Below are 71,382 nucleotides of genomic sequence, written 5' to 3' on the forward strand. Positions count from 1 at the left end.
TTTTAAAGATTTTATTTATTTATTTGACACACAGAGAGAGATCACAAGTAGGCAGAGAGACAGGCAGAGAGAGAGGAAGAAGCAGGCTCCCTGCTGAGCAGAGAGCCCGATGTGGGGCTCGATCCCAGGACCCTGAGATCATGACCCGAGCCGAAGGCAGAGGCTTTAACCCACTGAGCCACCCAGGCGCCCCATCAACACGCTCTTTGATTAGCACAGCAATTCAACAAAAATAAATGCCAGGCATGGGTTAGGGACTCAGCTAGAGCCTGGAGTGCAACAGTAGTCAAATAAGACATAGTAACCACTTCATGAGGCTCACAGCTGTAGACAATGAAAAGTAAATAACCAAAGCATTATTATAGGTTGTGATGTCCTTCAAGAAATAAACCCTTCTGTGATAGAAAATAATGTAGGCAGGAGGAGGCCTCTCTGAGAAATATGAAATCAACTAGGAAGGATGGGATGAGAGGGGACGGGGTGCAGCGAGCGGGGAGGAGGGGCAAGAACGTTCCACAAACACGGCACGGCACACGCTCGGTCTTCCAAGTCCTGGGGGCACCAAGGGCTTAGCTGTTCAAGAAGCCAAAAGAACAGTGATTGGAGAGAGAAACTAGGTGGATCCTGTGTTTATAAACATTTCCTGAGGTGAAAGCACACAATGGTTAGGGTAGATTCTTCTAGAACAGTACCTGACCGGGTTAAATTTTCATTTTAAAAAAGCAGGGAAGGGAAATGCCATTACGTGAACTTGGTTGTTCATTCCGACCCTGCAGGACCCTACTCGTGGCCATCAGTGTCAGCCGGGTGCCTCACTCAAGACAGCCTACGTCTGCTCCCACCCTGCATGTTTCCCCGTCACTGATAGGCTTCTGTGCTCTTGCCTAACTGCATGGGACCCTCACATTAAAAGTCTAGAACAGTGGTTCTCTATCGTGGCTGCAAGTCACGTCAGGGAGCTCTTAAGAATCCCAGTGTCTGGGTCACACCCCTCGCCAGTTAACTCAGCATCTCCCGGATGCGGGCCCCAGGCACCCGGGCTTGGAAGACTCCGCAAGCGACTCCCAAAGTGGAGCCAAAGTTGAGATCAGAGGCTCTGAAAGGGAAGAGAAAACAGAGACCTCATTTTGTACTCGGTCGTGAAGGTTATGTAAGTCATGAGCCGGGCTGTTCTCTCTTTCAAGCCCAGGCCTTCTCCCCAGGTGGAAGCCCCCACTCAGGGCCGCCCAGGCCCACCACGACGCTCCCATGAAGTTCCCACCTGGCTGTTTCACAGCGCAGTCCACAGACCTGTGAGTTGGGCCTGGTCCAGCCACAAGGGTGGTAAGGTCCAGTCATACCTTCCCAAGGTGCAGGGGCTCAGAAGAGCCAGACCTCCCACCCCACCCCTGCAGCCTCAGCCCACGTCACATGTCAGAGCAGCCTTGGGGTTTTTAAAGAAATACGGCTGCTTGGGCCTGACCCGAGATGGCTTTCTGGGCGGTCAGAGGATTCTAACGAGCAGCCAGGAGTGAGAGTCCTGGTTGTCCAAAGGACAGTACCCATACCCCTGAGTTCTGGACAGGCCCTCCGTGGCAGGGATAGCTGTGTAACAGGGGGTGTGACTCTGAGGACCCCCAGGTGGTCTTTGTTACGTACTCTTCCCTGCTGAGCAGCCCAGTCCTGACCAGTTAAGACCACCCAGCTGTCCATCCAGCTGTCACCTGTCCACCTCCCTTCCCACTGGCCCTCCCTAGGCCTGCAGCAGCTCAGCCAGCAATGCTGCGGCGAGTTCCCAGCAGAGCCGTTACCTACAAACTTCCTCCTACCAGCAAAAGAGGAGGAACATTCACGTTCCTCCATAAAGCTCTGTAAGGAACTGGCAACATGATCTTAACCTGAGAAGTACCATACGGATTCTTACATGAGCAATTACTGACTGTTTTTCTTTTTCTTTTTTTTTTTAAGATTCTATTTATTTGTCAGAGAGAGAGAGCGCATGCATGCCTGAGCCGAAGGCAGACGCTTAACCGACTTGAGCCACCCAGGCACCCCTGACCCTATTTTTCTTAAAAGAAAGCTACTGGCACACATCTCAAGGTCTAGAAGGGTATGTGCCAAAAAGATAACATAGGTTACATGTGGGTGCTGAAAACCCGGTGATTTTAACTGCTGTTGCTGTTGCTTACCAGCATATTCTAGGTTTTCTATGATGAATATTAATACAAAAATATTACTTGTGTGTAATATTTTTGAAAAGCTGAGCATCATCTTACAGAAGGAATCAATTCTGTCTTACACCACTCAGGTGGTGTGTAGCTGGTCTCCAGGTGCTGAGCTCACAACGCTGCTTTCTGGGACACTTCCTGACTTGGCAAACTCTGGAGGATTCACCCTCATGAAAAGAGGCCAGGGGCCACATCGTACTTTTTTGGTAGTTCTGCAGCACCGGTAGAATCAAAATAAACACATTTATTCATTTTTTGCTGTGGACAGTAACACCCTTCCTGTGTCTTTTCACAGGAGAAATGGATTCTTCCCCACATAGGTGCAGATTTTGTCAGTGATTCTGCGAAGTATATTCCCCGAAACTCATGTTCTCTGGACAACAGGTATGCCAAAAGAAGAACAACAGGGGAGAAGGGGAGGTCTGTGAAAGACAGCTCGATTTCCTTCCTGGAATCTGCAGGGGCTTGGTGACACTCGTGCGGTGTGAACCAGCAAGAGGAGAATGTGGACTGCAGCCCTCCCAAATCTGTTTGGCCATCACTTTCCAGGAGACAGTTCCAGGGACCAGCACTCCCATGAACCAATTTTGGGCAACGCGAGTCTATCCTTTCAGCACATAGTTCTTGGGCCTTCTGACACAAAGCAGAGTAAGTGTGCCCTGTCCTGTCGTGAGGGCAGGGCGGCAGGCCCCAGGCAGGGTGCTAGGCAGAAAGAGGTTAGGGGACTCGCGGCATGCTCAGGCTTCTGTCATCCAGTGAGCTGAGCCACAGATGGAGTGGCCTAGAGCCAAGAAAACCAATCAGGAATGGCCCAATAAACACAATTGAACATCAGGTGACATTTGAATTTATTCTGTTTACAGACACCACTAAGTCACACTGGTGTTTTTCTTTTTATTTATTTATTTATTTATGCAGTCTCATTTGGGTTGGACACAAATACATCCAGAGGCATGGTGAGAGGGAGACACATGGGACAGCTCAGTAGCCACTGGAACACCTGCTGTCTCTCCCCACAGCCCATCTCCCCCAGAGACATTTCTAACGACTGCTACTGCAAAACCCAATACATTTACATGAAATAACGCCTAACTGTACATTTAAATTAAAAAACAAACCCCACTCAGGCTCTGCTAGAAATGGGGGGGGGGGGGGGATGACAAGGGTCTGGAGGGTGTGAGACGCACAGGGTAACGAAATGTGAATGAGCACCCAGTTTCTCCGCAAGTGATAAAAGCTATGACGGCACTCCTGTGTGGGACAGGACAAGACCTCTTTAACACCCTGCTCCATTGTCAGGTGGACATCGTGACTGCATGAGTGTCTAAAAGAGGCCGTCCTTTTAATCATCACCTGTCAGAGAGGTAAGTACTGCATGGTACGGCCACGTTCCCCAAAGTGTGTCCCTAAAAACACTGGTCCTACAGAGTGCTCCTTGCAAAAGGAGTTTGGGAATCAAAAAGATTTAGAAAATACTGTAGGCTGTTATCTGCTTCCTGGAGAGGCACAATGCATATTATCACATGGAAGGTTCTAGAAATCCCTTAAAAAGAAATGCTTAGCTTCCTTTAACCCATAGTTTCCCAAATCAATGAAGTTAGAATCTTTTTTTTTTTTTTTTTAGATAACACACTTCATAGAACATATTTTGAGAAGCCAGCCTCCCTGGCTTTGAAAAATTTTTTGTAGAAAAAAAAGCACAGAAGAACCAAGTAACTTCTAGGATCATGTATTTGTTGGTCAACAGCAAAGGGCACAATGGGTCCTAAAGACCAGAGCCCCATTCTGAGTCCACCCCAACCCCTCTGCCATACACCGAGCCTGCCTGAAAACAAGCAGTAATTTTCCACGGTTTCCTTCCGCATGGTGTCAGGTGTTAGGCACACGCTGATTCCAGGACGGACTCGAACGTGGTCCAGATGAGGGAACCCTATGTCATGCACAGAGGCCAAGTGTTTATAGCCTTTCCCTCGCCTCTAACAATCACACCATTAAACAACCACTGTTGCTTATCTCGTGTCTACAGGGCTTTTCAAATACACTTGACAGTCCTTTGTTCCTAATAAAAAAGGAACAAGAAAACATACAAGGGCATCTAATGATGTTCAGCAAGAATGACAGAGACCAAGAAATCAATACAAAAAAAGCTTTCGGCTACCCATGCGCAATACTCTTCAAGTGTTACAGCAAGGACGAGGAAAGATGGAAGCAATCCAGGAGATTACCAAGAGATTACCGGAATGATGTCAGTAGCCCTTCGTCTGCATAATGCCTTATCTTTATTCTCATTTCCAAGGAATTTCGTGTGATATTTCGAAGCAGAGGATGGCAAAAACAAAACTCTCCAACAGGGGGACTTGGCAAACAAGCAGTTAGCCCGTCTCTGCTGCGGGGTGTCCACGGGCGCTCACACCTCCACGGCAATTCTCGCAAACCGATACTGCGGGGAGGCGGGCGCCCTCAGCAACACGAGCCCCCTCTCGGCTGCCGGCTGGGTGGACAGCATATCCAGCAAGCCTGTCAAGCTAACAAACCCCAAGGCTTCTCCGCCGCCGACGGCCATGGAGAAGTCTCCCTGCGTCACAAAGCCGAGGAGAACTCTGGAGCAGTGAGAAGTCACCCCCGGGAGGGGGCCTGACCACAGGCCCAGGGTCAGAGCTCGGTGTCCAGCTGCAGGGGGGCCCCTGGCCAGACCCTCAGGCTCAGCGGGCGCCTGTTTGTTCTGCCTCTTCTCCACTTTCTTCCTCTCTTTCTGCTTCCGGATCTCGCTCTTGAAGGGGTCACTGTGCTTGGATTCCTGGGGCCCACAGTACAGCTGATCCTGACGGAGCCGGAGGAAGTCCTCCTCGGCGGGGACACAGATCATGGAGTGCAGCTCGGGGCTGCCCTTCCTCAGCAGGGCCAGGCTGACCCACACCAGCGCCCTGGGGAAGCGCTCCAGGAGGGGCAGGCAGGCCGCTCTGGTCGGTGCTGGCTGCCCACTGCCCGGAGCCCGCCGGGCTGCCCGCCTGTCCCCGGAGCCGGGCCCACACCAGGTCGACAGCTGCTTCAGCCATTTCCTACTCCTACGTGAAGTGGGAGACACACGTTTGAGGAGATTTTGTTCAGGGAGAAAACATGCCGTCAGAAGACTGGGCACTGTTGGGAGTTAACTTGGCCTTTTTAGACTCTATGTGGGGAAGGGTCAAAATGGTAATTTCTTCAAAAATTGAAAACAGACATTAATACATTTTTGTCATATTTTTCTTCATATGGGTCTACCATTTGTAGAGGGACTAAAGGTTTAAGAAGCTAAAGGTAGAGAAAAATGAGACAGAATCTAAGGCTGAGAGAGACAGCTCTGAAATGAAGGAAGGACAGGAAATGAAGTCACTGTACAGAAAAGAAGTGCGAGGCAAGAGGGATGAGCACAGACCAGAGCGTGACTGGGAAGCCCCATCAAGCAGGGAGCGGCAGGAACACACTTCGGACAGCGGCCTCTCTGACAGGACGATGTTACAATGAGGGGACATGGAATCACTCCTAAACTCCGGTCATTCCAAAGGAACCAGAAGAAACGGAATTCGGGGATGTAAAGGGAAGAATGCTTACTCAGAGTTCACAGAGGGAACGTTCCTTGTTACCTCAGGGCACCCTCTGGTGCAAGGGCGCTGCTTTGTCAGCAAAGACTAAATGAAATAGGTCACAGAAAACTGCCTTGGTTCATGTAGGTGGGTGACGATACTTTAAACCATCTGGGCACATTAGTATCGTGCCCCAAATCAGATGTGACTCAGCTGTATCCCCGAGCCCTCTGTGGACTGGGTGACACAGGACTGGCTTGCCCCTCCGCCTCCGCCTCCGCCCCTACCCAGAAAGTCCAGACGTTCCCTAGGGCTTTGCATAAAGGGACAATGAGAACCTTTACAGCCTATAGCCTGGTCAGGAGGAAAAGAGACCACGAAAACTGCATCCGGGGGTCATGGGCACTTACCGCAGAACGCAGAGGAGACTGCCGGTGGCATCCTGGCCTGCTACCCACTCGGTCCCCACCCGGGCTGGGCACTCTGTGTCCATGACTTCTCGGGGCTCACTGCAGCTGCTCGGAGATGTGCCCCCTTCGTCAGACCGCAGATCCGTGTTTTCAGGTGTGGGATCGCAAGGCAACTTGTCTCTCCTCGAGTCACCGTCCTCACCACTTGGAGAGGTGGCCACAGAGCATTCCTCTTGGGCCCGGACTCTTGACTCCCACTCCTGAGCTAACTGCTCCCAGGGACAGCAGAAAGGAGCCAGGGTGCCAAGCTTCACATAGTTGGGCCGTTTTGCAGGAGGGCGCCTAGTGAAAATCAAGGAGGAGAACCAATTTTTGAACAATTTAGGATCGGAACCACAAAAATAATTATGGCCATTGCACTACATCTCTACTTGAAAAACAAACCTAAGAAATAAAGTTTTCCAAGAAGTATGATAAAGATAACAACCAACTCTATTGGCCAAGTTTATTTGTTTCCTTTGGTTTTACTTTTAAAAGGTAATACATCTGCCCCATATGGTCGCCTCACAACTCCAGGGGGTGCCTTCTGAAAAACCGCAAGTTCACAGTGTCCCTGGAGTGCTGCAATGTCCCTGCGTGTAACAATGTTCTATGTTCCACGGGAACGGAAGGGGTGCTGGTGAGATTTCTCCCCCACTCGACCTGTAGCTGGTGAAAAACAGCCCTGGGGTACTTGCCTCACTTGGGACACTGAGGAGGAAATGAATGACCCAGCCACCCTCCAAGAGATCACGTCATTATCTGCTTTGTAATGCATCCTTTCCGAGACATTTTGTGGACCTATGTGCAGATATGTACCCTTTTCTTTCTGTTTTGTTACCCATTTTACACAGGTGGTGATATCCCAGACTCAGTACTTCTTGTTTAACTGTTTCCATCTCACAACATACCTTGGAAATCATTTCATATGAGTACACGAAGAGATCCCTCATTCTTTTGCAAAGGGCTGCCTATCTTACTCCTGGATTATACCCCAGCTGATGAGATAGCCCCCCACTACAGGGCATTTTGGTATTTTCAAATCTTTGCTTCTAGAAACAACGCTGCAACGAATGACCTTGAACATGTCATACAAGCACAAGTATATCCGCAGGATAAGTTCCCGAATGAACTGCTAAACAAAGACAATGAGCATTTGCAATTTTGAGAGAGATTTCCAAACTCACAGGGTGAAAGCAATCAGCTTTTTTTTAGCAATGGATGAAAGAAGAGCCTTTCAGCAATACCACAAGCTAATGAGAACCAGGACCCCGAAAGGCAGGGAGCAGCCGCACTGTTGGCCATTCTGGGCTGGAGGACTCTTAGGGAGTCCCGGACCCCATCCTTGGACTGACAGTGTCCTGTGGGACAGGCCCTGACTCTCCTTCCCTCACATGCTTCTTACTTTGTGCCATGCCCCAGGACCCCAGGTAGACAATGAACCCGCAGACTTAATCAGGGGTTCAGTTTGAGCCTCTGCTCTGGAGTTTGAACCAAATGTGTTCTGGCCTCCCAAGACGGGCAGCTGGCAAAAAACATTCCCACGGTACTTGCCTCCCCCGAAGACCTTTAAATGGAAATAAATGAGCTAGTAACAAAAAAAGAAAGAAAAGGTGAAAAACACTTAAAAGTAAACACTTTATACTCGTTAAACAAAAAATTAAAACAATAAGATGTTACTTTTTCCACCCATCAGTTCTATCAATATTAGAAATTGGTAATATCCTATGTTATTCGGAGTGAGGGAAAACAGCCATGCTCCTAACTATAGGTGAAATCCTAAATTAATACAAACGGCAATTGATGGATAGTACAAAAAAATCTGTGGGGTGTATATATTTTTTTAAAACCAGAAATCTTATTGATGGGATTCAGCCTAAGGTGTGTGCTTTCTTTCCCATCCAGCTCCTCTCCAGCGACCGCGCTTTCTTTCTTACATGCCATGGGCCTGGGGGGCAGGGGGTCAGATGATCCCCTGATGCCCCCAGACCACTTGTCTTCTCCTTCCTCCTCCAAAATCCCAGCTCCCCCAAAGCACACGCCCTCAGACAGACCATCCGCTCTCCCTCCTCAGCCAGGTCCTCCTCCAGCCGCCCACACACCCCCTCCCCCGCCATCTCGACTCTGGTCACTCAGCGGCTTCGGCACCTACCAAAATCAGCTCTAACGCCCTGGGCTACCAGAAACTTCATGTCCTCATTTCCCATCTTTTACTTCACCTCAGACACACACTCTCCTGGTGGCACTTAGTTTTTGGTCACTGCTATCACCTGCTCCCCCTTAAAATCTCAATTTCAAGTATCTACCCTCAGAGCGATACCTCCCATTCCAGCCCATTTGCCCCTCCCCCACCACAACTCCTGAAGCGCTGGAACTTACTATTCCTTCACCATCTCCTCATAGCTCACCACCGTTCTTGCATGTTTTTGTTGTTTTTTAAAGATTTTATTTATTTATTTGACAGAGAGAGAGAGAAAAAGAGCGCACAAGCACGGGGAGCAGCAGAGGGAGGAGGAGAAGCAGGCTCCCCTCTGAGCAGGAAGCTGGCCGTGGGGTTCAATCCCAGGACCCTGAGATCATGACCTGAGCTGAAGGCAGAGGCCTAACCAGCTGAGCCACCCAGGCACCTTCACATGTCTCTTCTTAAGCTTAAACTCTCCGGTTCATAGGAGAGTCATTCCCTTACAGGTACCCTCAACTCCCTCGACCTGGTAAAGCCCATCCTGGTTACATCCAACCCTCTAACTACCCCCACGCCAGCCCCGATCAACAGAACAGGGCTGGGGAAGAACACCCAGAAGCCCTGAATGGTCCTGCTGTAAACAAGTGCAAGCCCTGACATTTCTCCAGTCAATTCTAACTTCTGCTCGTCCAGAAAATGGTCTCTATAGATTCCTCTCTCCTTGAATCTCCAACAGCCTCTCTCCCCTTCTTAGTCCTAACTGATAACCTCGCCTCTCTTTTCACTGAGAAGCCCATCATGATCAGGAGAGTTCTACCTATCTCTGGGCCAGAGTCTACCCTACCTAAATCTGAATTTGTATCTCAAAGTCAGCCTTCCAGCCAACTGAAATGAACGATCTGAGCCTCTCTCTTCCCCACTCAAGGACTTTTTGCTCTTGCAATGTCAGCCTCCCTCCCTCTGCTGGGTCCCTCCCCCACCAGCCTAGAAACATGTGCTTCCATCAAGAACATAAGCTCCACGGGGAAAGGTGCCAGTGCCTAGAAGGCATTTAACACATGGTAGGCTCTAAATAAATATATTAAATGAATGAATAAGTCAGACAAACAGGTAAAGATGCATATGGAAAGCTGTTCACAGAAGCGCAGAGCAAAAAATTAGAAATAAACTAAAGAGTCGCTGACAAATTACAGTTCAATATATGGGAGCCCTGGAGGTAACTGCTGAGTTCTATTTGGAGCAAGGATGGCAGATGATGACTCACATGCCAAGCCCGGCCCACTGTCTGTTCCTCTATGACCCAGGAGCTAAAAATGGCTCTTATGTTTTGAAATGGTTAAAAAAAAAAAAAAAAAAAAAAAAAAAAGACTATTTTATGGCACATGAAATTATATGAGATTCAAACTTGTGTGTCCATAAACAGAATGGGGCCGGCCCACAGCCATGCCCATTCCTTTATGTATCATCCGTGGTCATCCTTGTGCCACAAGGCAGAGCTGAGCTGAGTGGCTGCCATGGAAACCAAAGGGCCTGCAAAGCCGAAAATATTTATCATCCGGCCTTTTACAAAAAAAGTTTGCTGACACTTGGTTTAGAGTCACATTTATTGATACAGGAAAACTATCCATAATAGACTGCTAAGTAAAAAGTACAGGTTTTGAAATAGTATATTATACTATAATCCCATTTCAAGAAAATTTGTACCTAAGAAAAATCTGCACGGGTAAAGAAATCTAAAGGGTGAGAAATAAGTACTATTGTCAAATAGTACTTAACAAACACATAGAAGACTCTTAGGTATTCTGGGAGGCACGAAATACATGATCACTGCCTTCAAAAGAGCCCGTAAGCCAGCAATCCAGGAAAGCACCCCTGTCTTTCCACTCATTCATTCACCTGTCACTTGACAAAGTCCGAACACCGAGCACTGCCTGCCTCTGTGGTTGGATGGTGAACAGGAAAGCACAATCATGGAGCTCATGGTCAAGGAACTACGCCATCCCACTACCTCTCCTTTCATCAGTCAACAAAGACAGTTACTAAGGACACCATGCACCAGGCACTGGCTACATGCCACTGATGCCACAACAAACAAGGCAGTCTCTGTGCTCCCGGAAGCCTGGAATGGAGGTGAGAGTCGGGCTCTAAAAGGTGGCATGCACTTCACAGTGTAAGAGTTGCAAACCGCTTCTCTGGCCAGTCCCCCAGGGAGAGAAAAGAAAGGAAAAAAATAAGGCTAGCTGGATAGATACCAACATGTAAAAATAGTTACTTATCTCTCTAGATGGAAGGAATACACCCGTTTACAAAGCACTTTTACACATTCCCGTAAGTTTCATTAAAATCTCATAAATACATATTACCTCTATAACTGGTCGTAAAAAAACACAAATGTTATTTTGAGGGGACGGGCGTCTGAAATTCAGGCCCCCAGTTTAGGCACGTGCCAACATCAATGTAAGCAAATGACCATGGGAAGGGTCTGTAACCTGGACAGGCCTACAAGAGCCACGTATAAGATGATCTCCTAGCTTCGCTACGTCTTGGTTATGTGAACTCAAGGAAAAGTCTATGAACGCTCCACGTTATGTAAGAGTTACTGAAGCCATTCCGAGCATCGCTGGCCAACATTGGGAAGGCCCTTCTCTTCCTTGCAAGATGTTAGGAAACTGGAGAAGCCGGTTTCTTACCTTTTGTACTTTTCGAGGAGGTTCTTGGCTTGCTCCTCGGCAAACACAACCCCCGCGGGGCAGTCTGGGAAATCTCCGGGGATGTCCGGTGACCTTTTGTACTGCGAATGCATCATGGACTCTTTTAACCCGCCAACTCTTGCCCCTCGATAGATCTAACAGAAATGTCAAAAATACCCTATCAATACACCACCCTACAGTAAAAGTAGTGCTTAATGTTTGTATGGAGAAAATGCAAAACCACCTAAATGCCCATCAAAAAGAGAATGGGTAAGTGTGGAATAATCCTACAACGGGTTATACACGAGCAAAAATGATGGAACAGCTTCATCAATCAACACAGGAAAAAATCTCAATGTTGAGTGAATATAGTAAGTTGCAAAAGCATAAATGTGGTGAGGTATATAAAGTTTAAAAACGTCAAAATATAGTTATTTTATGTGGGAATACAGAGCATACTTAAGAAAGCTATAAAAATAGGCAAGGTAGAAACAAACACTGAAAACAGGTAAAGTGATTCTTTTAGGAAGAGGATGGGAAATGGAGCTGGAGAGAGTGCTTCCAATAATTCTGTAATGTTTCATTTCTTTTTTTTTAAATATTTTTTTTTTAAAGATTTTATTAAAGAGAGTACAAGCAGGGGGAGCGGCAGGCAGAGGAAGAGGGAGAAGCAGGCTTCCTGCCAAGCAGGGAGCCTGACGCAGGGCTAGAACCCAGGACCCTAAGATCATGACCTGAGCCAAAGGCAGCCGCTTAACCAACTAAGCCACCCAGATACCCCTACTATTATTTTTTATTAGGTAAGCTCTACACTCACTGTGAAGCTTGAACTCATGACCCCAAGATCAAGAGTTGCATGCCCTACCAACTGAGCCAGTCAGGAGCCCAAGAAATGAATCTTAAATGATTAACCGAATGTCTCTTGTACCAAGCATAATTGCTAAAATTAATTACCTATGTGATTCTAACAGTCTTATCTATTATACTCTATTATACTCTCTGGTTCAAAGTAATATTTAAATTATCAAGAAGAGGGATACCTGGGTGGCTCAGTCGTTAAGCATCTGCCTTCAGCTCAGGTCATGATCCCAAGGTCCTGGGATCAACCCACATCGGGCTCCCTGCTCAGTGGGGAGCCTGCTTCGCCCTCTGCCCCTCCCCCTGCTTGTGCACGCACGTTCTGTCTCTCTCTCTCTCAGACAAATAAATAAATAGAATCTTTAAAAAATAATAATAATAAACTATTGAGAAGAAAAAAACACACTGGATTTTAATAAAGCTTTTAGCTGCAGCTAGTAGGAATACATGGTCAGCACTTAAAACTAAAAAAGGTATTCTATACATCTATAAAAATTAGAAATTTAAAAAGTGCTTTTCAACTGTAACAAATAAAACACATAGAACAAGACAAAAAGCCACCTCAGGGGCGCCTGGGTGGCTCAGTCGGTTAAGCATCTGCCTTTGGCTCAGGTCATGATCCCAGGCTCTTGGGACCAAGTCTCACGTCAGGTTCCCTGCCCAGTTTGTTACCACTACTATTCAAAAATCAGGACACTTCTGGGGCGCCTGGATGGCTCAGTGGGTTAAGCCTCTGCCTTCGGCTCAGGTCACGATCTCAGAGTCCTGGAATCGAGCCCCGCATCAGGCTCTCTGCTCAGCAGGAAGCCTGCTTCCCCCCGGCCCCCCTCCCTGCCTGCCTCTCTGCCTACCTTGTGATCTCTGTCTGTCAAATAAAAATCAGGACACTTTCAAAATCTCAGAAATTCACACTATGTCAGCCCAACTCTTATTAATGACAAGCCGGCTCTGGGGACATTATGAAGTACCTTGGATCAGAATTATAGCTCCAAGGGTAGAAAAACAGCCCTCGATTTCTAAGTGGGGCATGCAGTGTGGAACACTTTCAGCATGTGGAATGGACTAGGAATGTATTTTACACTCTACAGTGGGAACAGAAAAAGAACTTACAAATGGAATCCAGAAAGCCATGCCCCAGCCTTTGGGGAGCAGGATGTCCCAGCCACTTCCCCAGCCTCGTCGGTCATCACCGGTCACCTTCCCTGGCTGCTGAATCAAAAGTATAGGTATCTTGGATTCCTGGGGACCTAGAACAAGCTGTGACCCAGGCACCAGCAATTCACTTCTTCTCCGGTTTAAATCCTAAAGCGGAAGAAAATCATTCAAGACAAACAACACTGATTTTCTGGGAGATTCTACTGGCTCTCCTGATGAGCAGCTTTAGAAAGTTAAATGCTCTTTCAAAAAACAAGGGAAAAAAATGTTCTCAGTAAATAAATGGAAGCCATTTGAAATACATGGTATTCCTCCTACAATGATTTTCCTCTATACGAGTGTTTCGGTAGAAAATGCCAAATTATCTTAAATTTGAGCTACACAATACCAGATGATTCAAAGTTATATAATAACCCACATCCATTCTGCTAATCTCTTATGTCAGGATTAATTTTGTATTTGGATGTTCAGTCCTTACATTTACTTTGGTTAAGGTTTGTTGTCAGGAGGTTTAAAAAAAAAACGGTGGGTGATAGAAACAAACAAACAAAAAAAAGGTACAAACAATAACTTCTCAAGGAGGCGCGAGTGGGCAAACACTCTGGGGCTCTTGAGAAATTTTCTCACCAGGTCTTAAAGATTTAAAAGAGAAGATGCTATAAATTATTTGTTATGTGGACTGTAGGGAATGGTACACAACAGCCCCTCAGACTTGTCTTGCCAGCTGTAAAAATAGATGAACGGGCAGGAGAGAGGCCTAGCACCCACAGGAGAGACTATGTAAGAGACCACCACCACGAAGCCAAGTCTGCCTCCTACCTCACGGATGCTCCTTGATCATGACCAAGTCCTGAGTATCCTTCTCACCTCTGGGCTGAGTTTCTACTACCATCTCTACATGGTGTTGATTCTAAAATATCCATCTCCTAGCCCCAGCTTTTCCTCCTGGGATCAAAACCTGTCTCCTGGGCATCTACTCTGATGGCGAAGTCCTGAGGACCTTCCAACTCAAGTTTATCCAGGACTGAATTCATCTTCCCTACTGCATCCGCTCTCCTCCTGTGTTCCCCACCTGGCTGGGGGACTGACTCACTCACTCATTCATTCATCCATTCACATGTCTGCTCTTCATTCATTGACTCATCCATTCAAATGTTTACTGAGTATATTTTATGTGACAAACACTCTTCTAGAACTTGGGAATACAGCAGTGATAAATCAGGCTCTGGGTCTCTTTTACCTGAAGTACTGAATTCAAGCTAGACTCTTAGGAGCTAATTTACAGGTCTCCTCCTTTCCCACTTACAGCCACCCAATCAACGACTGTGTTTTGTCTTCAACCCCAGCCCCTCCACTCCATCCACACAGTCTCGATTCAGTCCCCCCATCATGTCCTCAATTAAGGACTATTTGCAGGGTCTCTTAAGGCCATCCAACCACAAGCCCTCTCTTCAGTTCCTCTGCCCGAACCCCCATTCCTAGTCTAATCTACCTTCCACAGTGTTGCCGGTGAAATCTGATCATGTCATGGCCCAGCTTCAAACCATCAGTGATGCCCTATGTCCTTTGCCCAAATCCTTTAAATACTTCAAGGTCTCTTATGCTCTGAACCCTTTTTACTTCTTCATCTCCTGCCCCACCCTCAACTCCAAGCTACTGACTCACTTAGAGATTCCTGATCACATCATGGGCCCTTGCACATACTGGTCTCACTTCCAGCAGCCTTGTCTCCTGGCCCCCAAGAAGTCTGGTTTAATTCTGTCCACCCACCTAAGAGTCAGGTCAAACACCAGCTCCCCTATCCGGGAAGCTTTTCCCAACTTCCCTAGTCAGGGATTAGTACTCCTTCTTTGGGCTTCCTTTGACCCTGTACTTCCTTAAACATATCCTAGCCATCTAGCTCATCAATCTGCTATAATCCCTGATCTGGGTAAGAGCTCAATCACTATGAGATTAAAGATAGAACATTTAAGGGAAAAAGAAAATAAAAGAAAAACCTATATTTAAATCATGGAATTATCATTTTAAGAAAAAGTCTTCATAGTAAATTTTTCTTGAGATTATTCTTCTCTAAGAACAGAAAAAATCATAAGTAAGGCATCAATAAATTGAAAATAAAAGGGCGTCTATGAGATTCTCTAAAGGATGAAATAACTTTTACGGCATCTCGAGTGAGGAATTTCAACCTGTCTTTAGGACTTGACCAACAATCCTTACACCATTAGTTACCTGATCCGAGATTTTATTCTCTGTGACATTCTTACAGATAGCTTGGTTCCAAATAAAGCTATGCGCACAGTCCACAGGCACACCCTCCAGAAGCAGCTGTCTAACTTTCTCATTATCTAAGAGGGAAAAGAAAGAGCCTTCAAACTACATCCTTTAGATCAACGAAGTCAAACTCTAAACATTGCTGGCTGACCTTCTGTTACAAGAAAATACTTTGTAGGTGCTGACTTAACTTCTCTAGAAGAATTTACTTGGCTAGAAATTAAGCTACTCCTATTGTTGGTTTCATGAAAGAGCAAAGGCTCCTAAACTTATTTTTTTGACATGTATTTTTAATGTATAAGATATAAAGATCACATTCAGGTAAATAACCGCCTAATCCCACATTTAAGATAACCAAATTCTAGGAACCCCTGCACGGGTGAACAATTTCTTTATAACACGCTAGGACAATACAAGCCATATTTTAACTATTCATTTAAGGGCTCTTTATATCATTCCTGGCCCAACAGCTGTGAGCCAATAGATACCAGCTTTTTCTTCTGCTCTATTATTTCAAGTCTCTTATAATCCTTTTTCATTAAACTGAATATTTATTCCTTCTGTAAAACATGTTTTTCTCATTCCTTTAAAGTGAGCCTATTTTCTGTGAAATGTACTGTTTCATCCCTTTAAAGAAACTGCACCATGCCAAAAAGTACTCCAGTGGGGAAAAAAGGAGAAACTTTTTCAATTAGAAACACATATACTGATAGAAGAGATTTCCCACACGAAGTCACTGAAACACTAGGGGGAAAAAAAATCTTCCAACTCTCTTTTGTTGGACTGGAAAATTAAAAGAAAGAAAAAAAGAAAATCAGACAATTCATGAGTTTTGGCTAACGTCTAAACTACCTACACAGAAAGGTCACACTCAAAGGCACATACCTGCATGGGTCTGATGGCTGGAAAAAAATAAGGTGGAATCGACTGGCCCACAATGTGACAGATTTCAGGGGAGAGCAAAGATAGAGAATATTACATTGATGTAAAGATCTGAGATCAAAGCTCCTTAAAGCAGAAACTGCTTCTAGTCCTCTGCTGCTCCTCACAGAAGATAATAACCAACAGCATCTTGAGTACCAGTGCTGTGTATGTGAAAGTTCCCACGGCCTGTCTAGGAGCAAACGGGCTCTGTTTCAAACAGCCTCTGTCCACCCAGAATCGCTTCCCTGTGGAGAGCTGCCAACGATGTGAGTGACAGAACTGGGACTCTACAAAAGACAGGGCTGAGCCTGAGGCTTGCAAAGGCACAAGAAAGACACCCGCAACTCCAAATATTCTAAAAAATAATAATAAATAAATAGATGAAACAAAGGAGGTAGGACATCCAGACAATGGGAATATCAGTCAGTGTTAAAAAGAAATGAGCTACTGAGCCACGAAGAGACATGAAGGAACCTGAAATGCTTACTACAAAGTGAAAGAATATATCTGAAAAGGCTACATACTGTATGATTCCAATGCAATGACATTCGAGAAAACACAACAGTGAAAAGATCAAGGGTTGGGAGAGAGAGAGAGAGAGAGAGAGGAATAGGCAGAGCACAGATTTTTAGAGCAGTCAAACTATTTCATGATACTACGATGATGGACTCATGCTGTTCCAAATTGGTCAAATCCCACAGAATATAAAACACCAAGAGCGCACCCTGATGGAAACTGTGGACTTTGGGCAACAATGATGTGTCAGTGCAGGTTCATGGAGGCTGAGTGTACGTGAGGGCAGGGGAATACAGGAACCTTCTATTCCTTCCACTCAACTTTGCTGTGAACCTAAAACTGTTCTAAAACATAAAATCTATTTTAAAACAAAACAGAGTATGCCTGAAGGCAAAGGGAAAAGACCCTTTTAGGTCAAGAGTCTAGTACCGAGGGTAAAAGAATATTACCAGCTGAGCCAGCATGTACCTAAGTGGGCCTAGAATGACAATCGATTCTGAATGGAATTCTAAATCCTTGGCCCAAGACCCAAATAAAGAATACTTTCTTTCATACCAGGCAAAAGCCTTCTAATTCACTGCATAACTACAGAATAACTTAAAGGTTGAAGGAAATAGTTTTTCTTTCTTAAATGTATTTGAAGATGACCAAATTTTAAATTAAAACTTTCTTAATAAGTTTTCCTTAGGGAAGCAAAGGAAATTGAAGTTTGCCTTGTTTGGGAATCAAATAAACCGAAGTTAGTCTTCAAATTCACTCTATTCTAAATTAAACCTGCAGAACAGTTAAAAGGGACCAACTGAAGCTATGAGGGCTTTTTCTCCCAAGAGCAGAAATGGAGGAGTCGGTGCAAAATGACCAATAATTGGACACTTCAAGAAGTCACCTGCAGCTCCGTGCTCTAAAGGTACTTGGAAAAGCTGTAAAAAGGGATGATCTCTCACCTATCCCTCTAAAGCCAACTCGATTCTTCCTGTGTTTTGGGTATACACTATCAAAGAGTACACAAAGAGAAAGATTAAGGAGAATAAATTCTACAATGACAGTGCAACAGGAATTATATTTTAAAAATCTCACATGGAAAACCAGTTACTTACATAGTGCAATGCTGTTGTTAAGTTGAAAAGATTTGCAAAAACAAATTATTAATATTCAAATCAAAATCCAGGATCAAACGATCAAGTAAACTTTTTCAGCGCATCTGAAAATATGCACCGTTACTTCAAGTTCTTCACTGAAACATTATTTCCTTCCCTGCAGTCTTGCTATTCTACTCCCAATACTTCTGACACGCAAACGTGCAGCCATTTTCCCGAGAGCAAGCAATCCTGCAACACGGGCTGGGTGTCCTACAACTCACACCAGTTCCGACACCACCTACTTGGAGACGGTGTCAGATCCCACAGGTTAACGACTCAGTCCCACAAGACTACCCCTTCTTCAGATGCCAGTTGGAAGTCCCTGGTCTCCAGTACCTCTGACCAGCTGGCTAGAAATTGGTCCCACCTATACGACCCCCTCCTCAAATTCAGTAATTTGCTAGAACGGCTCCCAGAACTCAAGAAAACAGTTTACTGACTCCATTACTATTTTGTTTTGCTTTGTTTTTTAATGAAAAGATTTAACTCAGAAACAGCCAGATGGAAGAGAAGCACAGGGTAAGGTATGAGGGAACAAGGAGGCCCTGGCCCTCTTCAAACTCACTACCCTCCCAACATCTTCAAGTGTTCAGCAAACGGGAAGTTCTCCAAACCCCAACTGTATAAGACTTTTACACAGGCATAATCAAGTAGGCATGACTGATTAAATCATTGCCTGTTGACAATCAAACTCAATCTCTAACCCACCTCCCCCTCCCAGAAGCAGGTCTGGATGGGGCAGGGGTAGAAGTGTCTGAGAAAGCTCTGACGCTCTAACCTTGAGGTTGGTTCCCCCGGTAACCAGCCCACCATCCTAGAGAGTTTTTCACCTCATTAACCTAAAAGTTGTGACTGAAAGGGGCTTTAATGAATAAGAAAAGACACTCCTTTAGCCTTTAAGGCTTTAAGGCTGTTATCACTTAGGGAATTACAAGGACTTTAGGAGCTATATACCAGGAAAGGGGCAGCTGCACAAAGACCAAAATACATATTTCTTATTATATCGCAATATTACAGTTATATACCCCCTCTTTTCAGAATCCGCGAATCCCCAGTACACACAAGAAGACAGTTTGTCCTGCAAATAAGAAGGGCAAACCCTTCTTTATGGTTTAAGTAGCACCAAAATTGGTCTGTTTTGTCCAAGTTAAAATAGGCAGAGAACGACTTCAGATGTAGAAAGAGAAACTGGGGGCTCCTGGGTGGCTCAGTGGTTAAGCCGCTGCCTTCGGCTCAGGTCATGATCTCAGGGTCCTGGGATCGAGTCCCACATCGGGCTCTCTGCTCAGCAGGGAGCCTGCTTCCCTCTCTCTCTCTCTGCCTGCCTCTCTGTCTACTTGTGATCTCTCTCTGTCAAATAAATAAATAAAATCTTTAAAAAAAAAAAAAAGAGAGAGAGAAACTGGAAGTACATCAGAGAATTAAGTTTTCAATCATCAAGACACCAAGACTCTTCCAAGGATTAATCTTTTATTAATTGACCCGGCTCATCAAAGTCTATTTCTAACTTTAGTTTTAAGTTATCATCCTAGATGATATGTTACATCTATTAGTGATATTGTTATAATCCTAATTCCTCAAAAAGTTAATTCTTTATGTAGCTCACATACCAATACTTCAATGAAATTACCTAAAACAGGTTTTAATAAAATATAACAAGGACTACCAAGTTGGTAGGTTCTTAAAGAAATTAAATCATGTGTCTTAAGGTAGACTTTAATTTTCCTGAACTGATTCCTATTAAGATAAAAGCCTTAAAAAGAATTTAACACGTCACTACCTCATTCCAAAAAAGGATCTGAGGCAGCAAGGGAAAGTAAGTGGAGTTGAAACTACAGCTTTAAAGCAATTAAGACAGTCAGTGTTTAATGCTCAGTCAACACTGCAACTTTGAGGGTTGCATCAGACAATAATGCCATTAAAAAAGAAAAGAGGCAACAACTCATTGAGTAATGTCTGAGGCTCCATGATTAACTAACCTGTCTACAGAGCTTCAAACTCCTCTCTCATCCAATCCTCCTTTCATGTAAGGATCTGACGGACTAATTTGTTGCTCCTTTAATAAGCTATTAACTACATGTAGAGGTTAAAAAAAAAACTGAAGTTATTACTACACATACCTGTATTTTTCCTCTCAAAATTCAGAAGGTAATTTTAATGATTCTTCCAATTCAGTGTTTAAATGACAGTAAATACAACACGATATTATCACCATTGTTGAGAATCCCAGATCAGACTAAAATTTTAGCAGGTTCCTAACCACCATCTGATGCCACCCCACCCAACAACCTCCCACAGGCCACTCTACTGAGTCTAAACCAAGACTTCTTACCCTTCAGCACCTGGGATGGCCTTGCCAGGATTCGAACCTGGATCATCTGTATGGTCAGACAGAGGCTTCCAATGAGCACAAGACCAGCTGCGGGTGCAGATCCCTTCCTCACAATTAAAATTCTGAAATGCCAGGCATTTTCAGAGAACCCGGTTTGCAGAACGACAGGTTTTTACCAGATACTAAAAATAAAGAACTCAGGGGGGAAAAAAAATGGACATAAGGACAAGGCTACACGTCTCCTAGCTAAAAGACACTTCCATACACACCATCTCCTTTGGTTATAATCACCTTGAAAAGGAGGCAGGTAAAGATCACCCTAACTTTTTACAGATGAAGTCAATGCAGAGCTGTCAGAACTCTTCTCATGGAACTAAACTACTCAAAATTGTAAGGAAAACCAGGAGTGTTCTAGAAACTTTACCTTGGCATTTTTCTGGATTGGGCAAAACTTTGGACCTCTTTGGAGGCAAATTTATTCGAGGATCCCCAACAGTCAGTCCCAAAATAGTACCGGCTGGAATTTCTGCTGGTGATGTTATTCCTTTAACAAAAAACAAATAAAACCCATCCTTTTACAAAGTCATTCACAATATATACACTTGCTTGAATATTCAAATTTTTTAATAAAAATTTCTTCTTGGGCTAATTATTAAAAAACCTACATTCCTCTTTTGTCCCATTAATACTTTCAGAGAGTAAATTAACATTCGTGGAGAGTAATATTTCTCACCAAAAACATTAAGTTAACATAACAGATTATTTTACAACACGAACATGTATATTTCCATCAGTGATAACTACAGTAGCTTCACACACAAACGTAATTGTGTACGGATAAGTAGAGACCTTAGTTTTAGTACCTGGGCTATGTGTTTACCTATCATATCAGAATGCCAGTTATTTGGAATACTAACATAAACTCAGAGTTTCCTAAGTTCACTGAGTCAGGCACCACTCTTCCATGTTCTCTTGCTGTATTATGACAAGGAGTTCCAAGTTAAAAAGCACTGCTCCGTGTACTTAGCCCAACTATAAAACACTCTTTTAATGCACTTCCCACTCCTCCCTTCGTCCCCAAACCACCCGGTCAGTATTCCCTCTGAATACCTCCCAACAACTCAAAAATGGCTTCTTGTCTGTGATGAAGGGAAACGCTATCAGGATTCTTACAGGTTTCAGTCCACCAGTGGTGAGGTGTCTTCTCTGTGTCTTCTCCCTCCTGAAAAATAACAACTCCTATTCACCAGAGAAATGATGAATCAGAGTTGATCATTTAGTTAGGGCTGAGATTCATGGGCAACTGCTCCCCTATTTAACACATTAATTCACACCAACCTAAGTGCTCTTCTAATCAGAGGCATGGACATAGCATTACACTTCTCTCAAGATTTCACACACTAAAAACCACACCTATGGTTTTCAGAGAGACACCTGCGTTCTTCTCTCAACACACTACTGATGAAAGAGGACTGCTCCTTGCTCCTCTCCCACTACTGCTAACTTCATACCAATTTAAGCAATAAGACTTTCCCCACAAAAAGAAACACCAAACCTACACTGTCTGAAGAAATCTTTGGCAAAAGGATATCTTACAATTGCTTTATTCCTAGAAACTTCAAATAAGATACACAAGTCTTTTACTTGTATTTTTCCCAGATAGAATGAGGAATTGAGCAAGGTTTCAAAAATCATCTCAGGGGTACTTGGCTGGCTCAGTAAGAAAAGAATGAAACTCTTAATATCAGGGTCATGAGTTTGAGCCCCATGCTAGTACAGAGATTACTTAAATGAATAAAAATATAAGAACTTGGGGTGCCTGGGTGGCTCAGTCAGTTAAGCATCTACCTTCGGTTCGGGTTGTGATCTCAGGGTCCTGGGATCGAGCCCCGTGTCGGGCTCCATGCCCAGCGGGGAGCCTGCTTCTCCCTCCCCACCACGGTTCATGCTGTTGCTATCTCTGTCTCTCAAATAAATAAATAAACTCTAAATAAATAAATAAATAATTTTAAAAAATAAAAAACAAAAACAAAAAAAAGAAAACCAAAAAGCACCTCCGTACCAGGTGCACACAGAGAAAGAGACTTACAGCCATGATTCATACGGAAGTTCACTGAAGTAGGACGTGCTCCTACAGATTCTACAGAAGCAACCTGTTAACATACGAGCTATTTATGTCACTCAAGTAGCATAGCTTATTGGTTTAAAGCACCGGCTCTGGAACCAAACTTCTCAGGTTCAAATCCTCCCTGAGCGACTTATGAGCTGGAGTGGAGGCCCTCCTCTGTGCCAAGCACTGTGCTAAACACTGGGGACAGAGTCCTTGCCCTCACCAAATTCAATATGAACATTGCCTAAGTACAACAAGCAAATCTAAACATATTAAACTGAGAAATATACAAAATGCAATGAAATACAATATAATTGATTTCATTTAACTTGGGGGTCAGGAAGGGATTCCAGAGGGAAATGAGATAAAGGCTGAAATCTGAAGACTAAGGAAGGTTTACCAAGCAGGGGGCGAGGACAGAACATTTGGCCAGGTGGGAAGAAAGCAGGTGTGAAGGCTTTAAGGGAGCAGAGACCTGACATATTCCAGGACCTGAGAGAAGGACAGCACGGCTGAGCTGCAGTGTGGAAAGACAGAGCCAGAGGCAGGAAGCCACGAGAGTACGCAGTCACGTGAATGACCACAAATACGGTAAGAAACTACTCAATAGCTTTAGATCGGGAAATGACAATATATGAATCAACTGTTAAGAGACCATTCTGTTCCCTGCGTGGAGGCTGTGGTGAAAGGAAAGAAGAGCAGAGGAAGTGAGGAAGCTGCTTCGGTGAGACACACTGGTTGAGGATGGTGTAGAAGCAGAGAGAGAGAGGACAGAAGTAGCTTTTGATTTTTAAAGTATTTTTCTTCTAACAGCTCAAAATCTGTTCCCACCTACATCTTATCTGACCACATGAATTCTGTGGGAGGCCCCGGCACGGAAGGGTCAGCTGTGCTAACACAGGGAAACAAACCGAATCTGAACCTGGAGCGTCTGATTCCTAACCTTGTTGCTCTTCTCTAGACCTGCAGGGGCAACTTAGTAGCCACCGGCCACAGAGGTCTATTTTTATTTAATTTCTAGTTAATTAAAATTCAATGAAGGTACAAATTCAGCTCCTCAGTCACACCAGCCACATCTCAAGTGCTCAAGAGCTACATGGGCTAACAGTTACCACACTTGGCGCACCCTTGCCGAAAGCTGGACAGTGCTGCACTAGACATATTGCTCTTAACCTTTTCAGGACCACGGACCTTTAAAATTAGCCCCAGAGAGCCTTATTACATTGCTGGAGGGAATGCAAGCTGGTGCAGCCACTCTGGAAAACAGCATGGAGGTTCCCCAAAACGTTAAAAATAGAGCTACCCTATGACCCAGCAATCGCACTACTGGGTATTTACCCTAAAGATACAAATGTAGTGATCCGAAGGGGCATGTGAAGCCAAATGTTTATAGCAGCAATGTCCGCAATAGCCTAACTGTGGAAAGAGCCCAGATGTTCACCGACAGATGAACAGGTAAAGAAGATGTGATATAAATATACAATGGAGGGGCGCCTGGGTGGCTCAGTGGGTTAAAGCCTCTGCCTTCGGCTCAGGTCATGATCCCAGGGTCCTGGGATCAAGCCCTGCCTCAGGCTCTCTGCTCAGCAGGGAGCCTGCCCCCGTCTTTGTCTGCCTCTCTGCCTACTTGTGATCTCTATCAAATAAATAAATAAAATCTTAAAACACACACACACAAAGGACTACTATGCAGCCATCAAAAAACCTGAAATCTTGCCATTTGTGAGACTCTTGATCATAGGAAACAAACTGAGGGTTGCTGGAGGGGAGGTGGGGGGATGGGGTCCCTGGGTGATGGACATTAAGGAGGGCACGTGATATAATGAGCACTGGGTGTTCTGTAAGACTGATGAATCACTGAACTCTGCCTCTGAAACTAACAACACACTGTGTGTTAACTGAATTTAAATTAAATTAAAAAAAAAAAAAAACTAGCCCCAGAAAATATGCACCACACAAGTACAAACAAACAAAAAAAGGCACAGAATTTCAGTAACTTTAAGGGCTCTGTTACCCACAAAACTCACCACCTACATTTACAGTCTGCATTTAATAAGAACAAATATGTTTAGATTCACTGATATCTGTTCTTCTAGAAGTGGAAGGTGACCAAGTCTTTGATAAGAAGCAGAGACAGAGAAAGAAACATTTACAGGCCATGGCCCCAAATGGTACCGAAGTATGTTAGGTCTCACAAATTTGCTAAGAAGGACATGAGTGGAATAAAGCACCACAGTCGCATTTACTCTCATGGTCTGGACAGAAGCAGCCTTCAGCGCCTCGGTCAGGATGGAGTGGGAAAGCGGACCGATCAACCGGAGCCTGTTCATCTCCATCGTCAAATCACTGAAAGAGAGAGAAGGTCTCGAGATGGAAACGTCCACCGTACACAGTGTCTGAGCCACTGGTGAAAACAGAGCAAGTCTTCACTAAAACTATTCAGTGGGTTCAGAGCAAATCCAGCCTGTACCTGATTATAATGCCTGTGGCTACAGAGATCCAAGAAGACGGCTGGTGTGGGTCTCTAGTTCCGTCACCGATGATTTTTTTAACGGGTTTAGCATTTTCTCCATCATCTTTCCGTTTTCTTTTCTTGCCCATTTTCTCATCAGGCAGTTCGGTTTGGCTTTTTTCTTCGGATGTTGTCGGCAGAGGGCTGGGGGTGCAGACGGTGGGTTTGATGGGTTCCACACACTGGCACACTGCTTTGAGTTCCTCTAAGATATCCTAAGGAAATATTGAGACACTTCAGGGGGTTTAGTTCATATTATTTTTTTACTCCCTTTAAAAAATTTACATCTGGGGCGCCTGGGTGGCTCAGTGGGTTAAAGCCTCTGCCTTCGGCTCAGGTCATGATCCCAGAGTCCTGGGATCGAGCCCCACATTGGGCTCTCTGCTCAGCGGAGAACCTGCTTCCTCCTCTCTCTCTCTGCCTGCCTCTCTGCCTACTTGTGATCTCTGTCTGTCAAATAAATAAATAAAATCTTTAAAAAAATAAATAAATAAATAAATAAATAAAAAATTTACATCTTTATCCCTTTACAAATTAAATGAAATTCACCATCATCAAAAAGCTTTTGGGGCGCCTGAGTGGCTCAGTCGTTAAGTGTCTACCTACGGCTCAGGTCCTGACCCCAAGGTCCTGTGATCGAGCCCTGCATTGGGCTCCCTGCTCAGTGGGAAGCCTACTTCTCCCTCTCCCATGCCCCCTGCTTGTGTTCCCTCTCTTGCTGTGTCTCGCTCTATCAAAAAAATAAAATCTTAAAAAAAAAGAAAAAAGATAAAAAGCTTTTTTGTTGCTTCTAAGCAGTGCATGGCATTTGAAACAAAAAAGCTCCTAAGTGTCAGGGGCGCCTGGGTGGCTCAGTTGGTTAAGCCTCTGCCTTAGGCTTGGGTAATAATCCCAGGGTTCTGAGACTGAGTCCTGCCTGCTTGTGCACTTCTCTGTCAAATAATAACATCTTGGGACACCTGGGTGGCTCAATCGGTCACAATCCCAGAGTCTTGGGATCAAGTCCCACATGGGCTCCTTGTTCAACAGGGAACCTGCTTCTCCCTTTGCCTGCCTCTCCCTCTGCTTGTGCTCTCTCTCTCTGACAAAAAAAAAAAAAAAGAAAAGGAAAAATCTTAAATAAATAAAATCTTTTTTAAAAAAACCAAACTCCTAAGTTTGTGACGATTAATGAAAGACTAATGAAAACAACATGACTACTCTGAACAGTTAATATTTTTTTGAAAAAATTTACGGCTTACCATATGAAACTAGTGAATAGACCAAAGAAAAAAAAATGAGTAACAGAGATTAAAAATCATCAGACTTACTTAAAACAGCTTCTCATCATCAAAGAGGCTCTGACAAGCACATAGATACCAGTGAATTCAGGCATCATGGGAGCATTAGACCAAATGCAGCACTTCAAGCCACTATTTTTTTTTTTTTTTTTAGATTTTATTTATTTATTCGACAGACAGAGACCACAAGCAGGCAGAGAGGCAGGCAGAGGGACAGGAGGAAGCAGGCTCCCCGCCGAGCAGAGAGCCAGATGCGGGACTCGATCCCAGGACTCCGAGACTAGGACCCGAGCCGAAGGCAGCGGCTTAACCCACTGAGCCACCCAGGCGCCCCCAAGCCACTATTTATATAGTGGGTCTTTATCTCTACTTTTGCTTATGGTTTACCAAAATGTAAAAGGTCAAGATTTGCTTCGTTTCATATTCACATAACATTTTCTTCCCTCTATTCAAATACCAAGCTATCAGCCCAACTTTTATACTACTTAAACTTCCAAAGCACTGATTTCAATGGTAATTAAGAATGCAGTAACAGGGGCACCTGGGCGGCTCAGTCATTAAGCATCCGCCTTAGACTCAGATCATGATCCCAGGGTCCTGGAATCAAGCCCTACATCGGGCTCCCTGCTCAGCGGGAATTCCGCCTGCTTCTCCCTCTCCCACTCTCCCTGCTGGCATTCCCTCTCTCGCTCTGTGAAATAAATAAAATCTTAAAAAAAAAAAAGAATGCAGTAACAGAGTTGCGAGGAAATCATCTCAAGGATTATACCTGTTTAAGCGTTGGATGAAGCCAGATCCACAACTGCCTGCTCTCAGAAGTGTGACTGGGGGTTCTCTCAGACTTCCAAATAAACGTGACAGGCCCCAGCATCTCTTGAGGGTATCTGTTTGCCCGATAGAGCAGGACACTACCTTGGCGCTTCCCAGACAGGCAGTGAACTGCTGCGAAAGTCAGTCCTGATGTAAACAAAGACAACACGTCATGATCTCCGGTGCTGAGATGGCGGTGCTATCGCCCGATCGCCACACTGTTTCTTGTTGTCTATCTCCCTGAGGGGTGAGGCGCTGCTTTTGATCACTGCATAGATCAAAGCCTGGCACATGGTAAGTTCTCAATAAACAGTCAATGAATGATTTGAAGAGGTTTGAGTTTCTGCCTGACTGAAGTCACTCCACCCGAACAACGGCTCTCTCACTTAACACCTGACAACGTTAGAAATGATCTGAAACAAGCCCCACTTCTCTAACATTAACACGCTCCTTGGGAACAAGAACTCTCTCTCGCGTTTTGATATATGTTTAAAGCTTCCTTGCTAGAGGTATGAGTAAATACTCAAAGACTAAAATAGTGCTCAGCTTTGAAACAGGTTTACCTGCATCTGTGCTACACATCGGAGAAAGAGCCTTCAGGATTTCTTCCTCTTTGCCCTTCAACTCCAAACAACAGTAGTAGGATAAATCCTGCACAGAGGGAGAGACATAATTAAATACTCAGGAAAGGACATGGGGAAAACTGTGAGAAGCCAAAGGCCACATCAGAAAAACTTCTACAGGTCCATGACACAGACCAAATTGCTAAAGCTATCATTTCGTAAGTCAAAATCTGAAATCTGTCTATTCCTAGGACATTAGCAAATATTCTTTTTTTTTTTTTAAAGATTTTTATTTATTTGACAGACAGAGACCACAAGTAGGCAGAGACACAGGCAGAGAGAGAGGAGGAAGCAGGCTCCCTGCTGAGCAGAGAGCCCGATGCGGGGCTCGATCCCAGGACCCTGGGATCATGACCAGAGCCGAAGGCAGAGGCTTTAACCCACTGAGCCACCCAGGGGCCCCAAATATTCTTAAACCAATCTTAAGCAAAGTCAAAATGAATTTTCATTTAAAATGTTAAGTTACGGTGTCCTTGTCAGAAAGAATATCTGTGGGTGCTCCTAGCTGGCTCAAATGCCCATTGTTGGATAAACAGATAAACAAGATGGAGTATCACATACAACGCAGTACTATTCAGCCTCAAACATGAGGAAATTCCAACACATGAGACAACAAGGGTGAACCTTGGAGACATTATGTTAAGTGAAATAAGCCAGTCTCAAAAGGATAAATATTGTGTGATTCTACTTATATGAGGCATCTAGAATGATCAAATTCCTAGCGACAGAAATTAGAATGGTGGTTGCCAGGAGCAAGAGGGTGGGCAATGGGAGTTATTGTTTAACAGGGGTAGTTTCATTTTGAGAAGATGAAAAAGATCTGGGGATGGATGGTGACCATAGTTACACAACAACGTGACTACAGTTAATGCCACAGAACTGCGCACTTAAAAATAATTAAAGGGTGTGCCTGGCTAGCTCACTCTGTTAGGGCATGCAACTCTTGATCTCAGGGTTGTAAGTTCAAGCCCCATGTTGGGTGTAAAGATTATTTAAAAACAAAATCTTGGGGCGCCTGGGTGGCTCAGTTGGTTAGGCATCTGCCTTCGGTTCAGGTCATGATCCCAGGTTCCTGGGATCAAGCTCCACATCAGGCTCCTGGCTCGGCAGGAAGCCTGCTTCTCCGTCTCCACTCCCCCTGCTTGTTTTCCCTCTCTTGCTCTGCCTCTCTCTGTCAAATTTAAAAAACCAAAAACCTTAAAAAAGAAGGTAATTAAAGTGTACAAATTTGATGTTATGTACATTTAACCACAATTTTTTAAAGGTTCTTATATTGATTAGTCTGCTATATTGCTCTCAAGATCTTGGTATCAAAGAATCATAGTACAATGGCTTTTAAAACTTGGTCAAGGCTTCCAATTATGGAATGAACAGGTCACGGGGATAAAAGGCACAGCAGAAAATACAGTCAATGATACTGTAATAGCGTTGTGTGGTGACAGATGGCAGCTATGCTGCAGTGAGCGTGGCATAACAGAGAGAAGCAGAATCACTGTTGTACACCTGTGACTCATTAAGACTATGTGTCAACTACACTCAGATAAAAAAGTTAAAAAAAAAAAATCTCGCCAAGGTCATCCTACCATTGAAAGATCCTCTGCCTAAAGGAGATTTCTAAATATTTATTGGGAGAGAGAAAGCAATTTGATTTAGCAACTGGGGGAGGGGAGAGGGACAAGATTAATACTACCACCAGCTCTACAACAAACTGTCCTCTCAAAGAATTTGAAACAAACTTCCCAGCATCCCACTGAATCATAAGCATTCAGAACAGCATTTTGAACATAGCTCTAAGGGCACACAAATATTTGGTGTGGAGCAATGACTTCTAAATGAATCAGTACTGAAGAAATCTCAAACGTGACCACCAAGACCCTGCAGGACGTGGTTCCTCCTTATTTCTCCCAAACTAACCTCCTCTTCACATTATCTTCAATCCCACTCTCTTCGTGTTAATCACACCGAATTTATTTCCGTTATTCCGTCTTACCTGACTTCCTCTGCCTCCCTGACTCTCCCACTGTCTTACCCCTTAGGACTGAGCCCAGACATCACTTCCATTTTGTCGAAACAAACCAAAAAAGAAACGCAGCCAGAAGCACACACCTGAAGGAGGCACCGGTTTGTCATGGCTCGGTAGCAGGCTCTGTGGCTCTTCACTGTCGGCCTCTCTCCCAGACAGTAGCCCCACTTCTTGACCATGTGAAACCGCTTGGCGTGCCAGATGTGAGTCTCCAACCATATGTTCTTCTTTTGTCTACGGTTGAATTCTAGCACCCGGTTTTTGTGGCATCTTCGAGCTTTATGGCATTTATTCTTTGAATGTTCTTTTTTCTGATGTACTGCTTTCTCGGCCTGCGGTTTCAAGGACAGAGGCAGATCCTACTTTGTAACGGTCTCAAAACAAAGCTATGTGTGAGGAATTCAAACGACTAGCTTTGGATTAGGTAGACTCCATTAGTACGCTTAAATTTTTTTTAAAGATTTTATTTGAGAGAGACAGAGAGAGCACAAGCAGGGGTAGGAGCAGAGGAAGAGGGGGAAACAGACTCCCCACTGAGCAGGGCACCCGACACGGGGCTCGATTCCAGGACCTGGAGATCATGACTTAAACCAAAGGCAGATACTTAACCCACTGAGCCACCCAGGTGCCCCAGTATGCTTATTTTTTTAACTTGGTTATCTCTCCAAAGAAAGAAGAGAAGGGGAGGCAACAGAATGAAGACCTCAGAGATGGGCAAACTTAGAGAGGAAGCCCAGTCCTTTCACTAACTGGGCAAGCTTCGTGGACTATGAGGATTAGAATATTTATAAAATGCTCCACACAATAACACAAGCTTACTGTGGCTATTCATATTAGAGAGCAAGACAACACTCAGATGCTAGCTTTTTTGTTATTGGTTTTTTAACCTCTGAGATTAGAACGAAACCCAAAACATAGGATGAAAAATATCAAGCGAGGAAAACCTATATATTTCACATTGGCTAGGTCCCGAGAGACAAATGCCAAACCTGATGACTCGGAAACAAACCTTACGTTATGTCTAGAAAGCACAAAATCCCTGTTCAGTTTTCACTCTTAATCTCCTTCATAGCTGAGCAAAACTTTTGGGAGGGGGGGAAACAAGCCCAAAAACTCTTCCCCTTTAGTCTACGGGCCCCTCTCGTCTGATCTCGGAAGCTAAGCAGGGTCGGGCCTGGTTAGTACTTGGATGGGAGTCTACGGGCCCCTAAGGATAAAGGGTTTATGTTGATGAACTCTAACCCCCCCACCAGAATAGTACCAGTTTAGAGAAGGTGCTCCATGGAGAACTTTCAAATCAACTAGCAAAGACATGGGTAGCCTAGACCATCTGACAATGCCCAAGCCAAGGATTTTGGTGAAGCCGAAAACAACTAGACTTGAATGACAATTAAACCCTAGTCAAGTTTTCGATGTTGAAAAAGTCAAAAGGCAAATACCAGGCATTGATGCTTTTTTCCCTTAACCTTCCAACTTTGAGCTGGCCACACCTCCAAAATACAGAATTAAAATCACTTATATGGTAAGGTTAGGATTTTATTTTAAATCTGGCAGGGGACCATCAACTATTTAACGCTATTAAAAGAAAGGGCTTCCAACCTGAAACTAAAAAAAAAAAGAAAAGAAAGGGCCTTCCAAATACTATGTGTAATATCCAAATGTCCGCTAATTAGAGAGCAAGGGGGCGGTGGGAGGAACCATGATTAAACCAAAATATGCAAAATGACCATTTTGCTTTTTTCATTTTAATTCTATTAGGTTAAGAGTTCTCAATTTCTTTTAGGAACTACTAACTGAAACATTTACACTAAGTGAAACTCATACCTCTTTCTGGGCAATCTCCCGCAACCGCCTGGGAAGGCGCTTGACGTTGTGGCTCATGGCTCTCCGTCTCATGTGGCGGGGCAGGGTCTGGAAAACCAGCGAATTGGAAGACTTCTGGGTCACTGCTTTCAACATAGCACTGATTTCCGCAGCTCGAGCTTGAGCAAAAGTAGAAGCTGTTGACAAAACCAGCACCATCATTAAAGATTAAGTCTCAAATCCGTACTTCTGGTAGATCTCCGAAGGAAGAGAGAGCTGAAGTCTGTGGGCTTACAACTCACCCACCACCTGAACCCCCAATTAGATTAATACCAAGGGTGGTTATTTGTGTATTAAAGATTATGAAACTATTCTGTTTCAACTTCTCTTTTCTACCAGGATTCAGTGTTACTTTTCTAATCAGATAAAAAGTTTAAAGCAAGTTTACAAAGAATTTCTTAAAACAGAGGCCTACGGGCAATATAATCTCAACCATTTTTAAGGGCAACAATCCCATAAGAAAACAAAGAAAAAGCAAGATTTTAACAATGGTTGTGACTTCAAGGGCTTTTTTTTTTATATATATATTTTCTGCTTTTTCCAAATATGTACCCATAACTATTACTACTTTTCCTTCTAGAAAAACAGAAATTTTTTGGATGTAAACAGGAGGCACAGAGGTTAGAAGACACACCTAAAGAATACAGGGTTGGGGGATAGCAGAGGCGACAGGAGACAAGGTCTAAAGGGCCTGGAGGTCTTATCCTAGGAATGTGTTAAATTTGGTTTCATCTTTGGAGAATGGGTGCTGAGACACAGAGATGGCATTTTATATTTTAAAAACGGGTAGGGGAAGGGCAAAGAAGATTTTAGGATGAAAAGCAAGATTTCACAGATATGGACTTAAAAGAAGACAAGTAAGAGGGAAAAGAGAGACTGAAGAGAGAACAATCAGGTTGAGGGAAGCTACAGCCAAAGTCTAGGCAGGAGGCGAGAAGGGAGGAGGAGAGGAGGGAGATGGGGAGGCAGGGCGAAGACAGACACTGAAGTCTGGCTTTATCAGAAACCGAGAGCTCATCGTATAATCAAACTTCACTTCTTCACAAACACCTACCAGTTATATACTTGGGAATTTCCTGAGACATGCCCTCCGGACCTGCTTTCCAACCTCCTTTCTTTTTAAACATGATTTTGGAGGAAGACTGCTCCTTCACATCAGGATCCACGGGGGAGTGGTGGGTCATTTTGGTTTGCCGCTGTCGTGAAGTTCCAGGGAAAGGCTCTGGTTTATTTTCAAAAAGAAAACAGAAAGAAATAGGTCAGCCTTACCAGGGATCTGCATTACAGTGGAGAACATTCACTGGGTGGCAACACTAATGTTTTTAATCCTACAACCACCCTGTAAGGAGGTTATTACTATCTTCCCTTTAAAGAGGAGGGAATCTCGGAGAGTGAGGTGAATGAATTACCTTGCCCAAGGTGACACTGCTAGCGGGCCTCACACTGGCTAATGTTGTCGGCATGACAAATTAACCTTGCATATAACTGATACAAGGGACCTTTTCTCCAAACAGTACAAAATAGATTTTTAAATCTCAGCTCTCTTAAATGCTACAATTTACATGATTTTGTATATTTAGTCTTTTATCATAATTCTCTGGCACACTCAAGTTGGGAGCCCATGCTAAATTAAAGAAAGAAATAAAAGCAAAGTCTCTATACAAATGTCTGGGCGATGAAACCACTGACTTTGAGATAACTTTGAATCCCTGTCTGTAAATGGAGGGAGAGCTCAGCAGAGAATTTTATGGTGTTCCAGTTTACTTCCATTATAGTTTTAATTATTACGCCCCTGTACTCCATGAAACATGTTACAAAGTTTGTTGCTGGGAGGTTTAAATGAGATAGTATGTGTTAAGGCTTCTGACATGGCATGGTAAGCACCAACTATTGGATCCGAATCTCAATTTTTGAATATGTGTCTAAAACTCAGTTAATCAGATCCAATCCATACTCTTCTTTGAAGTGTCCCCATAAAGTTCTTAGTCACCCGCTTGCTGTCTTCCCAAACTGGCATTTTCTATTGCTACCCAAAGAACAACTGTTACCTTCATATCATAAGGTTCTAAAATCAGCACATAAGTTAAACGCACTTAAAATAAACACACTGTGCCTCTTTTAGGAAATAAAATAGTGTGAATTTTTTTAAAGATTTTATTTAATTATTATTTATTTATTAATTATTTATTTGTCAGAGAGAGAGAGAGAGAGAGAGAAAGTACAAGCATAAGCAGGGGGAGCAGCAGAGGGAGAGGAAGAAGCAAGCTCCCCACTGAACAGGGAGCCCTATGCTGGGCTCCATCCCAGACCCTGGGATTATGACCTGAGCCGAAGACAGATGCTTAGACTGAGCCACCCAGGTGCCCCGAAAATAGTGTGATTTAATAGTAATTGTGTTAAGATAGAGTTATAACATACCCACTCTAATACAGCCAATTCTTATTCCCAGCAATTATGTACTATAAGGTCACAAAGAACACTGAATTAGCAAATACTGAACCACTGTTCCTAGAGGAAATACATACAAACACATATCACACTGATTGCAATCTCACACCATAAAAACAACTCATCCTGGTACATTCTGTTTCCTTTATTTACAAAGGAAAAAAGAGATTCAGAAGTGCTAAGTGATCTGCTGGAACTCAATCCCCAGTGGGAGACAGAGCTCCCTGGGCTCTGCTGCGAAACCCCACTAGTGTCCCCCCATCTGGTTGTCTCCGTCAGAAAGCAGAAGCAAAAAAAAAAAAAAGAAAGCAGAAGCAAGAACACAGTCGGGAATCTCAGCTAAGAACGTCCATGTGGAGTGACTCAAATTTCTCCCCTTTCTTCACAAGTCCACAAATGACCACCAAAGTACCGTAAGTATTAATTTGGGGGTTACAAATCAACTTATTTGCAAATACAAAATGTGTGAATAATGAGGGTCAACTGTATCTGTTTTTAATGCAGGTTATTTACTATTTAAATAATAAGTATCAAAAAGAACTGACAAAGGGTGCCTGGGTGGCTCAGTTGGTTAAGCGTCTGCCTTCGGCTCAGGTCATGATCTCAGAGCCCTGGGATCAAGCCCCAGGTCAGGCTCCCTGCTCAGTGGGGACTCTGCTTCTCCCTCTCCCTTTGCCCCTCCCCCTGCTCATGCATGTACTCAGGCTCACGTGCACGCTCTCTCTCAAATAAATAAAATAAAAATCTTAAAAAAGAAAGAATTTTGATCCAAACAGAGTGGAGAAAGTACTGTGTATCTTACCTTGTTTTTGAGCTTGGAAAGGTCTTCCACCTCCATTATGGTACTTTGTGCCCCTATCGGCCACAAAGCCAGAAGATAAAGTCACGTTAGTGGGCTGGTTCCTCATTTTCTTAGCATGTTTTCTTTCTTTTGCATTAGACATTTCTGGAAAGAAAGTAATAAATTTAGTACAGGCACAGGGAACTTCCATACAAAGATAGAAATACATGTAGTAAACAAAAATTCATGTACAAAATCTGATTCTTCACTATAATGAATCTTTACTTATAAGTGGGCTGATGAGATCAAAATGTTATCATGATACTGATCCACAGAAGATGCATCACCAGGGGCACCTCTAGGGCAGCCATGAATGGTATTAACACCAAAAAACCAATTCAACAGGAAAAAAATAAGTCTACTGACGGAAGAGACCATTATTAGTATATTCTAGAATGTATTGCCAGATAATTCAATCACATCCCAATGCTGACACTGCACAAAGTCTATTGAAAGAATGAAAAATGAGGTACAAGAGAAGATCCCTCTGCCAAGGCAAAAAATTTTTGGTGAAACAAGAGCCACCTGAATCATGATCTAGAGTACATGCTATTCTGATATGATGCCCTCTACAAGTACATATATTACTGATGTTTTCATTTCAGCCACTGAGACAAGGACAGCTGTACCTATAATTCATAACAGCCAAAAGATTTCAATTTAAAACAAGGATAAAGGACAAAATCCTGCAGTAGCCTCATGGATTTACTCAGTAGTTCTCAACTCTCAAACTCAACAGCCCCCTTTTTCTTTTTGTTTTCCGGTTTATTTATTTATTTGAGAGACAGAAAGAGCAGTGGGGAACAGAAGAGGCAGAGAGGGACGCCTGGGTGGCTCAGTCAGTTAAGCTGCTGCCTTCAACTCAGGTCATGATCCCGGGGTCCAGGGATCGAGTCCTGCATCAGGCCCCGCAGGGAGCCTGTTTCTCTCTCTGCCTCTGCCTTGCCACTCTGCCTGCTTGTGCGTGCGCTCTCGCTCTCTCTGACAAATAAATAAATAAATAAACTCTTTAAAAAAAAAAAAAAAAGGAAGAAGAACAGGGAGAGAGAGTCTTGGGCAGACCCCACACTAAGCATGGAGTCCGACATGGGGCTCAACTTCATGACCAAGATCATAACCTGAGCCGATATCAAGAGTCGAACCCTTTAACCAACTGAGCCACCCGGGCGCTCCTCCCTCTTCTTTCCTGAATGGCCTGAAACATCTGTTTTCTATTTTGAAATTAAATTCATTAATAACATAACCTACTAGACATCTAACTTTTAATAATATATACCCTACAATATGTGGCCTAACTATAATGTAAAGGAGAACTAAAAAGTAATTTTAATAAAATAGTGTGTACCTTCTGCATGTAACTATGTCACCGCTACTGGGTGACCTTATGTAAAATAGGGAGACAGTCTGAACTCAGGGGTATAATCACAACACAAGGCCCCAGTACAGGCACTGCCGCAACTTGTAGAGCTGGAGAAGAGGCCTGGAAGCCCCCATGCCATAGTCATTAACTCTCTTCTTACTGACTGTAGGGAATCTGAAGAGTCCGGCGCGAAGGAAGGAAGCTCAGAGTAGCAGAGCCAAGCCGTTCTCAAAGCATTTTGATATTTTAACACTAGTCCTTACTGGTACCTATACATGGAATTAACACGAATGCAACAGCTACAAAGGCAAAGTAATATAGGTGGGTTGTACCAGAACCTCAAAGAGAAGGCAGCAATGCCACTGTCAACATAGCTTTCCAAACTAGTGAACACCCCTTGGTAAAGAAGCGAAAGGAAGAGAGGGGGAAGGTACAACCTTGTTTTGATTTATTGAGCTCCTAGAAAGTTCAGTGTATATGAAAACCATGTAACCGATATTTTGTGCTTTTATGTAAAACAGGTACTGGGCTACTGTGGAACTTTCCTGCACACTGCAGCATGTCTAACATCCCTGGTCCCCACCTGACAAATGCCAGCAGTGTTACCCCACTCGTTACGCCAGCCAAAAACACCTGCAAAAACAGACTGCCACATCAAGACGTGCACCACTCCCACCGAATGCCGCTGAATTAACTACCACCCATTCACTTACCTCCTTCGCAATGCAGGGCTTCATTCAAAACTAAAAGTAACCAGTGTTGTGTAGTATTTAAGAACCCTTCCTTTGGAGTTAGGAAAAATCTGGATCAAATATGTTCCTTAACACTTTTTAGTTACCTAATCTTAGGAAAGTTACTTTCCCTCTTTGAGCCTCAGTCCCCTTCTCTATAAATGGGAATCATCACAACGTTGCTGTGAGAGTAAGGTAATGTACATAACACACTGAGCATGGCACTTTGCAAAAACTAAGGGCTTGATTTACAGTAGCTTGATTTACAGTAGCTATTACTCTCAAACAGAGGAAAGATAAAACTGAGCAGGCCCAGGGAGGCCAGACCGAAATTACAAAGATTATGTCATTTCACTTTCACCTAAATGAAAGACAACTACATGTACACCCAACACCATCTCTCAAATTAAAAAATATATAGGAAGCAAATGAAGTTCTGCAGAACCAATCAGCTAGTGAATGACATGGCTCAGATCAGTCCGCATTAAGAACTATTCAGAATGGAGAACTGCAGGAGACAATCTTTCTAGACAAGGCAGTTAAGGAGGAGGGAGCGATCGGAAGGGAGGGTTGGCTTGGCGTGCACTCTGCACCTCGAGAACGTTATTGCGCCTTTGGAAGACTATTGCCCAGAAGAAAAAATGTTTGATTTTCACAAGCCAAAGATGTACCGAAGTATAGAGGGCTGCTGTATTTGCAGAGCGAAGTCCTCCAGTTCTCGATTCACTGACAGTAAACGCTATGAAAAGGACTTCCAGAGCTGTTTTGGGTTGCATGAGACTCGTTCAGGAGACATCTGTAATGCCTGTGTCCTGCTTGTGAAAAGATGGAAGAAATTGCCAGCAGGATCAAAAAAAAAAAAAACTGGAATCATGTGGTAGATGCAAGGGCAGGACCCAGTCTGAAGACTACATTGAAACCAAAGAAAATGAAAACTCTACCTGGAAACAGGATAAAAAGCAACCAGATCAGTAAACTACAGAAGGAATTTAAATGTCACAATTCTGATGTTCACAGTACCACCTCAAGTGCCTCCCCAGCTTAGTCTCCTTGCTATAGTAACCAGTCAGATGATGGCTCAGATACAGAGATGGCCTCTGGCTCTAACAGAACGCCAGTTTTTTCCTTTTTAGATCTCACATGCTAGAAAAGACAGAAAATATGTTGTGGGATTATCTATAAAGGCCGTTTTGGGGAAGTCCTCATTGACACGCACCTATTCAAGCCTTGCTGCAGCAATAAGAAAACAGCTGCTGAGAAGCCGGAGGAGCAGGGGCCAGAGCCTCTGCCCATCTCCACTCAGGAGTGGTGACCGAGGTTTAGGTAGAAGGGGAACAAAAACGATTTAAATTTTGCAAAGAAAACAAAGCAACAAAACCCTCCTATTTTTAACTCGGATACCTGCTATTCTGCCAAAAGACAATTTCTAGAGTAGTTTTGAATGGGTTGTTACTTCTCCAGATCCATAAACTCTGAAGCCAGTGTCTAGCTTACTAAAAGAAAAAAAAAAGTGTACATAATATTTAAGATGCTGAGTATCTCATAGGAAGGCTGAATGCTGCTGTAAAGTGCTCTTTAAGTCTTTTTTTTTTCTTTCTTAATCCCCTTCTAATGAATGAAACGAGGGGAATTTCAGGGGACAGAGATGGGATTTGTTGTACGATAAACGTATGTAGTTTTAGTCTTTCTATATTGAGAAGCAGTGGTTGGGGCATTTTTTAAGATGGCTGGCTAGGGGATGCCTGGATGGCTCAGTTGGTTGAGCTGCTGCCTTCGGCTCAGGTCATGATCCCAGGGTCCTGGGATCGAGTCCCACATCGGGCTCCTTGCTCAGCAGGGAGCCTGCTTCTCTCTCTGCCTCTGCCTGCCACTCTGCCTGCTCTTGTTCTCTCTCTCTCTCTGACAAATAAATAAATAAATAAAATCTTAAAAAAAAAAAAAAAAAGATGGCTGGCTATACTTGTTTCCTTCATGATAATAAATTTGTCATAACTCAGTTAAAAAAAAAAAAAAGCAATTCAGAATGATTTCACAAAACAATTTCATTCAGCTACTATTATCTACTTGAATCAGAACTTACCCAGCAAGACAGAGCACACTGCCTGGGAAGTATGCTATTGATTCAATCTGGATTTGAATCTACTGCACACTAAACAGGCCAGGAGGAGGCTGGGACTCAAGGACTGGGGTAAGCTTTGATACCAGACTGAAAAATTAGCAGATTGAACTAGCAGTGGTCCTCAAACAGTTCTAACAGCAGAGGAGAATGACTATAGATTATATCCTTATGAGGTCTAAAGATTTTGCTTAAAAATAGCTTCCAGAAGGAATTATAACTCCTACGTGGACAATCAGGTGAGTTTTACATCTATTCCTAATATTGTTTGTTTGTTTCCACAGTTACTCCTTTAGCTTTAATGAGCACTAAGTATATGCCAGTGTTTACAAATGTGTTTTCCCCAAAATCTTCAAATAAATTGGACATATCATGTTTTCTCACACCGCTTACTATCACCTGGTTGACCAGAGATATATCCCTTTAGAACTACTTCAGTTTGACAACCTGAGCATTAACCAGATGATCTCTGATTTCTCCCAGATCTAAAAAGTTGATTTGGACAGATATAAAATTTGCCTTAAGAATACAGGTATCTTGGGGTGCCTGGGTGGCTCAGTGGGTTGAGCCTCTGCCTTCGGCTCAGTTCATGATCTCAGGGTCCTGAGATCAAGCCCCACATCAGATTCCCTGCTCGGCGGGGAGCCTGCTCCCCCCTCTGTCTGTCTGCCTCTCTGCCTCTTGTGATCTCTCTCTCTCTGTGTCAAATAAATAAATAAAATCTTTTTTAAAATATAAAAAAAAAAAAAAAAACCAAAAACACAGTTATCTTGGGGCACCTGGGTGGCCCAGTTGGTTAAGTGTCCAACTCTTGGTTTTAGCTCAGGTCATGATCTCAGGATTCTGGGATCAAGCCCCCATCCGGCTCCATACTCAGTGTGGAGTCTGCTTGTCCCTCTCTCCCTCTGCTCCCCGCCCCCACTTACACACACAGTCTCGCTCTCTCTCCCTCTTTCTCTCTCAAATAAATAAATATCTTATTAGAAAAAAGAATACAGGTATCTTGTTTCAGAAGAAATATTTTACACAAGTTAAATTATTTGTCATGCCCCAAGAGAGCTTCTTATTTAAAGAATCATATGGTGAATTATTTTGTATTTAAAAGTACCTCCTGGGGCGCCTGGGTGGCTCAGTGGGTTAAGCCTCTGCCTTCAGCTCGGGTCATGATCTCAGGGTCCTGGGATCGAGTCCCACGTCGGGCTCTCTGCTCAGCGGGGAGCCTGCTTCCTCCTCTCTCTCTGTCTGCCTCTCTGCCTACTTGTGATCTCTGTCTGTCAAATAAATAAATAAAATCTTTAAAAAAAATAAAAATAAAAGTACCTCCTAATTGTCCAGTTTAATCAAATTTACCAGCCTTTTGGTATCTATCCTGTGCTTATTAGTTTCAGGCTGTGCGTATACAAAAGTAGCATAAGGTTGTGGCTTCTTTCCTTACAGAATTTGGTTGTCTTAAACAGCTAACATTTATGGAGAACTGTGTGTGTTAAGCACTATTCTACAAGCCTTACTCATTCAATTCTCAAGACTCCATAAGGGAAATACTAGCACCACCTGTATTTTATAAATGAAGAAACTGAAGCACAGAGAGGTAACATAACCTCACCCAGGCCAATAAGATTTTAAGTTTGCTGGGAGTCAAACCAGGCAGTCTGGCTCTAGTCACTATTTTTAAAACCCAAAACAATTAGGAAAAAAAGACTACACACATTAAAAGACCAAATTTTGCAGTATGGTACAATAGGAAACTGAATAAGAAGGGAAAATGTGGATCCACAGGAAAAGTCAATGAGAAAATAGGATTTCAGGGGGTTGGAATTTGGATGGGGAAGAAAGAGTATTCGGGAATCTTCTGTGTGATTTCAGGAGCGAGGGCTCTGGATGTCTTGAGTAGGATGAGACAGTAGGAGGGGTAATACTGAGCAGGCCAGGGAACCCATACTGGAAGTTCTATTTTATTCCGTGCTTGAAGCCCCAAACCAATGAAAAAGCTCTGAAGGCTCTTGAGCAGGAAGTAAGAAAACCAAACCTTTGCAGTATGTAAGACAAAGGAGAAGGAATAACAAGGACTTTTTTTTTTTTAAGATTTTATTTATTTATTTGACAGACAGAGATCACAAGTAGGCAGAGAGACAGACAGATAGAGAGGTGGAAGCAGGCTCCCTGCAGAGCAGAGAGCCCGACGTGGGGCTCGATCCCAGGACACTGGGACCATGACCTGAGCCGAAGGCAGAGGCTTTAACCCACTGAGCCACCCAGGTGCCCCAACAAGGGCTTTCTTAACATTACGTTTAGAAGCAGGGCAGGACAGGAATCTTACCTGTCTTTTCCACTGTAGTCCCTCCAGCTCCTAGCAATGTGCCTTGCACAAAGCAGGGCTCAGTATGTATTTGTTGAATGTAAACCTGCACGCATAAATGGAGTGAAGCGTGCTTATGATGCCTTTATTAACAGAATAAGAAATACCTGGCCAAGTACCACGCCTTCTGACACGGCATGACTATCTGCCAAGAGACCAGCCTATCTTCCTTTTTGAAATCAGACCCCAGTCACTCGGGCTCGGTTCAGATCTAAGGAGAATGCGTAGAGCCCCTGCAAAGCTGGAGGAGCACCCAGGAATGGGAACATGGGAGGGGCGGACGGTGGACAACGCCCAGATCTCAGCGCTGTCCCCTTAATGACTCAACTTATTCCTTCAGAGTGCCTGGCAGGACGGGGGAGCAAGCCCATTCCAAGGGCGGCGTCCGCCCGGCGGGACAATACGGGGAAATGACAAACGCAGGGGGCTTGAGCTCAGGGGCAGAACGAGGCGCGGGGCGGCAAGCCGGGCCCAGGCGCAGGCTGCCAGGGAAGAAGAGCAGGTCAGAGGGGGCTGAGCGAAGACTGGGAGGAGAACTGGGCCAGTGCGCGGGGCGGGGGCCGTCGCACTCTCCCTCCAAACTCGCAGACTCTGAGGCACACCAGCCCCGCACGACCTACCTGCCAGAGGCTCTGAGGGAGGAATCCAGGGATCCCCGGGTCAGAATGACAAGGCTCTGCGACAGTCCCGTCCCTGGAAACGTGTGCGGCGAACAATCTGCATAGCGCATGCGCATGTGCACTCGCGGCCTCCACGTGGCCGGGAACCTGGCTGAGACTACAACTCCCAGAATGCCGAGCGAACTTGCTCCGGGAGAAGAGTTACTGCAGGGACTGGCCCCTGGGCTGGTTAGTCCTGGTGAGACGCTACTAGAGACGGTGTACGCGTTTGTTCTCTTGGAGGGACAGCAAGTTAAAAGGGTTAGCCATGGCGTCTCTCATAAGAAAGGTGATCAGCACTGCGAAAGCCCCAGGGGCCATTGGTCCCTACAGGTAACGAGACGTGTGGGAGCGCGGATGCACTCTGGGCATGTGGGGTCGGGGGTCTGGAGCGGCGGCCACTCCGGGCCAGAGCTGGCGCCGGCCTCGGGCTTCATCCGGTCTAACCTGCTCGAACTCGCTGAACCCGGGAAACAACTCTGGAAAGAGGCAGAGCACCTGGAGATCCATAGAGCGGGAGCCTGTGCTCCCAGGGACTCTGTCCCGGACCTGGAGGGCCAGAGCGCTTCGCCGGCCATAAGCGGTCAGGTTTTGAATTTTTTTTTTTTTCGGTAACCATTTTATCGAGATATAATTCACATACCCATAAAATTCACCCCTTTAAAGGGTACAGTTCAGTGATTTTTTTAAAATTATACTGACAAAGTAGTGCAACCATCACCACTATGTAATATTTTAATCGCCTCCAAAAAAACAAACAAAAAGCCCATACCCATTAGCAGTCACTCCCCAGTCTTTTCCCCTAACCCCTGGCAACCGCTAATCTATTTTCAGTTTCTGTGAATTTGCCTGTTCTGGACTTCTTGTGTAAATGACTACAACATGTGGGCTTTATGACTACAGCTTCCATTTTAGCATAATATTTGGTCTAACCCTCTCTTAATTAAAAGGAGTAAATTCCATGAGCAGATGTGGGTGTCCATCTGGAGAGAGCTGAATTCTTTTCACAGAAATGCTTAGCAAATCCATGCTCATCTACCCAAGGCACTTTTTTTTTTTTTTACGACCGATACCGAAATGCATTGGGATGTTTATGAATTCATTGCCCATGCTCATTTCCCACTAATAAAGTCAAATACAAATCACAACAAAAATCGTTTGCTAAAATTGCCTTGACATGCTCTAGCTAACTATATGTATATTGGCCAGAAACTCTACCCTGTGTACATGCATTTCCACTTGTCAGAAGTGCTGCAAATATAAAAAGGTTAATTTCTTTTTTTTTTAAAAATCCTTCTTTTTTTCCTTAAAACCTCTCAGCTCTAAAACAATTAGATCCTATCCTATGCCTTCTTGGAGACGTTTTTCCCTTAATGTAATTTTTGTTATTTTAAATTCCTCGCTAAAGTATACCATGTAAACCTTTTCTATTTTTCCTTTTTAAAATATAGTGTGTGTTCACTATTAAAAGAACCACAGATGGAAAACTTCTACAACTGAAACACTTCAGCTATGATAGGCATATATTGAGCACCTCCTATAGGCCAGGCACTGCAGAAGCTACAAAAAAATGTGTAAGAATTAAAGCAGTGTGAAAGATACTCAGGCATGTGGGGAAAGAAAAAGAAATATTTTCGTTTGGTGCATGCATCATGACAACTAACCTCCTTCTTCTCTGAGTCCCATCTTCATTTTGCAAAAAGAAAGCTCAACCTGAAAGTGAACTTGTCCAAGGTCAGATAGTTCATAAGTGGCAGAGCTTGATTTGAACAAGCCCCAGCTCCCTCTTCTGTACCACATTGCTGTGAGAAATGACACTTAGAGGTTTAGAACAATAATTACTATAGCAGGGTTAGAAACAAAATGCAATGGGAGTAAAGGGTCGGGGGGGTGGGTGAGGAGTGGGAAAAGAGAAGAAAGAAATTCATGGAACTTGGGCAGAGGAAGATAAAGATCTAGGAAGGCTCCTGCAAGAGGTAGTCCTTGAGCTGGGTTTTGAAGGTTCTGTTTGCCATCTGTATAGTACTGTTGTAAATGATTTTTAAATTACTTTGTTAAGGAATTAAGCGGGAAGTCAGAGGGAAGGACATGAGGCATAGTTGTAGAAGAATACATGGCATAAAGATATCTTGGAGGAAATTTTAGTAATCCAACTACGACTTTTTTTTTTTTCCCCATTTGCCAAATCTATGTACCACCTGTATCATAATTTACTTAGCATTTTTATTTAAGCAGGCTCACTCTAACAAAGTTAAAAAGGAAATTTTACAGTAGTACTCTAAAAAGAAGACAACCCAGTGGAAGGTAACAGAAAAGAAAAAAGCTCAATTAAATAAAAAGCATAATTAAATCCTAGGAAGCTGCTGCAGTTGGCTCAGAACCGGAGGCCAGCTCTCTTTGTTAAAAGTGATTTCTTTTTTTCTAAAATTGATCTCTTTTCTCCTTGATGTAATCAGAGGATTGATGTCGTAATTGCTAACATTTATTGATGCTCGCTGAGCACATGGCACTGTTCTAGGTGCTTTAATGCTTTATGTGCACAGCTATTGTGACAGTACTTATTTTTCAGATGAAGAAACTGATAGACACGTGGTTAAATAAGTTGCTCAAGGTCAACCACCAAGACGGGATGTGACAGAATTTGAACTTAGGCAGAGCTCTAGAGCTCCATCTTCTTCATTTAGTTTTCTGTCTCCTGCCACGGAGGAACTCAAAGAGAATTAAAAAAAGAATCCTTTCCTTACTGTGATTCAGTTTGCATGTGACCTATACTTTGGGAAACCCTGGTTCAGAGTTGGACTTTGACTCTGAATTGTTGTTTTGTCTCCAGCTAAAAATTAGCTTTTAGCAAAGTCTGGATTGTGATCCTTCCCAACTCTAACCTGGAGAGTAGAAACTTTATTTTGTAGGCACTGAAGAGCCTTCAAATGATTTTGAAGAGGAAGTGACATGATCACTTTTCTTTTAAGAGTACTCTGATAATTGTTTGGGAAGGACATTAAGACTAGTTCAGGGGGTATTACAATAAAAGTAAAAAATCAGTGGGGCACCTGGGTGGCTCAGTGGGTTAAAGCCTCTGCCTTCGGCTCAGGTCATGATCCCAGGGTCCTGGGATCGAGCCCCGCATCGGGCTCTCTGCTCAGTGGGGAGCCTGCTTCCTCCTCTCTCTCTCTCTCTGCCTGCCTCTCTGCCTACTTCTGTCAAATAGATAAATAAAATCTTTAAAAAAAAAAAAAAAAGGTAAAAAATCAGTAATCTTTTTCCTCCTCTGCCCTGGTCTCTCTTCCTCCATTACCTACTGGTTTTACTTCAGAGTAAAAGCAACCCTTACCAGAAACAAACACGAAGTGATTATAGAGCCTGGAGCATAGATCTTCCTCTAGTGTGTACTTTGTTCAAGAAAGCAAGCATAACAGCAATATTCCTGATTGACCTGACGTCAGCTATCTTTATAAAGCTGCAAGGGAAAAAAAAAGGGGGGGGGGATCAAATGAATATACCAGTATGATTAAAGACAAAACATCAACCAGCTTCACTATGTGGGGACTTCCTAGGACGTTGTCCTCTTGTGCTTTTTTCTACCCAGAGATCATACAAGGCCACTAAAAATGGTGCTAATATTCAATATTTTATCTTGAAGAAAACCACACTCCAACTAACTAGTCATATCCTCATAAAGTTAATTGGACATATTTGAAGACCATTTGGAAACCAATTTTTGTGCATGGAGTTGGTAGTGAGCACGGTTTGAAAATTCTGGTCTTCAGAAAGAATTCAGATGTGTTGAACTTTCGGTCCCTGGCCTCCTGATGGCCGAGGTGTTGTCACCAATTAGCTAATCAGCTCAGTGCGTTTCACTTTTCAAATCAGGACAGAACTTTGAGATATTTCAACATCACATTGCCTTGCTTTCCATTTTACTAACACACCACCCAAATAGTCGTGAAATTTGGAAGTGATAGTCCAGGTGGCATAGATTATGGTATGAGAATTATTACTAAGATGCTTTTGAAAGTGTTGTTACCCTTTGACCTGGAAATGGAACAGTAGACTTTTAAATTTTTTGGAGTCTAATGACTTGTCTGTGGATAGTAGGATGCTATGATCAGAGGGTCAGCTATTTAATTACCTTTGTGAACAATCTCTTTACTAATCTGTAAGAGATTAACTCACATAGGTCGGATAGTCTTAGACGTCTGTTAATTTTTGAGAATAAATGAACTCCTTTTTACTATCACAAATTTTTTGACCAATGGTAATGTATATGGGCTTAATCTATGTTTCATATATGGGGAGAGCTAAAGTTACTTTTGCAAAGGGTCTAGGGTGGCCTAGTTCTACACAGGACAGTTAATAAGAAACCTTGTTAGCTGATGATACTTTTCAACCTGAGGAAAGCTTACACATTAACAAATTCAGTAGTTACCTGTTTCTGGGCCAGGGTGAAAGCCAGATAGTTGAGAAGAATTTCTAGACTTTCTAAATCTTGTTACCAAATTTAAATCTACCCTCTTCCACGCTTCAAAGCCCACACGATAAGCCAGTAGGTCCTGCTAAAAAGATTTCTTTACTGACAGCCAAAGTCATTTAAGCTAGTAAGTCATTAGCAAAACATCAACAAGAAGGTATTGTGTGCCCACTACGTGCAAGGAGTCACCTCATTCCTATGCAGCTGGAGATGGTGGGACGCAGCTCTTGTAGTCAGGGAGTTTATAGTCTAGCATACCCCAGAGATAAGATAACAGATTGAGCTATGCTGTGAGGCAGGATCCTGCACGTGGTATAGGAAAAGCTCCTCTGAGGTTTAGATGAAAAAAAAGGCTTAGTTACCTGCCCAGGGAAAATGTATATGTGATGGTTTTCAGTGTAGTTTTGTTTACAATAGCAAAATACTGGAATCAAAAGTAACTAGTTAAAGTATGTCCATATGGTGAAATACTACACAACTGTTAAAAGAGTAAGGATGTATTCTATATACAGTTATGGGAAGATCGTGATACACTGTTGAGCGAAAAAAGCAAAATGTAGAGAACGGTTTAATACACTTCATGTTGTATTAAAAAAAATAGCTTAGTATACTACATGTACAAACAGGAAGAAGATAAGTATATTCATTTTTATTCACATATAAATGAAGAAACTTTGGAAGACTATGTCAAGAAGAGCACTGGTTATCTGTAGGGACTGGAAATGAAGCAAGAAGAAGATAAGGAAAGAAAGGAGGAGATTTTTCACTGAGATTCTTTGAATAGTTTTCTAGATTTTTTAACCATTTTGAATGTTTTCTTCTTCAAAAAATTTAAAAAATTTAGAGGGACCCCTGGCTGGCTCAGTTGATAAACTCTTGATCTCAGAGTTATAGGTGCAAGCCCCACATTGGGCACAGAGCTTACATACATCCATACATACATAAATGCCATTGTTTAAATTATAAAGAAAAAAACATATGCTCAGGAAAATGAGGGGAAACATCATGAAATAAAAGAAAGCTTGGAGCATATTGGAAAACACCATAGGGAACTAGAAGATTAGAAATGAGGATGTTAATATTAGAAATATAAAATTAGAAATGAGATGCTGTTTCTAGATAAACATGGAAATGGTACAACATATTTTACTTCTGAATTTAAACTGCTACAAAGGTTTCTTTATCAAATTTTAGAAATGGTGGCACTTATTACCACTGAATTGTGTACCTAAAAATCGTTAAAATGGTAAATACCTTTTACCACAGCTAAAAAGAGAGAGGGGATTTCTTTATCCAAAAAGTTTAAAAAAAAATTAAAGTTGATGTGTTTGGTTCTTTTTCAGGTCTCAGTGTGGCTTATTCTGTTTCTTGTTATTTTATCCTAATTCTGAAATCTAGTGTCCTCATTACACAAGTCATTTGCAAAAGCAAGCACTTGGCAGAAATGAAGTGTGTACCCTTCCAGATGAATCTTGTCTGAGAATAATTACTTCTTTTCTTAGGGTGCTCTTGGCATTGTGTTTTTGTTGTTGTTTCACAGCTCTACTGAGGTATAAGTTACATTAAAATTCACCTTTTTTTTTAAATTCCTCCATTTTTTAAGTGTAGAGTTCCATGAGTTTTTGTAAGTGTCTAGACTCATGTACCTGCTACCACAGGCAAGTTTCCGCACATTTCCATCACCCCCAAAAATTCCCTCCTACTGTACATTTGTGGTTAATCCCCACTGATTTAGGAAGCCACTAATCTACTTTCTGCTGCTATTCTGTCTTTTCTGGAATTTCATGGAAGTGGAATCAAATACTATGTAGCCTTTGGTTGGATCTCTCTGTGGATTTTTTTAAATTTTTTGTTTTTCTTTTTTGCTTTTGTGAATTGTGCTATTCTGAACATTCCATATAAGGTCTTTGGACATATATTTTCATTTATTTTAGGTAGTTGCCTAGGAAAGAAATTGCTGGGTTGCATGTTAAGTATATGTTTAAGTTTTTAAGAAAGTTGCCAAACTGTTTTCCAAAGTGTGTACTGTTTTGCATTCTCACCAGCAATGTATAGGGTTCTGGTTGCTTCCCATCTTCACCAATACTTACTATTACCAGTGACCTCTACTTGTGGATAGTGGTATCTATTATGGTTTTGTACTACATTTTTCTAATAAGTAATAATGTTGAACTCCCTAGCTCTTGTACTCCCTAGCTCTTCATGTGTCTTCTTTTATGAAATATTTTTTCAAATCACTTGCCCATTTTTTTATTGGGTTATCTTCTCTTACTGTATTATAAGAGTTCTTTATATTTTCTGGATACAAGTTCTTAGTTGGATATATGTTTTGCAAATCTTTTCTCCCAATCTATGACCTCTATTTTCATTTTCTTAAAGATCTCTTTCAAAAAGCAAGTCTTTTTGAAATGAAGTCCAATTATTAATTATTTTATTTGACATTTTGTGCTTTATGTGTCTTAGCAAAGAAATCTTTGAGCATTGAATTTCATATTTTGTATCTTATACATACACCCAGTCTCTCTTTATTGCAGTCAAGCCGTGTTAGTCGACAGGACCATTTACATTTCGGGACAGCTGGGCATGGACCCTGCAAGTGGACAGCTCGTGCCAGGAGGGGTGGCAGAAGAAGCCAAACAAGTAAGCCATTTTTCACATTTGAAATTCTCTTCTTTTTTTTTTTTTTAGATTTTATTTATTTATTTGACAGACAGAGATCACAAGCAGGCAAAGAGGCAGGCAGAGGGGGGGCGGGAAGCAGACTCCCTGCTGAGCAGAGAGCCTGATGCGGGGCTCGATCCCAACCAAGACCCTGGGATCACGACCTGAGCGGAAGGCAGAGGCTTTAACCCACTGAGCCACCCAGGCGCCCCTGAAATTCTCTTCTTTACCGCTTTTTCATGATAAGCATCCACTTGGCTGACTTTTTTATAGAGGTTATCAGATAAATGCCTTTAGAGTTACTTACTGATTGATTGAAGACAGTTCTTTGTCAGTAGAAAGTTTGAAATTTGAGGAATCGTTTAACAAGCAAAAAAAAAAAAGTCTACCATCTAAGGTGACTTCAAACCCGAATTATTGGGTATTCACTAAACTGTGGTTATCCTTTTACAGTATATACGTATTATCGAATCATATTGTATACCTAAAACTGATACAATATTTTGTGTCCATTATCTCAGTAAAATTACTTAACTCTCAAAATATTGAAATCAGATAGTATCTTGTCACTTCTACATGGATTGGGATTTTTTTTTTTAAGATTTTATTTATGGGGTGCCTGGGTGGCTCAGTCAGGTAAGCATCTGCCTTCATCTGAGGTCACGATCCCAGGGTCCTGGAATTGAGCCCCGTGTTAGGCTCCCTGCTCAGTGGGGAGTCTGCCTCTGCCTCTCCCCCTGCTAATGGTCTCTCTCTCAGATAAAGAAATAAAATCTTTAAAAATAAATAAATTTATTTGTCAGAGAAAGAGACAGCATGAGCAGGGGGAGCGGCAGGCAGAGGGAAAAGCAGGTTCTTCGCTGAGCAAGGAGTCCAGTGCAGGGCTCAATCCCAGGACCCTGGAATCATGACGTGAGCCGAAGGCAGACGCTTAACAGACTGAGCCACCCAGGCATCCCTGGATTGAGAAATTTCTTATCAGGGCCACTGACCCGCAAGAAAAACACCACAAAAGTAAAAGTCAACATTTGTTAGTAAGAACTATCAAAGATGATGTGTAATGTGTTTTTCTAAATAAGAGTGGGGAGTACAATTCTAATCCAATAAATAGAATTAAATTATAATTTTATGCATTCACTGAGTCATTTGTATTATCCAAAGACACAAAACAACCCAAATGTCTGCCCATAAGAATTAGTGAAATAAATCATGTTGGAGCCATACAATTGAATTAATGCAGAAAAGTCCCCCAAGGTAAATTGTTACACGATAAAATAAAAGCAAGATGTGAAAGTTTGCACAGTGTGCTACCATCCACGTGTGCACATTCCCATTCATGCTGGTGTAAGCACTGACTGTCTCCACAATGATATACAAGAAACCAGAAGCAGTGGTTCCCTCTGAAGGAAACTGGGGAGGAGGGCAGTCAGGGTGAGAAACATCCTTTCAATGGATATGCTTTTTAATAGCTTTTGAATTTTTTGCCATATCCGTATGTTACCTATTTAGAAGATGGATTTAAAAAATATATATATCAAATATTATAATGTGACCAGTAAAGTGGAGGGGAGCAATGAATTGAAAAAAATAATACGTTAAGGAAAGAGTGAGAAACAGATGTTTTTCCAAAGTCCATACTGTCGAACATATACTTAGTTTACTGATATTTTTTGAGAAAAAGATAAAAGTACTCTTTAAAGTGAATTTTTGCTTTAAAAGAAAAAAATGTTTTAATGAATCTTGGAACACTGAAAAAATTAAATTAAAAATAAATAAATAAAAGAAAGTATGTTTTAATGCTCCCAGCTCATACTTATCCTCCAAGTGATGATTAGAAACTCCAGGAGCTTTCTCTGTTTCAGCTGAGTGGACATCGGCTGAGAACTTCACACACTCCAACACTGAAGAAGAAACCTCAGTCTAGTCTTTTTACTCACAAAAAGAGACAAAGTCTCACTGTATGTCAGAAAGATCCATTTCTGTTAAACAAAAGCCAAGAAGCAATTCGCTTGTGTAAAGGTGGCCTAGAAAGAGTAGAATTTCTTAGGGAGAATTTTTCTGCAGCGTAAGCTATTCGAGGGGTTATTAGCAAAAATTGATTTCAAAAATTGATTAATTGCATTGAATTGAAGCTTTACTATAACATTAGTGCCTTTGGCCTTTCTCGCCTTGCTTCCTAGGCTCTTAAAAACATGGGCGAAATCCTGAAAGCTGCAGGCTGTGACTTCACTAACGGTGAGCGACTTGATACTCCTTCAGATTACTGTTTGATGTTTCTGCGGGCTTTTTGAAGAACACAGAGCACCCAGTAATACATCATGCCACATCTTCCTTGCTTTTGAAAGCTGTTTTAATTTCAGGCCCATTTTAATCAAGACAGTCAGAACTCTATTGTTTCTCTAAGTAATATTTTGGGTGAGACCAAACAGCCAAACCTACTAACAATGTATATATCTTCTAGTGGTAAAAACAACTGTTTTGCTGGCTGACATGAATGACTTCAACACTGTCAATGAAGTCTACAAACAGTGTAAGTAAACTGGCTTTACTACTGTATTCCGTTTTAACAAGAAATGAATCTATTAACCTTGAGTGCCTGTTATGCATCAAGAGTGATAGGAGATGCTAAAGAAATGGTCATAGATTCTGTCCCAAAAGAACAGTCAGATTGAGAACATGCAGTGAGGCCCCACAAAAAAGATCTAAGACATTTCTATGGCACTCCCTAGGAGAATATACTACAACCCTACAAATTCATTTTCCCAAAGCTTAATATTGTTACATGCTTCTCAGGTTTCTTAAGCCCTCCTAATGACTTTTTTAACACAGAGATTATATTTTTTACTGCTGTGATAAGGCCTCACCACCATCTCTGTTTGGGCTCTCAGAATCATTAGCTGGTTCATTAACATTTTTTATGCTTTGGTTTCCTCACATGCAAAATGGGGATGAAGCTTTAAAGGGTTGTTGGGATGCTTAAATAAGAGTTCATACAATCAGTAAGTATTGCTTTAAACATAAGATCCTGTTCATATCAAATAAGATCAAAGTCTCAAAGGATGTACTTTCATTTTTTTCCAGAAAGCAAAGGCATTTTAAAAAGTATTCAATATCATAGGAATCCTAGGGCAAAATATTTTATCAAACAGATACGAAAGTGAGCTTTTCTTAGTGTTGCTTCTATCTAAGAATGGACAGATCTATGAAGCACTTACCAGAGTCTTAGTTGTGTAGTCACGATACAGTGTCCGAAAACTAAAATGAAATTCTTTTACATTTAGATTTCAAGGGTAGTTTTCCTGCAAGAGCTGCTTATCAGGTTGCTGCTTTGCCCAAAGTAAGTACACCTTAAACTGACTAATGTACATGGTTGTAAATTTCTGTTGTTTTCTGAGTATAATTTGTTATACTAAGCACTTTGGCAGGAAATTTTTTAAAGAAAAAAAAAAGGAATAATCTCTGATTTCCAAGATCTTAAAGACTAAAAGGAAATACCCAATATTATATGCCGGGGGGTAGGGGGGGTGTTAAGAAACTTGAGAAATTTTTTAAATATGTCTTAAAAATTAAGAAAATGAGAACTCAGGGTCACACATGAACATGAATACAACAGAATAAGAGAGACTTGAATTGTAAGAAAAAGTAAAATAGCAGCTGTATTGTTTTCACATACTTAAAAGACTATACCCTGAGCCAGGGTAGTGAGCTCTGCAATAAAAAATTTCCTTTGAGGGGAACCCGAGTGGCTCAGTGGGTGAAGCCTCTGCCTTCAGCATAGGTCATGATCTCAAGGTCCTGGGATCGAGCCCCACATCGGGCTCTCTGCTTAACAGGGAGCCTGCATCCCTTCCTCTCTCTCTGCCAGCCTCTCTGCCTATGTGTGATCTCGCTCTCTCTGTCAAATAAATAAATAAAATCTTTTTTTTTTAAATTCACTTGCATAATGAAACATCCAGACTTCCATTCAAAAAATAATCTCAAAACCCATGGCCCACATATTTTCTCACTGTGATACTCGAATGTGATGAGAAGCCCCTAGCAGCACAATATTCCTGCCTACAAAAAAAGCAGCCTACTGCCTTCCCTGTAAAGAAAATTTGTCTCCTGTGAGTGGTATGTTTGTTGTTTTAATCGGTTGTTACTTGGAGTGGTCAGTATTCTCAAACTAAGGTATTGGGTATAGTAGAAGGAGCTCTGAACTTGGAATCACAAGACTCGGGTTTGAACCTCTGCCATTTAGCATGGTGTCCCGGGACAGGTTAAAACCCCCTCTCCAAGCTTCCATATATCGTTCTCTGGATGGAAGGGAAAGCACCCTCTAACAGAGCTGCCCAGAGCATCCTGTGAGCTAAGGCGCACGAGCCCATCTGACATGGGAGCCTGGCCTGTCCGGGCTGCTCCATGAATGCTTCCCTATCCTTCCCTTCTTTGGAAAATGTAACGTTAATAACACTGTATCACTACCAGTTGTATATGTTTTTAGTAGGTATTCTCGAGCTCTCTTCATTTGTAAAAAATTACCTACCCATTGCTTGATGATTTTCCTTGCAGGGAGGCCATGTGGAGATTGAGGCAGTGGCTGTCCAAGGACCTCTGACAACAGCATCGCTCTAAGTGGGTCCAACGTTATTTAGTCTGGAATTTTAACAATGTTTTCAGATTAACATCTTAATTTTTACAGTTGACGTTGGAAAGCGTATGATTGACTTAAAACATTTGAGGCCATTATGGAAATACCATATAATAAGGGGAATTAAGCCTGAACTGGGGATCAGATGACAACTCCAGTTACTGGTATCATAAATCACACGCACACTCATGTTCCTGGATGCGGGGAAAGAGACGCTCGTTACATCTATACACAAATAAATGAAAGGAAAGGGAAATAAATCGTAGGAAAGAGGGGTTACTATTCTTGATAAGAGCACACGCAATTCAGTTAAATCCTGTTAATTGAATGATGTGAAATACTTAGTTCTCACATGAGCTATATAATTCTGCTTTACTTGAGTAAAATTAAAGTACTAAAATTGAATGGTGGAAGTGAAGGAGAAGAAAGTGGACCACAATTTTAATAGATAATATTTTTCTAATGGAAATAAAACAGACATGCAGATTTTCCTTGGTGTGATTTTTGTTCACTTATTTTCTAACAGTTTAATTTGTACAGTAAAGCACATTACCTAGTGGGGGGGGAACCATGAAGTTAAAACCCCAACTATTTTTTCTCAAAACTTAATTCTGACTTTGTACATTTCTACACTGTTGTAATCAGGCTATGTATAATCATTTTGTGTTTGCTCCTTTAAAGTCTTTTAATTTAGAAGACTGCTAACATGAATACCTCCTTGCTGTAGGATAAATTCCAACACAGAACTATATAGATTAAAAAGGCAGAAATAGGGGCGCCTGCGTGGCTCAGTCGGCTGCCTTCAGCTTGGGTCATGATCCTGGGATCCTGGGATCGAGCCCTGCATCGGACTCCTTGCTCAGCAGGAAGCCTGCTTCTCCCTCTCCCACTCCCCCTGCTTATATTCCCTCTCTTGCTGTGTCTCTGTCAAATAAACAAACAAAATCTTTAAAAAAATAAAATAAAATGTAGAAATAGTCTCCACTCACTCTCCATTCCACTTACCTCCCCAAAGAGAGCCACTGCTAAGAGTTTTGAGTATAACCAGCGCTTTTCTGTTCTTTCCATACTTAATCATCCAGCTTGGTTTTGGCTTGTTTACATAATGGAATTGTATATATTATTCTACAGATTGCTGTCTTCTGTCTTGAAGATCTTCCATGTACATGCATATAGGCCTGCCTCATTTTTAAAAGCTGTTGCAGGGTATCCTTATGGGAGAATATGCACCAAGTGACTTAACCACTCCTCCAAACAATTCAGTGTTTTCAAGAGTATGGTATTACAGCAGCGCTATAATATTCTTATAAATTCTCATACATACGCATACCATTCTTGGGTGTGCAAGAGCTTGTTAGGGCATCAAACATTACAAGCATCCCACTTTTATAAAGATAATTTGGTGACCCACTTCTAAGTTGTTTCACAAATGTTTCAGCTTCTTATAGAAATGTCATGTTAGGGGCACCTGGGTAGCTCAGTGGGTTAAAAGCCTCTGCCTTCGGCTCAGATCATGATCCCAGGGTCCTGGGATCAAGCCCCGCATTGGGCTCTCTGCTCAGCAGTGAGCCTGTTTCCTCCTCTCTCTGCCTGCTTCTCTGCCTACTTGTGATCTCCATCTGACAAATAAATAAAATCTTAAAAAAAAAAAAAAAAGTCATGTTAATTCAGAAAGCTTAGTCAACCAAAAGATGATACTAGAGGCAGTTAAGGCAACAGTTTTTAGAGCACAGACTTTGGAGTAATTCCAGTGGGGTTTGAGGCCCACATCTATCACTTACTAGCTCTATGACCTTCAGCTAGGTATTTAAGCTCCTTAATTAAGCCTCAGTTTCCTGAGAGATAATTGCACCTCCTCAAAGGGATATCATAACGACGAAATAGAATAATGTATATAAAAATGACTTCGCGGAGGTTAGCATACAGGAAAGGCTCAAAAAGAGCTATCTGTATTCAGCAGTACTGGGGAATTATGAATCGTAGGGAATAATGTGCCAGGTAGGAAATTTTCTGCTGCTTGGATAACTGAACTTATTAACAAAGACTGAGTATGACAACTCTTAAGTAGGCAAAGTTGGGGATTATGGGAGTGTGAGCTGATAAAATTAGGCACTGGACATTCTCTTGGACATTTTTAGATGAAGCCGTGTAGTCTAGTGCTTCAGGGTATGGACTCTGGAGCCAGACTACCTGAGTTCAAATCTTCTTTCACCATTCCTAAGCTTTATAACTTTGGGCAAGTTATTTTAAGTTCTCTGTTTTGTTTCTTCTGTAACATGTCCGTTTCATCTGTAAAATGGGGATAATAGCAGTACCTACTTTATAAAGTTGTAAGGGTTGAACTGATGTGTACAAAGCACTTGGAATAACGCCTGGCCCACAGCTGTGATGGTGAGGATCATCACAGGAGCCTTGCTGTTATTCGACAACAAGAAGTGAGCTGCCAGGCCATAAAAGGCCATGAACTGTGACTGCACGTTGCTAAGTGAAAGAAGCCAGTGTGAAGGGGCTCCATACAGCATGGTCCCAACTCAGACATTCTAGAAAAAGCACAACTGTAGAAACGGTCCAAGGTGAGTGATTGTCACCAGTTTGGGGAGTGGTGGAGGAGGTAGGGGAGGGATAAAGAGGTGAAGCACAGGAGCTTTTTAGGGCGGTGAAACTCGTCTGTCGGGTACAGGCTTGGCAGATGCAAGCATTATGCATTTGTCACAAAGCATAGAATGTACGACACAAACAGTAAACCCCAGTGTCAACTCGAGATTTCAGTTAACAGGGTGTATCAGTATTGGTTCATCAGTTGTAACAAATGGACCACACTCGTGAAAATGTTAATAATCAGGAAGACTGTGGGCCATGGGGAGAGAGAGTATGCATGGGTCCATTCTGTACATAAAAATGCCCTAGAAAAAACAAGCTTTGTCGTGTTTTAAGGACTGTAGCAATGCAGTCTGTGGTAGGGTATTAAATAGAAAGGTTGCCTTTCAGTTAAAATGGTTGTTCATAGTTAACCAGCATTTCCTAAAAATATGAACACAGGTAAATCAGCAAGGGACAGACTCCACCCCCCACCCTGAAATGTGCTGGAGAAAATGTTGACAGGTGATGAAATCTGTCTAGGATGACGCCTGAATTTAAGTGACCCAATAAAACCAGTTTGTTTTTATGTGTATCAAAGAGACTGTCTAATTTTTATGCATGGTTCAGATAAAATAAATACCAAATCCAGCTGAAGAAAGGAACACGACCAACACTTTCTGAGCCTTATATAAACCATTCTCAGTCCTATTATTGTTGCTTCCCCCAAAGACAGCTGCAGTCCCGGATTTTATGTTAATCATTCTTCTTTGGCTTTATTGTTTGGCTACATAGAAGTTAGGCATACAAATGATCATTTACTTTTGCCTGATTTTGCATTTTATATTGATATACTGAACATATTTGACTTGCCTTTTTCACTCAGTATTATGGTTCAAAATTTTTTAAACATCTTTTAATCCTGAGTAGATACAAAGGCATATTGACCACACATGCTTCCACCACACAGTTTGAGAAAAAGAACATTCGTATTGCAGTAGAAGACCTGACGTGATGCTCCAGTCCTGTCCACCTCCCACGCATCTCAGGAAACCAATATCCTGAATTTTGCATTTATCATTTCTTCCTGTATACGTTTGAGTCATTAAATAAATATTTTCCTTTCCAATTTTCTGAAGTTAAAAGTAAAATCACTTGCATTGTGTTTTGTTTTTAAAGGAAATGTCTTCAACATTTAACTGCTGAGTGTGATGCTACAGGATTTTTATTATACTCCTTTTACTAGATCAAGGAGGTTTCCTTCTAGCCATACTTCGCTAAAAGTCCTTTCTTCCCTTCTTCCTTCCCTCCCTCCTTCCATGAATATTTAATTGTCATGAGTGCTGTCAATTTTGAAATAAAGAGCCCAAAACTCTTGCCCTCAGGGAGCTTAACTTCTAGTGAAGAGACAATAAGAAAACTGGTAAATTACACATTAGGTAAATTCGTAGTGACAGAATGAGTAGAGGTTACCAGGGGTTGGGTGAGGGCAGGGGGAGCTATTGCTTCATGGGTACAGAGTTCCCACTGCAAGTGATGAAAGAGTTTCAGAAATGTGATAGTTACATAACTTTGTGAATGTATTTAATTCACTGGATTATGTATCTAAGGATAGCTAAAATGCTAAATTTTGTTATGTATGTTTTCCCACAATTTTTAAAAAGTTAAACAAAAAATTATGTTAGTTTGTGGAGAGCTGTAAGGAAAAGTAAAGCAAGAGGAGTTGGAGATTGTTGGGGATTACAAGTTGTTTTTTTTTTTTAAGATTTTATTTATTTATTTGACAGAGATCACAAGTAGGCAGAGAGGCAGGCAGAGAGAGAGAGGGGGAAGCAGGGCCCCCGCTGAGCAGCTACCAGAGACAAAGGCAGAAGCTTTAACCCAATGAACCACCCAGGGCCCCAGGGATTACAAGTTTTAAAAAGGTCAGTGGGAAGAAAAGGTGTCACTGAGATGACACTGGAGTTCAAAGTGGTTGTTGAAATTTACTGAATTTTTTCTGTATCTGTAACATCATCATGCTTGTTCTCATTCACCTTGGTAATATGTTAAATACAACTGATAAATTTTTTATAATATAGAACCAACCTCCCCTAAAATAAATTCAACTTGGTCAATATATGTGTTTATATATGTTCATGTGTGTGTGTGTGTGTGTGTGTGTGTGTGTGTGTGTATGTTTTATACCCTCAAATTTAGAGTGATACATTTTATTTAGGATCTTTACATCTATGTTCATCCGTGAGATTGGCTTCTCCCTCCTGGTTGTGAACATCTATCCTTGAACATTTGATAGAATTTACCTATTAAAAAGTTTGGGCTTGGGGCTCCTGTGTGGCTCAGTGGATTAAAGCCTTTGCCTTCAGCGTGGGTCATGATCCCAGGGTCCTGGGATAGAGCCCCACATTGGGCTCTCTGCTTGGCGGGGAGCCTGCTTCACCCTCTCTCTCTGCCTACTTGTGATCTCTATCTGTCAGATAAATAAATAAAATCCTTAAAAAAAATTTTTGGGCTTGATAGTTTTCTTTGGGGAAAATTTTTGAAATCCTGATTCGATTTCTTTCATGGTAGCAGGAACATTCAGATTTTCTAGTTTTTCCTTCAGTCAGTTTTGGTAATTTACATTGTTGTGGAATTTGCGCACTTCATCTAAATTTTCACACTTGTAGGCATTTTTTCGATCTCTTGAATCCTAATATGGCTTATTTGGGCTTCTGTTTTGTTTTTGTTTTTTTTAATCAGTCTTGCCCAGAAGCTTATCAATTTCACTAATCTTTGTACAAAATTGTTTTGGGGCTCTGTTGATCCTTTCTAGTATATCTTTTCATCATAATTCATTTCTGCTGTGATAGTTAATATTTTCTCCAGCTCATTTGTAAAACACCTCTTTCTACTTTTAATATCAAGACTCTTATGTGTAAGTGACAGAAACCTAACTCATACTAGTGTAAGTGGAAAGGAATTCATAGGCTTGTGTAGCAGAGAAGCCCAGAGTACAGATGGCTTTATTTATGCATGCGTACTCCAGAAATGTCCTGGCTCCAGCTGTCTCTTAGGGGAACTAGCAGCAGGCCCAGGCATACAGACCCATAAGGTCCTAACACCTGCACTAAGACATCATTTTCCATTATCTCTGGCAGGAGCTTCCCAGAGAAAGGTCTGATTGGTCCAGCTCAGGTTAGGGGCCCATTCTTAAACCAATCTCGGTGAGTGGCCAGGAAATTAGGCCAGGCCAGGCTGGGCCTAAGGGGCACAGTTATATAGGTCTTGGCTTCAAATTCAAACCCTAGAAAATAAGAGCTAGAAATAAAATGCTGGTACCCAAGTTAATCAACTTGTTAGTGGATGGGTTGGGATTTTGAGTCTTCTTTCCACACCAAAGGAGAATCACTAGATTTTGCTAAACGTGAAAAAGAACAATTTATTTCCTATTAGTCTTTCAAACATACAGAAATAGCAATCTCTTCAAAATGTGTTATCACTAAATGATCATGAGATGTCTAAAAGGAGTCACCCATCTTTCTCGGCTATCAGCAGATTCCTTACCTTTCACAGAGGGTGTGATTTAAAAAATACTTTTCTTATGGAAGGACACAATGAGTCAAAGGTAATTTTGTGTGTTTCTGTAATAAAAATTCAGATAGAAAATATGCCACAAAAAACTTTCAAACATTTTATTTCTAATAAAATTTCAATCAAAATTATAAATATTGAACCAGCAGTACAAAATAATTCTATAAAAATTTTGGCCATATTTTCCTCTACAGCCAGTTATATTCAGTTCTGAGGAAATCATCAAGATTATATAAGAATAAAAACCATTGGTCATCAACAAATATTTACCAAGTGCCAAATTTATACTAGGCTCAGTAGGGCACTTTCCCTGCCTGCTAAAGAGCTTACAGTCTTTTCTCTAACATTGGGTTAGCAGTTAGCATTAAAAGTAATTCCAAATAAAATATTAAGTTGCAGTGTTTTTCCCTAAGATATCAAAAAATTATCATAAATTGTGATCAGCTAAGCGCTAATACACTTGGGCACAACTTCTCTCCCTATAGCACTAATCAATATTTACCAACATAGCAAGTATTACTGGAACATTCTCTAAAACCTATTATCCCTCATAGAGTCCAATGAGGAAAATCCAGAAATGCTGCACTCAGCCGTTCAACAGACTTAAAGTTCTATTCATAGTTGAGCTTTGGCTAACTTTGTATTTTGTGATACTAAAAGGAAAAAGAAGCCCTCCTAAATACATCAACATGACTTTTGACTGACCCAATCATGTGAAACATTTAGATTTCATCTTTTAAAATTTATATTTTCTGAAGTTTCTACCATGAACATGTATTCATTTCATACTAAGAAAAAAGTGATTATTTTAACAATAAATCCCTCCTTGCAATTATCACCTAAATAATCATTATGTCACATTCAAGTATTTAGACAATACCAGTGTTATTTTTACCAAAGATACTTTTTTAACAAAACTCTAATATCCAGAAAACATGAAGCAAATCTGGACTGATCGACTGAATAACTACTATCTATGGTTGAATTAGTGCCCTCACTGAACTCCTGGGAGTGTGGTGATGGTCAGAAAAGTTACCTTGTGGGGCGCCTGGGTAGCTCGGTCATTGGGTGTCTGCTTTTGGCTTGGGTCAGGATGGTGGGATCAAGCCCCGCGTCAGGCTCCTTGCTCTGCGGGGAGCCTGCTTCTCCCTCTCCCATTCCCTTGCTTGTGTTCCCTCCCTAGCTGTGTCTCTCTCTGTCAAATAAATAAAATGTTAAAAAAAAAAAAAAAAGAAAAAAGAAAAGTCACCTTGTGACTTGTCACCTTGAGGGCCTTGTGACTTCCTTCTTGGTGCTGGGGCTGAAACCCCTCCCAACCCAAAGCCCCCCTCAAGCAGCTCAGCTGCCGTAGAAAAGCATCTGTTCTTGTCCTTGAATAATTCTTTTTTAAAATTTTTTTACTTTTTATCAACATATAATGTATTATTAGCCCCAGGGGTACAGGTCTGTGAATCGCCAGGTTTACATACTTCACAGCACTCACCATAGCACATACCTTCCCCGGCATCCATAACCCAACCACCCTCTCCCTACCATGAATAATTCTTTTTAAATGTTTGGAATCAGGGTTGCATAAATCAACTCAATATAATATACATTACTTTTTTCATAAGTGTATATAATAGCATGATGATATTTTGCTAGTTACTTTTATTTTAAAAAATCTGAGAACCATCTATGTTCTACAAGAAAAAAAAATGAGGCAGATTTCAAACCAAAGTGAGTATCCCTTTGTCAATTATACTTCAATTCTTAAAAAAAAAATAGTATCCCTAATTGGTTTCTCAGAACTGTTTTTTTCTGGAAATTGGTGATGCTTGCTGATCTCTGTTCCCAATAATGGGTAGGAAAATCATGTTTATTCATCTCAATTTAGCACATTATTAAACCTTCTTCCACCTTCAAGAGTTATTAAAACCTGGCTTTGATGTCTGGAGACTTCTTTCATTAGCCACAGAAATAATGATATGGGTGTGAGCTTACAGTATTCCCTATACTGTCCAATAAGCCTGCTGAGTATATCACTGAAATAAGCTAACGGCCTCCAATGGGATTCTACACGGGATTAGTAATGCCAGGGAGTTCCCTAGCTTTTGTTGATAGTAACAGCTGGAAAGAGAAATTCCATCCCTGTAAGCTGCTGTCTAGGATTACACTGATTCTGTTTCTGTAATTAAAACCTTACGAGTGGGGCGCCTCGGTGGCTCAGTGGGTTAAAGCCTCTGCCTTTGGCTTGGGTCATGATCCCAGAGTCCTGGGATCAAGCCCCTCATCGGGCTCTCTGCTCAGCTGGGATCAAGCCCCGCATCGGGCTCTCTGCTCAGCAGGGAGCCTGCTACCCCCCCACCCCTGCCTCTCTGCCTACTTGTGATCTCTCTCTCTGTCAAATAGATAAATAAAATCTTTAAGAAAATAAGAAATAAAAAAATAAATAAAACTTTGCGAGTATAACCAAACACTCATTAACTTGATAAACTCTGAGGAAGAGAGGAGCTGACAGAGTTTTAGATTAAATGATACCTTGTGGGCAAACGCTTTCAACTTTTCAGTCACAGCCGTGCCCTGCTATTTGGTGTGGGGAGAGAAAAAGGAGAGGATCGTTCTCCCTTTACCTTATACATGGGGGTGAGCTAATGAATGGCTTTATGATGTTCACAAGTGGTCAGCAAATCATTTTACAAAAATGAGATGTTTGTAATGTTAGGTGCTCAAACAAGTTTTTGTAGTTTCCTGAAGAGCACCGATACAAACCCTATCAAGGTTATTTGGCCATGACTTATCAAGGTTATTTGGCCATGACTATCCTATGCTCTTGGATTTGTTAAATAACGGGGGGGTGGGGGGGAGTAGGGACGGGACCAGGAGGGGACACGACACCATTTCCTTTGAAAGCCATTCTTATTCTTAATTCAAGGGCAAGTGTGGAACAAAAGCCTTTGTTAAGAGGGATTTGGGTGTTTTGACTGCTCCAAGCTAGGTTAAGAGCTCTTACTCCAAAGTCAAAATGGAAAAGGCAATAAAGGGCACAGGTTGGCGACGTAGTGGACAATTCTGGAGTGAGACTGGGAATTTCTTAGCCTTGCGACTGGCGCCCTCTGTTGGTAAATGCAAACATTCACTCCCTACTGGGACTGCTAGCTGGCAAATCATTTATTCACCATTTCCCTCCCACTTATTTGTAGAAAATACTGCAACTAGCTTAGTAGAACACAAATGGGGTTACAATCCTGGGGCTATATAGCACCCCAGGATGAAAGAATCCACCCCTAATGATAGTTTCTCTATTAATTCATTACAAAACAGCTCAAGCCTTTTGTCCAACTTCTATGTTTTAAATCTGGGGCAAAACTGATGACCTCTTCTCAGAGTGAAGAATGCCCTGGGCTATGCTGTCTGTCGGTCTTGGCAAAAGAGAAAAATTCTAACACAGGAAAGGATAGATTATTGGTTTTACATGCACTTTTCACAACACAAGGGCTATGTAAATTCTTATTTGTCTTTTAAAATGTGGATATGTAAATACACACTTATGTTTTCTCATAGGCATAAAGCATGGCATATATATCACCTTTTTGTGGAAGTATATGCAAGAAAACTTATGTTTTCATGGAAGGACTAAAGATAAGGGAGGGAGAACTTCACTGCCCATTTTATACCTCTCTGTATTGAGTTTTACTACAGGCACTTATTACTTTATTTAAAAAACTAAATATTTAGATGAGATGTTTCAATTCCAGAATATTCACATATTACAGAACATTTTAATATATAGGTTTTGAATTAAAAAATACTAATATCATCTAAAAGAACAGTTTCTAAGAATGTTTAGTAGCCACATTAAAGGCCAAAGTATAAAAAGTGCCAGAAATGTCTATAAATTTAGATACAAAATCTAAGAATAAATTATTTTAGTAATTAATGGAAATTGATAATAGAATTATTAATTTAAATTTATTATTAATGGGAATTAATAATAAATGGAAATTAATGGGAAATAATAAGATTAATAAACAATTAGAAAACTTATAACTCTGTAATAATGCCTTTGAGACAGAGTTCTTTCAAGAACCAGTTCTGAGTAGGTCTCTTCAACACATGCTACCGATTAAAAAAAAACCTACACAACAGAGAATGGATCTTCATGCCTATTAAGTAAACGAAGCCTACTATTTGAGTACTTGACACAAAGTACAATTCTACCTTTTAAGGTGATCGTTCATAGTTACACTAAGCACTATCATTTTCTCCTTACTAGATATCTGTTACTTACTAGATATCTGTTTAAAAATACCTTTTGGTCAGGGAAAACCCCCTTGGATTATAAAAGGCAGCTTGAAAGCTATTATATCAGTTCTGATTTATTTCACTTCCTGGCCACAACATAGTGCCATTTTCAGAACTACACCAAATACACAGCTTGTTACTAAGCTTAGCAGTCCTCATGAAAATGTCAGTGTTACACAAACTGATCTTTAAAATCTATTCTTTTTTAATGAATTAAATGTAAATGGGAGCCCTTGGTATTCATTATTCATTTATTGATTTGACAAATATTTATCAAGCACCTTTCGTGTTCCACTGAAGGGACTAAATGCCTGCATTAAAGATACATAAAAGGGTCCTTGCTCTCAAGAAAATCACAATCTAGCAACTCGGCAGAAAAGAGGATATCACCTACTCAAGCACTTCCTCTTGCCGTCTACTTCCACTCTTTAAAGTCACAAACATAAACTAATATTAAAATCATAATAAAGATGATAATTCTTCCCTGTAGCCTATATTCTTGAAATTACTTACAGGTCATCTTAGTAGTCACTTTAATATAAAAGCTAAAGTAAAAGAGTCTAGTTAATTCATCTGAACAGTTATCTTAAAAAATAGATATTTGCAAATAAGAAAAGACACCAAGTGTTTCCAAAATATAATTCTATCCTGATATTCATGAACACAAGGCACTCAAGGGTAAACAAGATCGGCATCATTGTTACCATTCACATATAATCTTTTACCAAAACCCCTTGGGAATTTTGGAAGAATTCTTAAAAAGTAACTTTCAATGGTACATCATTTTAACATTAATTAAATATTATAGATGGTTTTTATTTATTTTTTCAAAGACTTTATTTGCTTATTTGGGATAGAGAGAGCACAAGCCAGGGGAGAGAGGGAGACGGAGAAGTAGTCTCCCCGCTGAGCAGGGAGCTAGAGGCGGGCCTCAATCCTGGGATCGAGCCAAAGGTAGATGCTCAGCTGACTGAGCCACCCAGGAGCCCCATTATAAATGGTTTTTAAATTCTAATTGCTTAGCTCCTTTCTACCTCTAATGCCTAACATTAAACCACAGTAATCTAAAAACAAACAAAAATAATAGGACCCAAGGAGTAAACCTCACATAGGCAACTAAACTAGGTGTTTTGCTTGTTTTTAGAGAGTGCGCACAGAGCCTGTGCAGGAGTGGTGGGGAGGGGCAGAGAGGGAGAGAGAGAATCTTAAGCAGACTCTAAGCTCAACACAGAGCCCTGTGTAGGGCTGGATTTTACAATCCTGAGATCATGACCTGAGCCAAAATCAAGAGAAGGATGCTTAACCGACTGACCCATCCAGGTGCCTCCCTAATCTAGGTTTGAATTCTTATTGTTTGTTGTTTCTGAAATACATTTAAAAGTCCATTTATTTAAAATACCTTTAATGTCAGACGAAAGGATAACACCAATTGAAATCCTTCACGTAAGTGCAAAATTCAAAATGGCACATGGAAAATGTGTAGCCTCTCGGTGTCGAAATGCCTGATCTTACAATAGCACCAGAGATGCGTTCCTGTGATGAGGATTTTGTTAACACATTTAACACACTGTGATAAATGAGAGTCAGCTGCAGTAGACAGACTTCAGGTGAGACGTAACTAGAGGGACACACTTTCCAAGGTTCCTACCAGCTTTAAATTCTGCCACAGGAAAGAAACACTAGGTATAGTTTGCCCTGACATTGTTGTTCTTTCTTATCCCATCGTAATTATAACTGTAACATTATCATCATGAGCTCCCTAATATGTGCTAGTTCCTTTCTCCAACCCCCCTTCAGCTAAGGCTTATACCTTCTTTTTAGAGTCTCATTTTCTAAACAGAATAAACCTATTACCACAATGAAGAAAACACCCTCACCCTCCAGTAACTGTACACCCTACTTGTTATGGGCGATAGCTGCTGCAGTCTTGGATGTATTACTATTCTAAGTGCCTAAGACAACTGTGTACGGCTTAGAAGTTTTATGGAACAACCTAATCAAGAACATGATAACCACACTCTTTGTATAAAATACGTACACATTAAAAGATAAGATAAGATCTATACCCACACACTTCAGTCCATTTTTTTCTCTGTTACAACACACTGTGTCCGTTCATCCTTTTACGATCACGCCAATCTATGTGGCTGCGGAAAGATCCACGGCTTCCCCTGTTTCTTCTTCTTTGGTTCCAGGCCCTTCGCTTTTCTCATTCTCCGCCTCTGTTCCAACCTTTTCTCCTGTCTCACCTGGAAAAGTAACCAAAGGAGATATTAAGAGATGCTCATTTGTCATTAACAATAAAGTACCTGACAGTTGGTTTCCAATGGGGCAAGCTTTTGTTCTCTAGGTCTAATTAGTAAGTTTCTCTGGTGGGGTCAAGAGAGGCAATTGCCTTGATTCTCTCAGATCCTCTGAATGGCTGATGTCACTTGACATCTCCTACCTTGGCATCCCCCTATATAAAATGAGACTGCAGAATTACCCAAGAAGTGAGAGCAGAACATATTATAAATAAAAAGTTCTGTTTATATTTAAATGAAAATGTGGTCTAGGCATGCCCATAAACCTATTTTGTTGGGCCATGATGGTGTTTAAAGAAAACAATCATTAATTGCAAACAGTTAAAAGTCTGAAAAATAAATAAATGAAAGTCTGGACATTGTAGATACAAATCTGTGTCCCTAAGAAGTCAGCATGGGCAACACTGGCCCCCATGCTCATGGACAGAGCCGAGGCAGCTGCCTCTTTTAATAGGTTGGTGCACCTGTTCACTAGCTCAGTCCCCAGGGCTCCCCAACATATAACACGTGCCCCTCACTTGACTCACTGTCGTTCTCCTAGGCCCTAACAACGCAAGTTTGCTAACCCTAGTCTGACAAATACATGTTTTTACTTGCTCCTCCCTTGTTATTCCCGGAGCACTTCTATACACCTTCATTAAAGCACTTACCTCAATAGATTGTGGTAATTTGTTCAAATTCTGCCTTCTTCCCACCAGACTGTGAGCCCCTGAAGAACAGGGCCTATCCCTCACCCCTACAGCCCCCGCACCTGGCATATGACTGGGACTCAAAAACTGCTGCTGTGGTCATAAATGAGTTAAGCAGATGAATGAATGCTTTACTCAATTACACAGTAGTATGCAGCTAAAACTCACCAAAATGTAGATCATGGCCTAGAAGACATTTTTTTAAAAAATTATGACTGTAATAAGGAACAGTATAGATACCATCTTTTATGCTGGTCAAGTACATTTTAAAAACCCATATGCCGAGAGATGATGCATTGTCTCTAGTCTTCTCATAGGGACAAGAAGCCAGCGGGAGGACAGCAGCAGACTGACAGTGATTTTTTTTTCCTAAGGATAAATTGGCAAGGATGAAAACTGCCCTGTTCTGTCCATTAGTTGGGTGTTCTCGCATTAGGTGAGTTCCCCGCTAACCACCTATTCATCTCTACTTTGGATCTTCATCCCATACTTGGTCCCAATGAAAAGTAAACTTGGAAAAATTCATAACTTTTAACACGTTGCCTTCAACATCCAATTGCATTCAACAATGACAACTCCAGGTTAAAAATTGTCGACACAGACTCTGCTTTAGAAACAAATTTTAGGGCACCTGGGTGGCTCAGTGGGTTAAAGCCTCTGCCTTCAGTTCCTGGGATCATGACCCGCATCGGGCTCTCTGCTCAGCAGGGAGCCTGCTTCCCTTCCTCTCTCTTTCTCTCTCTCTTTCTCTGCCTACCTCTCTGCCTGCTTGTGATCTCTCTCTGTGTGTCAAATAAATAAATAAAATCTTAGAAAAAAATTTTAAAGATTTTATTTATTTGAGCGAGAGAGAGAGAGAGAGAGAGCATGAGAGGGGAGAGGGTCAGAGGGAGAAGCAGACTCCCCGTGGAGCTAGGAGCCCAATGCGGGACTCAATCCCAGGACTGTGGGATCGTGACCTGAGCTGAAGGCAGTGGCTTAACCAACTGAGCCACCTAGGCGCCCTGCTTTAGAAAATTTTTGCTGGATCGCTTCCCAGCCATTTGGCTAAGACCAAGTGTAGAAAATTTCTGTTGAAGAGCCAAAAGCCTGTTTTCCAGGTATGGAAGCCTTTTTGGTTTGGGTCAAATGAAGTCCAACCACCTGAAACAGAGATCCCCAGGGATGATCTCTCATACGGCACATCTACACAACCAGCATAAATTTACCTTCAATGTGTTGGTCCCCTTCATTAGTGTGACTTTTCCTGACCATTTCCATATCTGCTCCAATTTCTAGAATTCCTAGATGCTCCATGCTTCCAGCTATCATTCCTTCAAGTTGACTCTGCTCCATGTTTCTGGGACCTTCGGGAGTTTTCTGGAGCAACTCACTGTTTACAGCTGTTTCCACAAACTGACTTCCTTCCAACACTTCCGGTGTTTCACTCTCTCCGGGAATTGTTTCTAGAGGTTGGGACTGCTCATCTTTTCCCAATGTTTCTTGAAGTTGCCGCTCTCCAGCTGTTTCCACAAACTGACTTCCTTCCAGTACTTCTGGAGATTCCTTCTCCCTGGGAACTGTTTCTGGGAGTTGGGTCTGTTCACCTTTGCCCATTGCTTCTTGAGGTTGTGGCTCTCTGGCTGCTTCCAGAGGAGGGATTTTCTCAGATGTTCCTAGAAGTTTCATCTGTCTGGCAGTTTGTGGATTCTCAGTACTCTCCACTGCTCCTGGAGAGCCCCTCTCTCCTGTGGCCCTCAAAGGCTTGGTGTACTTGGGGTCTGTTCCTCTAGATTCGGCCTCAGCATTTCCTTGTAAAGGCTGAGCCTCTGTCACCGCTCCCATGTCTTTCTTCTTTCCTCCCAGACCCGGAGTATCATCTTTGCCACCTGGCTGGGGTGGCCCTGACTCCTCGGGTCTGTCTAGAGGCTGAGCCTCTTCTGTGGATGCTGGTGGATCCGCAGCACTGTTTGCCAGGGGCCGTTCACAGACAGATTTAACACCGTTAGCTGTAGACACTGCTGAAATCTTGAGCTTCTCAAAGCGGGGAGAACTTTCCTTTTCCACCTTGCCATAAAGAGTGGATTCTTTTCCCAGTGTCCGTGGTTTGGGTTGGGCAAAGCAGGACTCACTTTCTTCTGTGATTGAAAAAAATACATATTTAATGTTACTTTTTGATCATTCATTTGAAAAAGAAAAAGAAAAAGAAATCAAATTGTTGGTTAGTCTCTAGCCTGAGAAAGAATATCACCATCAAGAAATAATGGACGGGGGCACCTGGGTGGCTCAGTGGGTTAAAGCCTCTGCCTTCGGCTCAGGTCATGATCCCAGGGTCCTGGGATCGAGCCCCACAACGGTCTCTCCGCTCAGCAGGGAGCCTGCTTCCCTTCCTCTCTCTCTCTGCCTGCCTCTCTGACTACTTGTAATCTCTATCAACCAAAAAAAAAAAAAAGAAAGAAAGAATGGACATCATTGGGGAAGGTATGTGCTATGGTATGTGCTGTGAAGTGTGTAACCTGGTGATTCACAGACCTGTACCCCTGCGACTAATAATACATTATATGATAATTTAAAAAAAAAAAAAGAAATATATTTAGGGGTGCCTAGGTGGCTCAGTCGGTTAAGCGTCTGACTTGGGTTCAGCTTGGGTCAGAGTCTCAGGTCTGTGGAATCAAGCCCCACGTCGGGTTCCAGGCTTACCACAGAGTCTGCTTGAGATTCTCTGCCTCTCCCTCTTCCCCTACTCCCCTCTCTCAAATCAATCAATTGATCAACAAAATCTTTTTTAAAAAGTACATTTAACATTCAAGAAAGTCCTGTGTACAACTGAATAAAGAAAGGCCATACCATGACCCTAACACTCCCTAAGTCAAACTTCTATACTGTCTTCAGCCCAAACACCTTATCTGAAGCGTTAAGGTCCACCAAAACCACGGTGTTTTCATATTTGCTCCTCAGACACCTTCTCATGGTTCCTGTCCCATTTTCTAAGTAAGCATATGTCACTTTGTTTTCTCCTGTTCTTTCTGCTTCTTGCTCTTTCTCCTCCTTAGCCCTGGTAGAAGATTTCAGTGTGTGGTTTTTGGGCTGCTAGAGAGGTCTTCCTTTTTCCTGAAGAAGAATGGCCCTCAGTGAAAGGAAAGAGTCCCATGACAGAGAAGCTCCACTAGGTGAAAACTAAGACATCTGGGAAGGGAAAGTACAGGGACAGCTCAGCCTGGGTTTCATTTCATTTTGGAGGAGGGGCAGAAGTCATGAAAGAGTTGGGAACCATGCATTTTAATCCTGGCCCTTTCTCCAGCTGTGTGACCTTGAACACTCCTAAGTATCTCGTCTATAAAATGGCAGTGACTCTCTCTCACTACTTGTCTCCAAGCCGCATGAGGCATCACATTAAGCACTGAACGTGAATATGCCCTAGACAGTTTAAGACAAGCAACTTGGCAACATGATTCTACTCTATGACCCAGGAATCCTCCTTCTGGAAATTTATCCTAAAAACATACATGTCAGGAAAAAGCTTGAAATATATCATCTCAGTATTCCTTATAACAGCAAAAGCTGGCAAACAAATTAAAAGTCAAATAATTTGGGGGCACATATTCTGCTGGATGGAATATTCATCAAACAAGAATTTATTCCATGAAAGATGATTATGAAGACCATATGCTAATTTAAGAACATAATTATGATAGAAGTTAAAATTTCAGCACGCACAGTGGGGTTAATCAAATGAAATGATGCATATAAAGCGTGTATTAGCACACGGTCTGCTGTGCCCATAAGTGCTCAGTAAGTTAGCTATCAATTTTATCACAGTATGATTACAGCATTGTTAATCACTGGAAGGGAAAGAGGGGGAAGAGAAAGACAATCACAAACAGAGGGTGAAAATAACTTGGAGGAAATAAACCAACATGTTAAAATGGGCCTCTAGGTGATATACTTCTATCTTTTTTTCCCCTGAAGATTGTTTTTCTTTTTTTTTTTTTAAGATTTTATTTATTTATTTGACAAACAGAGATCACAGGTAGGCAGAGAGGCAGGCAGAGAGAGGAGGAAGCAGGCTCCCCGCTGAGCAGAAAGCCCAATGCGGGGCTCGATCACAGGACCCTGAGATCGTGACCTGAGCCGAAGGCAGAGGCTTTAACCCACTGAGCCACCCAGGTGCCCCTGTTTTTATTTTCATTATTTTTAATC

General features: G+C 42.1%; 3 protein-coding genes and 1 pseudogene across 4 annotated transcripts in view; 2 read left to right on the forward strand and 2 right to left on the reverse strand.

Annotated features, from left to right (window-relative positions):
• Positions 1-3,812: 3,812 nt before the first annotated feature.
• LOC111146672 (POP1 homolog, ribonuclease P/MRP subunit) lies at positions 3,813-34,899 on the reverse strand. Of its 2 annotated transcripts, none has more exons than XM_022502328.1 (15): positions 34,758-34,899; positions 32,562-32,729; positions 31,469-31,644; positions 29,728-29,976; positions 27,562-27,649; positions 26,958-27,145; positions 24,867-25,123; positions 24,643-24,742; positions 21,397-21,505; positions 20,711-20,830; positions 15,334-15,449; positions 13,060-13,251; positions 11,092-11,246; positions 6,181-6,522; positions 3,813-5,272 (listed from the first exon to the last, which is right to left on the reverse strand). In XM_022502328.1, exons 1-15 carry the CDS (start codon positions 34,897-34,899, stop codon positions 4,615-4,617), a joined length of 3,060 nt encoding a protein of 1,019 aa, XP_022358036.1. In that variant the 3' UTR covers positions 3,813-4,614. The 2 variants fall into 2 exon arrangements, with proteins under 2 accessions (XP_022358036.1, XP_022358035.1); XM_022502327.1 differs by having other exon boundaries at positions 21,397-21,508.
• Positions 34,900-37,504: 2,605 nt separating this feature from the next.
• On the forward strand, positions 37,505-38,199 carry LOC111146673 (annotated as a pseudogene).
• A 3,947-nt stretch (positions 38,200-42,146) lies between these two features.
• Positions 42,147-54,268, forward strand: LOC111146601 (reactive intermediate imine deaminase A homolog). The gene is made up of 6 exons (XM_022502224.1): positions 42,147-42,351; positions 49,021-49,126; positions 51,328-51,382; positions 51,609-51,677; positions 52,429-52,484; positions 53,699-54,268. The coding sequence occupies exons 1-6, from the start codon at positions 42,287-42,289 to the stop codon at positions 53,759-53,761; spliced, it is 414 nt and encodes a 137-aa protein (XP_022357932.1). The 5' UTR covers positions 42,147-42,286; the 3' UTR covers positions 53,762-54,268.
• Positions 54,269-65,493: 11,225 nt separating this feature from the next.
• LOC111146658 (glutamate rich 5) overlaps positions 65,494-71,382 on the reverse strand; it is a 20,246-nt gene continuing 14,357 nt past the window's right edge. Inside the window, exons 2-3 of the mRNA XM_022502303.1 lie at positions 68,412-69,320; positions 65,494-66,460 (exon numbers count right to left, since the gene is read on the reverse strand). Coding sequence (XP_022358011.1) covers positions 66,351-66,460; positions 68,412-69,320 — 1,019 coding nt within the window. The 3' untranslated portion in view covers positions 65,494-66,350. The remainder of the gene's footprint in view (positions 66,461-68,411; positions 69,321-71,382) is intronic.

This window comes from Enhydra lutris, unplaced genomic scaffold, assembly GCF_002288905.1.
Source record: "Enhydra lutris kenyoni isolate GAN:26980312 unplaced genomic scaffold, ASM228890v2 scaffoldscaffold14, whole genome shotgun sequence".
Classification (NCBI taxonomy): domain Eukaryota; kingdom Metazoa; phylum Chordata; class Mammalia; order Carnivora; family Mustelidae; genus Enhydra; species Enhydra lutris.

What these genes read in the sequence shown, in the direction of transcription:
- LOC111146672 (XM_022502327.1), bottom strand. Translation starts at nt 34,899, where the DNA reads ATGTCTAATGCAAAAGAAAGAAAACATGCTAAGAAAATGAGGAACCAG. An exon ending in GGGAGATTGCCCAGAAAGAG is followed by an intron (nt 29,977 to 31,468) that starts GTATGAGTTTCA and finishes TTGAAACCGCAG; the next exon opens with GCCGAGAAAGCAGTACATCA. An exon ending in AGAATAAAATCTCGGATCAG is followed by an intron (nt 13,252 to 15,333) that starts GTAACTAATGGT and finishes CTTCCGCTTTAG; the next exon opens with GATTTAAACCGGAGAAGAAG.
- LOC111146601 (XM_022502224.1), top strand. Translation starts at nt 42,287, where the DNA reads ATGGCGTCTCTCATAAGAAAGGTGATCAGCACTGCGAAAGCCCCAGGG. An exon ending in TGGCAGAAGAAGCCAAACAA is followed by an intron (nt 49,127 to 51,327) that starts GTAAGCCATTTT and finishes CTTGCTTCCTAG; the next exon opens with GCTCTTAAAAACATGGGCGA. An exon ending in AGGTTGCTGCTTTGCCCAAA is followed by an intron (nt 52,485 to 53,698) that starts GTAAGTACACCT and finishes TTTTCCTTGCAG; the next exon opens with GGAGGCCATGTGGAGATTGA.